The sequence below is a fragment of the Olea europaea genome, chromosome 1 (genome assembly GCF_002742605.1).
Source record: "Olea europaea var. sylvestris chromosome 1, O_europaea_v1, whole genome shotgun sequence".
In the NCBI taxonomy this organism is placed as follows: Eukaryota; Viridiplantae; Streptophyta; class Magnoliopsida; order Lamiales; family Oleaceae; genus Olea; species Olea europaea.
In genome coordinates this window covers 322,651-376,168 of record NC_036237.1, presented here as the reverse complement: position 1 = coordinate 376,168, position 53,518 = coordinate 322,651, and the positions used below count along the sequence as shown (strand labels likewise).

At 34.9% G+C, this 53,518-nt stretch overlaps 2 protein-coding genes and 1 pseudogene across 3 annotated transcripts in view; 2 read left to right on the top strand and 1 right to left on the bottom strand.

Moving 5' to 3' along the window:
* Window positions 1-5,953: 5,953 nt before the first annotated feature.
* On the top strand, window positions 5,954-8,774 carry LOC111403165 (O-fucosyltransferase 36-like). The gene is made up of 3 exons (XM_023031599.1): window positions 5,954-7,411; window positions 7,498-7,747; window positions 8,169-8,774. Exons 1-3 carry the CDS (start codon window positions 6,111-6,113, stop codon window positions 8,343-8,345), a joined length of 1,728 nt encoding a protein of 575 aa, XP_022887367.1. The 5' UTR covers window positions 5,954-6,110; the 3' UTR covers window positions 8,346-8,774.
* A 1,040-nt stretch (window positions 8,775-9,814) lies between these two features.
* LOC111403087 lies at window positions 9,815-32,782 on the top strand (annotated as a pseudogene).
* A 9,402-nt stretch (window positions 32,783-42,184) lies between these two features.
* LOC111402948 (protein STRUBBELIG-RECEPTOR FAMILY 6) overlaps window positions 42,185-53,518 on the bottom strand; it is a 15,238-nt gene continuing 3,904 nt past the window's right edge. Inside the window, exons 2-17 of one of the 2 annotated variants that reach the window (XM_023031382.1) lie at window positions 48,878-48,987; window positions 48,105-48,237; window positions 47,825-47,896; window positions 47,674-47,739; window positions 47,521-47,592; window positions 47,356-47,427; window positions 47,111-47,182; window positions 46,971-47,036; window positions 46,802-46,864; window positions 46,412-46,713; window positions 45,677-45,963; window positions 45,072-45,337; window positions 44,494-44,626; window positions 43,706-43,824; window positions 42,671-42,827; window positions 42,185-42,552 (exon numbers count right to left, since the gene is read on the bottom strand). In XM_023031382.1, coding sequence (XP_022887150.1) covers window positions 42,406-42,552; window positions 42,671-42,827; window positions 43,706-43,824; window positions 44,494-44,626; window positions 45,072-45,337; window positions 45,677-45,963; window positions 46,412-46,713; window positions 46,802-46,864; window positions 46,971-47,036; window positions 47,111-47,182; window positions 47,356-47,427; window positions 47,521-47,592; window positions 47,674-47,739; window positions 47,825-47,896; window positions 48,105-48,237; window positions 48,878-48,977 — 2,127 coding nt within the window. In that variant the 5' untranslated portion in view covers window positions 48,978-48,987 and the 3' untranslated portion in view covers window positions 42,185-42,405. Of the gene's footprint in view, window positions 42,553-42,670; window positions 42,828-43,705; window positions 43,825-44,493; window positions 44,627-45,071; window positions 45,338-45,676; window positions 45,964-46,411; window positions 46,714-46,801; window positions 46,865-46,970; window positions 47,037-47,110; window positions 47,183-47,355; window positions 47,428-47,520; window positions 47,593-47,673; window positions 47,740-47,824; window positions 47,897-48,104; window positions 48,238-48,877; window positions 49,386-53,518 lie in introns of those variants that run through there. The other variant, XM_023031311.1, reaches the window with a different exon arrangement.

The window sequence follows — 53,518 nt, the reverse complement described above, 5'->3', positions numbered from 1 at the left end:
ATCATTGTTGTTTCCAGTGAGAATAATATCATCTACGTACACTAATAGATACATAATTTGATGACCAGTGTTGAAAACAAATAGAGAAGTATCTGAGTGAGAATTTTTGAATCCAAATGCAACTAGAAAATGGGGCGTAGTTCATGGTACCAAGCCCGAGGCGCCTGTTTGAGGCCATAGATGGCTTTACGAAGTTTGCATACATAAGTGGGATGATCAGAGTCAATAAAAGCCTGGGGGTTGTGCCATATAAACATCTTCTGAAAGCCAGCCTTAAAGAAAGGTATTGTTGATATCCAATTGCCGAAGTGACCAACCATTATTGGCAGCAATACTAAGAACAAGTCTCACGGTAGTGGGTTTAACAACCGAACTGAATGTCTCACGATAATCAACTCCTGGTCGTTGGTGAAATCATTTTGCCACTAATCGAGCTTTAAACCTGTCAATTGAGCCATTAGAGTGTCTTTTAATGTTAAAAACCATTTACAACCAACAATATTAGAAACATCAATAGGAAGAACTAACTCCCATGTTCCATTACGAACAAGAGCATCATACTCGTCATATATAGCTTGACGCTAGTTATGATTTTTAAGGGCCTGGTCACAAATGTTGGTTCAAGGTCTGATGAAGAATGTAAGTGAGTGTGGAGGTTTAGCTTCTATGTTGGCCTGTGAATGTTATTTTTAGCTCTAGTGGTCATGGAATGTTGATTAGGGTGATGAGATACATGTTGTGTTTCTACTGGTGGTGGTGAAATGTGGGTATTTTCAGTTGATGATGAGGATTGTGGTGCTGTCTGATCAGGTATAGGAGATAATATGGCTGGTTAGGTGCTACTGGTTGTGAATAGACTTCAATTGGAGGCTGCCTTTCAGTGCATACTTCGATTGGAGTTGTAGAAGTTGACGATGAGTAGTTAGGTAGTGATATGTGAGAGGATGAGGAATCCAAGTGCCTATAGTAGTGGAAGTAGGACGAGGTAGATGATTGTGCAAGAAGTTATAACGAAAGACTGGCTTTACAAAGCAAACATGACGAGAAATAAATATTTTTGATGTGGATGGCTCAAAACACAAGTAAGCACTTTGAGATAATGAATACCCAAGAAAAACACATGGTCTGGAATGTGGATCAAGTTTGTGTAACGAATATGATCGCAGCCAAGGATATCACAAACACCCAAAACCTTCAATTTTGAGTAGTTAGGTACGCTGCTGAAAATTAATTCATAAGGAGAGGAAAGATGAATAGTAGAGCTTGGCATCCTATTAATTAAATACATAGCAGTTGAAAATGCATGCGACCAGGATTTTAATGGAAGATATGCTTGAATAAGCAATGTGAGGCCAATTTCGACAATGTGACGGTGTCGTCTTTCTAAGTATCCATTATGTTCAAGTGTGTGAGGTGGGGTTGTTAGATGAGAGATGCCATTGAGAGCAAGATAATATTTGAGGCCCAAATATTCTCCCTCATTGTCTGAATAGAGAGTTTGAATTTTGAGCTTAAAATGATTTTTTACAATTGCTTTGAAATGAATATAGATGTCTTTAACTGCAGATTTTATTTTTTAGAGTGTAAAACCATATGTATTTGGTGAAGCGATAAAAAAAATGACATAATACTTGAATTCATCATGAGATAAAATAGGAGATGTCCATACACCAGAAAAGATTATTTCAAGTGGTTGCTTGGAAACAAGAGAAGAAGTTGAAAAAGTCAACTTGTGACTTTTATTACATAGACATGCATTACATGATGAGTCGTTAGACATAGGAGACGACGGACCTAAATTGAAGCTAGAGATAATGTGTCTTAAAACAGGAAGAGCTAGATGACCTAGACGTTGATGCCAACATGAAGATGTGGTCTTAACAGTTAAGAAGGCAAGAATTGGAGAAGACACGGGTTCGATGGTCGGCCATTCATACATTCCATCCTTAGTGTTAGCTTTGAAGATAATTGCACCCGTGCGAAGATCCCTCACATGAAAAGAAGAGGGTAAGCATTCAGTAGCTACATTATTAGTGGTGCAAAACTGGGAAATAATATTAAGTTTTTTTTTTTCATTCATATTTGGCACACAAAGGACATCATTCAATGTAAATTCAGTAGTAGGGGTTAAAAGAGAGGTGGAACCAGTGTGAGTGATGGAAAGACCCGTGCCATCGCCAATCATAACATCATCAGAGCACGTATATGGTGTATGATGTGATAAGTTGCTCAGGTCGGCTGTGACATGATGAGAAGTTCCACTGTCTAGTAACCAAGATGAGTTGTTGGAGGCAACATTAGCAGCATAGTGAGCTCAAGGATGCTAAAGAGTTGTTGAAGTTCTGGTTGGTAGTGCAGATCCTGTGTTAGTGTACTAGATGGGAACCAATTGAAATGAAGGACATTTCTTTGTAGTATGTCCCTAAATACCACAAATCTGATAGTAGCCTAGATAGGGACATGGTGAAGGCCGATTACCATGAGATGGAGCACCATTGTTGGGGATTCGTACATTGATATTAGGCAACGGGCGCCAATCAATGTTGCCATTATAGGATGAGGAAAATGGGCGACAATTGTTTGTCTTGTTCATTTGTCTTGTTTCTCATGAAGTTCATCAAATGTAATGGGGTTGTCACGAGCTTGAACAGCCCTAACAAGTTATTTCTAGTCATCTCCTAGTCCATCTAAAATCTTCTCTGTAAGATCATCTTCATCCATTGGTGCTCCAAGTAAAGCTAATTCATCTGCACGGGCTTTGACCAATTGAAGAAAATCAGTAATGTTCAGAGTGCCTTTAGTGGAATTTTTTATCAGATTTTTAACTTGTGCAATGAGTCCACGAGATGGTTTTGCATATGTGTTGGCAAGAATCATCCATGCCTCTTGAGAAGTTTTGGATCTAGCAACGAATGGAATGATGGTAGGAGATAAAGATCGAATGAGAGCATTGAGAATTAGTTGATCTTGGAGAACCCACATGTTATGAGCTGGATTCGGTGACGTAGTATCATTTGCAGTCAGAGTCTTTGGTGGACAAGGATTGGAGCCATCAATGTATCCAAGGAGATCATATCCAATAAAGAGAGTTTCGAACTGTAGTTTCCATAAAACATAATTGTTGGAATAATTAAGGAGGAAGTTATACTATCAACTTATAGCTATCATAACCTGATAAACTTTAACAAGATAACTTCAAAATAGTGCAAATACAGTTGACACTCATTGCCTTTAGTTGAAAGCTTTTGCTTTGATTTCAACTATTGATATTGCTTTGAAGGTGGGGGAGATGAATGTAGCAATAAATAGCCATGAGTGAGTTAGATATAAGAAATCAAACAGGAACAGAACAGGAGTAGAGAGACAAATCTAGAAGCTTTCTTGAATTCAAAAATGAGATGGTTGTTGTTTTTAATCCAACCTGCAACCACACAACAAAGGTTAATGAAGGATTAAATCAAATAAATGGAATGGAATTCAAGAAACCAAAATGAAGCAGTGAACTAAATGAAACGAAATCCCCCTTTTTAAATCCGGCTCAGAAATCTTTGACCCAACACCACAGAGGTAACTTCAATTGGGAGACTTTTTCATTCACGAAGAAGAAAAGGCACACAAAGGCACACCACAAAGGTCGACTTCGGTTTTCACAGAGAAGGAAGTCTCTTTTTTCTTTTTGCAGAAAAGTTCTCACACTAAGAAGAAGAAGGCAGCCGGCTTCTCTCTCTTTTAAATTGGTTGAGTTTTTTTGGATATATAAAACTCTTGTATATTATCACGAGGGAAATCAAATCTCCAAGATAACAGGGAAGTTTAAATTTGAGTCCAACAGAAACAGTAGGGATAGGATAATTATCACGAGATAATTATTTGCAACCAATTCTATCTTTTGTTATTTCATTTATCTCCATAGTCGGGTATTGAGCACCTAGCCCAATGGGCTGATTTCCTCCAAATACCCAACACAATTGGGTTACATCAATTGTGATGTGGGTCCAATATGTTCTTCAATATTAGGCTTATAGCCTATGAAGTTAAACGGGCCTCGATTTTCATCATTGCCTAGGGGATTTGGGTATCACTTACCAAAAAATACCCAACAATGGTTCATGAAAAAATATTTTCAAAAAACAAAAGAAGAGTCAAATGAATTTATGCAATAATGATTCAGAGAATTGAAGTCCAAGAGTTCTTTCCTTGTTTCATTTTGATAAACAAAGAGATGTACAGGTAATGACTTACGAGTTTGATGTTCAAGCTTGAAATGATCCGTGTTCACAAATCGTTTCCAATTTTTGGGCATAACTCACATTTTTAGGCACTGTAGTGAGTATTCTTGGCAAAACATACTGTCAAGGTTGCAAAACAAAAATAAAATAAAATAATTAAATTTTTTGTTAAAATAGCATCTATGAAATATGAAAAAGAGTAGAGTAGATCAAAATTAGATTTTGATAAAAACTGATAATATACGAACTGTAAAATTGTTGATTTTATGAAATATGTAATTAAGATTAATTAAAAATTTTGACTTAAAATTTTAATTTGATTTTAATCAACAAAAAAGGATAAATGTCTAATCATTATCCATCGACTCGACTCTTTGGACAAACGCAGGTATGCTTCACTGCTCAATAGGCAATCCAGAGTTAATTGTTCCAATGGTCACTGAATTTAGGTCCATATCTTTGATTGATAACTGAAGTTTAAAATATCGAGTTTTGATCATTGGACTTAGGTCCATGTCTTCGATTGCTCAATATCGAGTTTAAAATATCGAAGACATGAATTTAAGTTCAGTAAGCAATCGAAGATATGAACCTAAATTCAGTGACCAAAACTCAAAATTTTAAATTTCAGTGATCAATCAAAGACATGGACTTAAGTTCAGTGACTATTGGAACAATTAACTCAGCAATCCACGTTCAGGGAGGAAAACAAGTATAATGAGTGCCAGAAACGACAGCTCTCTTCTAAAAAAATTGTTTTTTGGATTTTGACTGGATGAGCTTTCCACGCCTTTATTAGGTAGGTAATAACGATAGAGAAATGGCTTTGTTGGAGGCTGGTTGAGATTAAATATCTTAGATCGTCATTACTTTTTATACATATACTCCTTACTGAATTTTCAATCATCTTCAGTAGAGAATAACATGCAATTCATAGTGGTTCTTGGGAGTGTTGTATGTAATGATAACCATGCCAACATCTTTAAATTCATAGTTCAAAAGATATACCTACAAAATACATCTTGAATGCAAATATTAACAGCTAAATCTTCATTTCTTTGCTCTTAACAAAAGTATTAATCGTTAATGAAACAAACCAATAAATCACATGAAGAGAAGAGGGAACTTAACCTCTTATTTTGAAACTTATTGAACCGTCTCATTCACGACTGCAACTCTAATTAGGATCAAAATATTTCTGGTCCACATAATTAAATTATCACATTATATAGGATATAACCTTATAAACTAAGGTGTAAAACGATCCAAGTGATCACTCATGATTTAAATATAATATCATTATGAGTTATACATCTAACCCGTTTTATAAAACATAAAATGCGCTTATTAAGGGTGAAGAGAATAGTGTTATCATGATGTGGAAAGTATTAGAGCGGCCACGTGGCAAACTTTTCTTGTATTAATTTTTTATTTTTTTCACAATTCTAATGGATTTATCCGTAAGGAGAACAAAAGAAATTATTTTAAGAAAAAAGAGACATTTTTTTAATTTTGTGTGTTAGAAAGGCTTATTTTAATTTTCAATAAGAATATAAATTGGACCGGGCCACAAACCATATGTAAGTCCATTGTAATGGACACCTAGACCAAAATACCACTTGTCCAACTATGAGCCTATCTCATACCCGTGTAAACTGACTTTCTAACCCGACCCGAAAGACCTCCCTGGTCCGGACAGTAGTGAGTCACTTTTCTCAACCAACGAATTCCTTCCTCTTTACTCTGACAAGCTGATTATAAGAACAAAATCAGGTGTGTTAGTGTGTATATTTCTCTCATAGAAAAATTTTCCCCCATTCATCTACAGTGCGAATTTATTTATTTACAGTTTAATCACGACTCTGAATAAGTAGGAAAAAAATGATGGAACGAGAATCTTCCACGGATGAAGAAGACGATCGCGGAAACCTAATCTCCCAAAACGACACCGTTAAATCCCCTCAGCGTTCTACTTTCGAAATTGGGGATTTCAGGACACGATTATCCAATTCTGCCCGACGATTCGACAAGAGGTACCTTTACCTTCTTGCTGTATTCTTGCCACTTTTTATTTTAATCCTCTATTTCACCATCGATACGAAGAACCTTTTTCAAACCCGCATTCCAATTGTAAACAATCATGGAAGTAGTAATCCTCTGATTGTTAATCGCATGCGAGAGTCTGAATTGCGCGCACTGTATTTACTTAAGCAGCAACAATCTGAGCTACTCAAACTATGGAATTACAGCACATTGGTGAGTAAATCATATTTGACTACTGTAAATAGCAATAGTTCGGTGAACATGAGTTCTGTTAATAATAATACTAATCATGGAGTGCCCGCATTGTCATTGTTGGAGGATTTGAAATCCGGGGTTTTTAGCCACATTTCATTGAACAAGAAAATTCAGGAAGTTCTGTTGTCAGCCCATGAAAATGGGGATTTCTTGGGTTTGAATGAGAATTATACGGATCCAAGTGTTGCGGATTGGACTAGGTGTAGTAAGGTGGATCAGAGGTTATCTGAGAGGAGGACTATTGGATGGAACCCAAATTTGAATAAGTACTTGTTAGCTATTTGTGTTTCTGGGCAAATGTCAAACCATTTGATTTGTTTGGAGAAGCATATGTTCTTTGCAGCTTTGCTCAATCGTGTTTTGGTGATCCCAAGTACAAAAGTTGATTACGAGTTCAAACGGGTGTTGGATATTGAGCATATTAACAAGTGTCTAGGGAGGAAAGTAGTTGTGACATTTGAGGAGTTTGTGGAGAGTAAGAAGAAACATTTGCATATTGATAAGTTTTTGTGTTATTTCTCGCTTCCACGGCCTTGTTATCTGGATGATGAGCGCTTGAAAAAGTTGAAAGGGCTGGGATTTTCGTTGGGTAAGATTAAGACCGTTTGGAAAGAGGATGTTAAGAACCCAAATCAAAGAACGGTTCAGGATGTCTTGGCAAAGTTTTCTTCAGATGATGATGTTATTGCCATTGGAGATGTATTCTTTGCTGATGTTGAGAGACAGTGGGTGATGCAGCCGGGAGGGCCTATAGCCCACAGTTGTAAGACTTTAATTGAGCCAAGTAGGCTTATAATGCTCACTGCACAGCGTTTTATTCAGACATTCATGGGAAAAGATTTTATTGCTCTTCACTTTCGTCGCCATGGATTTTTGAAGTTCTGGCAAGTTTTTCTTCCCCTTGTATTTTTCTTTTCAATTTTTGGTAGGATATGCTTGAATCTGACAGTACTTGGCAAAAAAATTTCAGTAATGCAAAAAAGCCTAGTTGCTTTTACCCTGTTCCTCAAGCTGCGGATTGTATTAGTAGAGTTGTTGAGAGGGCCAATACACCTGTTATATATCTATCTACAGACGCTGCAGAAAGTGAAACTGGTTTGCTGCAATCACTTCTTGTCTTGAATGGGAAAAGTGTGCCACTTATTAAGAGGCCAGCTCGTAATTCTGCTGAGAAATGGGATGCGTTGTTATACAGACATGGACTTGAGGGAGATTCTCAGGTGAATTCACAATTTATTTTTGATTAATTGATCTCAACTGCTAGTTATTATGCATAAACAGTCACTTAATTGTTTTAAGGTTACTTTTATTTACTCCAAAGGTAGAACTTTTACCATGAATTAGCAATCAACTTTGCTCCATGCGTTCATTGCATGGCATGTAAGTCTCCTTAGACATAGTGAACTTACTCTTATCTTGTTGGGATGTTTTTAGAGACTTCTATGAGAGGCTTGAAACCTTTATTTTTTCCCTGCAGTCACTCTCTGGTGGATTATATACTAGTTTTCAGAACCAAACGAGGATAACTAATAAAATTGGACCTCTTGAATAAATTCCATATAAGTTGGATTATGACTATAATTTTTCTGTTTTTCTTGTCTTTGAAAATTTTACCTTCAACTGATAGTTTTCTTAATGAAGGTGGAAGCAATGCTGGATAAGACTATTTGTGCATTGTCTTCAGTGTTTATCGGATCGTCTGGATCCACTTTCACAGAGGATATTTTGCGGCTGCGAAAGGACTGGGGATCAGCATCATTATGTGATGAGTACCTTTGCCAAGGTGAATTGCCAAATATTATTGCGGAAGATGAGTAAAAGAAAGAAATCTCACTGTAGATTATGGATATAAGTTAGGAATACATTTTAAATTTTCTAATGCTCCCGAGCTGATGGGATTAGCATTGGTCAGAGATGGAGGAGTTGAGTTCCTCTGATGCAATTGAAACTTATGAGCCGAATCAATTTATGTCGTGCCAGATTGAACTGCCAAAACTTGTAGCCAATGGGTGGCTGACTGGGGACTGTAGATCTTGTGGAACCTTTGTGTACTGCTGAAGGTTTTAACTTTTGCTCGATTTTTCTTGCACCATGTTCTGACGTACTATAGCTTTGGTACATAACAAATTCTCTATGCTATGTTTTTGTTTCCGATTGAACAATATCCATCTTTGATGCATTGTTGGAATTTTGGAAAGACTAATTAGAGGGAATTGAATAAATTTTAGAAAAAATAAGTTGATAATATATTCTTTTTAAATATTAATTTCTTGTTCTCTTCTTTCCCTTCATTTTTCTATCTTGCCATCTTTACGAAGCACGTGCTATTGTCAACTACCTTTATTGAGTGAGGACTTTGTGTACATAATTCTTAAGGGTACAATTTTCTATTTGAAACATCATTAATCGGAATAAGCTAACCGGCTTGTTTCGATTTTAAATAGGATTTTTACATTTTACTTCTTTAAATTGACAGTTAAATGATTTTAGTCCAGTCTTGATTATAGACTTTGAATTGATTTTTAATATGGATTTAAAATTATTTTTTACAAACTCAATATTAAATTAACGATTGAATTGATTATTAATTTGTTTTTAAAATAATCCACACTTTAGTCACCTGAGATTTTCTATTTGAAACATCATTAATCGGAATAAGCTAACCGGCTTGTTTCGATTTTAAATAGGATTTTTACATTTTACTTCTTTAAATTGACAGTTAAATGATTTTAGTCCAGTCTTGATTATAGACTTTGAATTGATTTTTAATATGGATTTAAAATTATTTTTTACAAACTCAATATTAAATTAACGATTGAATTGATTATTAATTTGTTTTTAAAATAATCCACACTTTAGTCACCTGAGACAAAAAGTTAAGAGTTTTAAAAGAATAGGGACTCCAACTGTAATTGTTTTAAAATAATCACCACTTCTGTCAATTAAAACTTGGTTTTACAAAAGTTGGGATTAAAGAGCTAACTAAATTATTTAATAAGGACTTAAGTGTTATTTGTTGTAAAGAATAGGGACTCTAACTGTAATTGTTTTATTGAGTACCCTCACGTCATCTCTTCTTTATCAACCAATATTTTTTTGGAAAATGCTAGCTGTACTGTTTCTGTACCGGCCAGACACATCCGAGTTGATTCACCCACCCCCTTGCATGTGTGGCCTGTATAGGCCCTGTTTCATATTTTTTCCCTCCTCTCTCAACTTGTCTCTCAAGCAAAGTTTACATGACAGCCAAAACCAAGTAGAAGAAAATCAAATCGAATTCTTTAATAATGGCTCCCGAACCCGAAGATGAGATCAAGGACAAAAAGAATCCTAGACCTCTCGATGAAGATGACATCGCCCTTCTCAAAACCAATGTACTTTGTTTTTAAACCCAAATTTTTGAGCTACTTTTCCATCCTCGTATTATACTTATGTACATTACTTGTAGTCCCGATGAATTGAAATAATGATGTGATATTGAATATTATAATTAATTGAGGATTACAGTTGGGTAGGGATGACAATTTGAACCGTCAAAATCAAAACTGTGGCTAATCGAACCGAACGGGGTGAAGAAAATCGAACCGATGATGCAATGGAACGAAAATGGTATTTGATTTTAATGACTCGGTTTGGGGTGGTGCGGGTATGGTATTAACACCCTCGCTCAAACTGAACTGATTACCTGTTAAATTTATTTTTTTCCTACTAAATAGTAATTCAACGCAAAATATATATTAAAAAATATCTAATTTTACAAACTCTACAAGAGCCCTTTTTCTTCCTTTGCAGTTATACATGATGGTTGTCAACTCACTCGCTCTTGAAGCGATCTCAATCCACAATTTTAGTTTTGAAAAACTTATTCTCTTACGATAAATTTAATCATTTGATTAGTTTTAGGCATCTGGATTGGCTTGAAACTAAGTTTACATAGTTTTTGCCTTTCTTGATTTTTTTCATCAATAACCGAGCTATCACCCTTGGTATCATATATCGTTGTCTTCTTACATATGTATCCTCTATCGGCCATTTGTACAATTTTGATATGGTAAGTGATCAACTACGCCAAAAAAAAAAAATCCCCATTCAGCTATGATTGCAATTTTACATTTTTCCCTCGTCCTCTTAACAAAAAGAATTTTTCCATTTGTAACTCGGCGTGTCAACGCCGGGGTACACACCCCTCATAGCAAGAGGGCCAGCGGCGTCAGAAAAGGCATGGGCTCCCCTATTGTGAGGAGACATGTAACCCGACATGTCAACGTTGGGGTACAAATAGCTCGGTTCTAACAAAAAATCCAGAGAAATTGAGAAATCTCTCGTCAAGAGGGAGACTTTGCACTTCAAATGAACCTTTGGGGTGTAAGCCAAATACAATAATCTGAACAATATAGTAACATAAATTATTTGAAGTGTTCCATTATAATTCACTCAACTATCAATTGATAACCATCATGTGTGACTTTTTTTCATAAATTATTTTTTTCAATTTGACGAATGGACCTATGAAAAATAATTTATTTTCATGGTTATTAACCGTCTCAAACCGAGCCGAACCGACTTACTTGATTATGGTGTGATTATGGTATGACAAAAAAATTTGTGGTTCGGTGATAATTTTGGCCGAATCGAACCTCATTGCCAACCCTAGTTTTGGATTAGTTTAGTAATCAGGATCTGGAATTTGGAAAATGAAGTGCAAATTATCATTTAATATTTTATTTCACTCAACAGAGTTTTTTTTTTTTTTTTTTTTTTGGGAAAAAAAAAAAAAAAAAAAAAATATTTGTTTGACCTGCCGATGTGGGTAGGTGGGTAACATAATTTTTGCCCACCGTGAACAGGGAATAAATTTTAGCATAATGAAATGACATGCTGCAAAATTCCAATGCCGTTACTTTGAATTTTCTCCGTTTTGGGTTTTCATTTGCGGCCGTTGTACTATTAGACAATTCTTAAGTTAGTAAATATACTTTAATTTGTTTTAATTAGGTAACTATACTTCACTGTTGTCTCAATTTTAGTCCTTTGTCTGATTCCGTCACATTGTTTAACGAGGACATTGACGTGGATGTTACATCCTAACGGGTTGTAAAAAATATTAAATTGTGTTGATGGCTACAAATAACGTGGTAATTATATATCAATTTAAACTAAATTTAGAAAAGTAATTGTATGTATTTGCTGGAAAAATTGTAAAGAAAAGAATGATTCTCGTTGAGCAGTGTTTTAGATAAATTTGCTTGGCTTGGCCTTTTGTGGGAAAATCTTACATTGCCATCTTTTCTATCCTACATCAAACTTGGGTAATTCCTCTCATACACTCCAAATTTCTTCCCATTTCCTCCAAATTTCTCCTTATTTCCTTCCAAAATTTTGTCGGAACAGTACGATCAAAAAGAGTTTAGCATAAGAGCAGCAGATTTATTTTATTTCCAGTTTTCTTCATAGTTGAAAAAAAAGAAAAGAAAAAGAAGAGGGCTACTGTTCACCTAAAAAAAAGTGAAAATTCTTTATTGTCGAGGGTCCTATTGTCATAAACTGCTTCTCAAATTTTATAAAATTATATTCTCGTATCAATCTTTTTATCTAGATAACGTCCTGCACCGTACTGCAATCCAGTCAACATCTTCAACCTCGTTAATTCCCATCGTCAACCCTCCTCACGTCGACGACACCACAACCACCCACCACCTCTATTCGCCGCCTTTACACTGCACACAAAACCACCACCACAACCATCGATATAAATCCCAAACGCCACAAGTACAGATTCAATTGTTGGCCTTCTCTCTCTTCACTCCACCTCCATCGTTGACTTTTAAATCTCGCCGGCCACGAAACATCAGTCGTCACCACCACTCCTTGCATCATACTTATATATTTCATGACTGTTTCACCCATATAAAAGCCACAGTCACCAGACTTCTTGCACCACCAGCTAGCCAATCTCCACTTCTACCAAAATTATAGACGCAGCAAAGCGATTCAACCACCACCAAAAGCTACAAATCTTCATCGTCTGCCTCAACACCTACGCCAACCTTGTCATCTGTATTAGTCGCGGTCTGCACTCCTATCGCTGACAATCATGTTTCAATCAGCGACACTGGTCATCAGTGCGGTCCAACCTGCCTACTCAAACCATCGTCGTACTGGAGGAACATTCATCACCAAAACCAATGCACTACTACTTTTCAAGATATAATTGGAATGATTTTAGGAGTTGAAAACATTTGACATGAAGGACAGGAAAAAAGCATACCTGGGGCCCACGTGTCGCAATTTCGTCAACTAAACATCAGGGAGTTCTTGATCCCTATTTATTATTGGTCAATACTACTATTTTATTTTTAAATTACATCATTTAAATCTTGTGTTGCTATTAGGAGAAGTTGCGGCACGGTCCCTGACCTTTTCGCTTTTTGCAGACTTTACCCCAACCTTCATTTTGTATCGACAAAGGTCCCTAACGTTTCAAAATATGCGCTTGAGGTCCATCTTGATGGAAACTGTCCAAAATACTGTTAGTTGACTGGAAAATTCCTTGATCTATTTGCTACCGTGACGATTTTATTGGATGTTGATACCTTTTTGGATGGTGTTTTGGATGGTTTCTATCCAGATGTACCTCAGATGCATATTTATAAAAGTTTAGAAACCTCCATTGTCACAAAATGAAGGTTAGGGTAAAGTCTGTAAAAAATGAAAAGGTTAGGGATCGCTGCTACANAAAGTTTAGAAACCTCCATTGTCACAAAATGAAGGTTAGGGTAAAGTCTGTAAAAAATGAAAAGGTTAGGGATCGCTGCTACAATTTTCCCTTGATGTTATCTTAATAATTTTAGCCTTAAACATCACTTGATTGGAATTATTGAACGAAGTGACTTCTCATGGTTCCCCACTTATCAACGTGATTGGAGAATTTGACTAGTGTATTGACTCTTGCTTTGCTATTTTACATGTACCAGCAGTATTAACTTGCTTTGGATTTATTTAATCCCAAAATTTAAAATTTAAAAAAATGGTTCAAGTTGTTATTTTCCATTGCTTGCACTTATTGTTTATTAATCTCTCTATTGCACGTCATTTAACTGCTAATAAGTGCATGCATAGTGGTCGACTGATTGTCTTTGTCACTTTTAGTTTTAGTACCTAGACATGGACCCTTCTCAATTTGATGCACTCACTAGACAATTAGCTCAACTTGCCACTAGCCAACAACATTTACAAACTCAATTAACAGCTGTTCAAATCGAGATGGCTGCTACTCGTGAAAGGAGCAGAGATCTAGCTGCTAGTTTGAACAATTTTAAGGAAATTTCTCATTCGATCGATGTTAATAATTTTGAAGTGTCCAACAATAGGCAATATCGTCGTCGACAAAGTGATCAAAAATATTTTCAACACGATTGTAGGGATGGGGATCGGGTTAGTGAGCGAGATGAGGCCATGGTTGTCATGGTACTCATTTTCTTCCTCGTCATACGGAGCGTTTCTTTAGAAACATTAAATTAGATACTCTTACTTTCGATGGTTGCTTAAATCATAACATTTTTACCCAATGGAACATTCTTACACAAGGGAATCGACTAGTAACTGAGTACATTGCTCAATTTGAGGAATTTCGAATAAAATGTCTTGTCGTTGAGGATGAGACCTTGACTTTGAGTAGGTTTATACAAGGTCTAAGAGACGAACTTAGGCGTGAGATTTTCTTTCAAAGTGTCACTATTCTTCATGACGCTTACTCTTTGACTCAGGACTACGAGTTACTTATTAGTGCTCCATATAAAAAGCGTAGTCACCATCATTCACTCATCGCATCAGCACCACCTCGTCATAAGTCTATCATAGAGCCTTTCATGTTTAATGTTCCTCCTATATCGACGTCAGCTCATCCTGTTAAGTCCCTTTTAGGACCTCTTCTATCTAATGCTCCTCCTTTGTTGGAAAATAAGGATCAAGATTTTGAAACTCCAATGATTTCTTCTCACTTGTAGTGCTTTAGTTGTAAGGACTTTGGTCACACTTCTCCCAAACGTCCAGTCGAACGTTAATTATTGAGGAACAAAATGATGTAATGGATGATCGGTCAGTAAATTAAGTCTATGAACCTAAACTTGAAGAATGTGATGACTTGAATAATATTGAGGATGCATCCCTATGTAATATTCGAACTTTTCCTATTCATCTAAGGCTTGTATCTCTTGCTTTTGATATCTCTCAGTCAAATGTTGTAAATCGTACCCTTATCCAATCCAGCAGTCCTGATGATTCGTGTAATCATGCCACCTTCAAGGAAAATATTGGGAATTGGAATTTGATCCTTCCAACAATTCAAATTGCATATAACAATTTTGTGAATCGCTCTATAAGTACGAGTCCCTTTGAAGTCATTCATGGTTATGAACCTAGGAAAACTTTAGACCTTATTCCATTGTCCCCACATGTTAGTATATCTATGTCACCTGAGGCATTTGTTCATCGCTTGTATGACTTGCATATTGAGATCAACAAACAACTTGAAGCAAGTAATGCATCATATAAACTTCGAACTGATTTGTATAAGCGAAATTTTGAATTTCATATTGGAGATTATGTTATATTGCAAGCTGTAGTGCTGGTTCTTATGAAATTTTAAAGCATATTTGTAATACCCTGAGCTTTACGTTATACATATGGCCGATATGATTCATGCATTTTCATGCTAATTACATTGTCATTTGCATTGATTTTATAATTGTTTTCTCTTAAAACGGTATATTCGATCATTAAGGCTTTATAATTTTTACATGGTGATAGTCTTTGATTCCTCGACTTAGATGGTGAATTTTACATTGAGATATGATAGAAAATTAGGTTAACTAAATGTTGGAAATTGGTTTGGTAAGTAATGAAAAATCGAGAAGGTCAGAAATTAGTATCGACAAAAGTTTAAGCTTTCCATTCGGTTTATCGAGGTCATCTTAAACCCTAGATAGGTAATTGACATATTTGAGACATGAGGCATGAAGTGACATGATCACAACGCAATAATATATGTTTTATATGATGTTATAATTATGGAGGTGCTAATTGTTGAAATCAAACGAGAATCGGATATCAATCGGGTAAGTAATCAAATGAGTAGTTAATGAATTGGCTCTATAATATGTTTTGGGATATTAGGGCAAGTAAAATGGATTTTTAAGACAATAAAATAATCCAAGAACACTTGATTTATACCTACAAGGATAGATGTAAAATCAGATTTTACTATAAGGAACACCTTGATACGTAGTACACGTCATGCCTATTCATTTGTCTTTGTAATGGTCAGTTCATTCACTCTTAAACATTATTCACATCTATCACTACTTTAAGACTTCTGATATGTGGTATTTTATCCCTAAATTTCATAAAAAAAACCCCCCAAGGATAAGTAGGAAATCAGAATTTAATCAAAGGAGACAACACCTATTTAACATGTGACGACTTGTCACTTTAACCTCTAATTCCTTCAACCTTAAGCCTACAACATGTCTTATAAGTTTTTAGCACTTTATAACTCTTCTAAGTCACATATGGCTCCATATGGTGCAAGGGAAAAGTCAAAGTTGGCTGCAAGAAGCAATCTCCTACTTAGACAGCTCATACTAGGAGACTTATCACTTTAATATATAATTGCTTCAACCTTAAGGCATCCATCACGTCTTATAAATCCTTAGAACTTTGTATGGGATAGATATGGATCTCCTAAGTCACAAATGACTCCATATAAGACAGGAGAAATGTCAGATTTGGCTGCAAGGAGCCATATCTCGCTTGGACACCTCATGCTTGGGGGAATACTTGTCTTGTAATCTCGAATTTCTTCACCTTTAAGTATCACTCACGACCCAAATCCTTAAAACTCCTTAAATATCTCTTAAATAAGAGATATGAATATTCAAAGATAACCCCAAGTGGACGTGAAAGCAAAGGAAGCAAAAAGGGATAAGAAAACAAGAAGTTGGAAATTCTGGACAGCTTTGTTACTTTACAGTTTTGAGGTTTCTATCCATTATTTCTTAAGGGGTTTATGATTTTATGAATATCTGAACTTGCTTATGATTAGATTGGAATGTTGTTAATGATTTTATGATGCCTAAATAGGGTTAATTAATTACAAGAATTTGAAAGAAAGTAATCTGGAAGAGATGGGGATCTGCTAGATTTGAATAGTTTAAACTTTGATTTTGGATAATACTTAGGCTATAACTTGTATCTATGTAAATGAATATTTTTATATGAGAGTTATAAGAATACAAATGGTCTTCTAATAGCCTGGAATCTGATTGGTGACATGCTAGTAAAATAGAAACTGAAAACAGTCACAAGAAAAGAAAACTGCCTGATTTGGTATGGTGAAAAGGGGACGGTTTTTTAGGCTGAAAACACTTCATTTGTCACAACTTTAGATCATGATTACCTTCACATACATGTTATAGAAGTGTGGTAAAAATTTGGGAGTCGTTGGATATATTAAGGAGGTGAAAAAGGATTAAGAAAAATAATTGTACGGTAATAGAAATCTGAAAACAGATTCTGCCCATTTGTGTATTTAATGTGATTTCAACATTTACATGTCCATTAATGAACTATTAGGCCTAGAAATAGATTCTAAGGAGTACTAGGTTAATGACAACAATTGGATGATGTTGACGTCCCTAATTAGACTTGAAAAATAGCATGACTTACGGGATTAGTTTGTAATGCCATTGGTAACTTGCAATAATGATTTCGTCTGAATTGTGTTGGCGTGAATGAACATATTTTGGGATTATGTGTGTTAAGGTTATTAAATGGAGGATTGTCTTTAATATTAGATGATAATACATGTGATTTTTCGACGTTCAGCGAAAAACGAAACTAATATACGCTCCATAGAAGCTTGCACACACAAAGGCGAAAGGTAAGTAAAAATTCATTTCAAACTACGATGCAAGAACCTAGTAATTGTGAAGTGGTAATATCAGAAGATTTATATAGCTTCGATAAGAAATTCAGTGTACATCATATGATGGTTATGGTCATTGAGCATGCGGTTGCGATACCTATTAACAGCGATTTTCATTAAATATGTCATTCATGAGCATTTTCATATGCATGTACGACATGTGATCATGGTTGAAAATCCTGCATGTGAAACATGATTTCAAAGTGAATTTTCTTTATAAATATTTTATTGACCACTACTAGGGAACCGAGACATGTGAGGCATGCTTATGTGATATGTTTGGTATCGCAAGTGATACTTCCTGCGTGATTGCAAAGGTAGATAGGGGATGGGCCTTTGGTGATCACGGGAGGGTGCACCACTCGACTGTGCCCTTGTAATATTATGATTATTGACGTTGCCGGGTGGGAGACTTCTTGAGTGATCATAGGGGTAGTTAGGATATGGGCCTCTAGTGGTCACGGGAGGCTGGTCTACTAGCCAATGTTGATTTTATATTGGTCATTTGATTATTGATATTATGCAGAGCTCTATTCGGTGCATAGTAGGTGTGTCAAGGGCCTAATGAAATGAAAGGTTTTTAATGAAATGATTTCGAGTCAACTTTGATAAATATTGGAATATGATGATTCCTTATCGTAATGTTTAAAGTAAATGGCATTGTAGCATATATCGTTATTATTCATGTTCATGACATGCATGATTTTTGCTTATTAAGCATTGACTTATGTAGTTCTTACATTGTAGGTGAGCCTGGAACTATATAGAGAGCACGACTAGCTATGGAACTCTTACGGGATTCCAGAGTTTGATGTACATGGATGATGACCTGTAGGGTTATGTTGTGGGCTACTATTTTGTGCTTATGGCCTATTTTGTTGTATGTTGGGGATCCTGTGTTGTATATCTTTTGACATGGTATGTAAACATGTTTATAACCTCAGAATATATATGTTTGATTATGGTGATATAATTTTGGTTTAGAGACATAGCTTATATCGTTTTATCAGGTGAAAAAAATGTGTGAAATTTCATGTCTAGGTCGAGTCATCAATTTCATTCCCACACAGCTTAATGGATAGTTATGTAAATGAATGGGGTGTGATAGAGAGTGGTATCAGAGCGAGATTATAATTCTGTAGACTATCTATGTACATGATCTCGGAGTACGAAAGAACGCAGCTAAGCCAGTAAATTTTATTTTGTTGCATTATTTTTTTTACATACGTCATGAATGATATTGGCCAATCTTTACTTGCAACCATGGTGAGAAATAGGGATGCTAGTAGCAGTAGAGTTAGAACTCCAGGGCAAGAGACGTCCGTTCAAGATGGTAGTCGGGATGTTGTTATTAATAGACTTATGGAATTAGTTGAGCAATAATCTCAACAAATTCAGCAATTAATACAACAAAGAGAAAGGGGAGAACATCAAAGGGCTGAATTCTTACTACCACAACAAAGGGCTGAACATAGTGAGACGGTTGGCGAAAGATTTAGAAAACTAAAGCCCCAATATTTGAGGATGCATTAGATCCAACAACAGCAGAGGATTGGTTGAGAACTTTGGAAAATATGTTCAGGTATTCGAGAGTTTCAGAAGTAGAAAAGTGGATTGGGCATACATTGTGCTATGAGGTAGTGCTGGACATTAGTGGGATACGATGAGTAACATTGAAGATGTTAGTGCCATGACTTGGGAGAGATTGAAAGAGTTATTCCGTGATAAATATTTTACAGCCCCAGTTCGAACCATGAAGATGAATGAGTTTATACAGCTAAGACAAGGAGGGATGACAGTGGGAGAGTATATTCGTAAGTTTGAACAACTATCCAGGTTTGCTACCCACATGATTAATATTGATACACTCAAGATAGAAAGATTTTTTGAGGGGCTAAGACCAGAACTATAGAGAGATGTAAGCATGGCAGGAATCTAAGATGTTTCATATTCTCAAATTGCGGAGAGAGCATTAGTTGCAGAACAAGTCGAACAAAGAATTAGTCATGCTTAAGAGGCTCGACTATAGTGTAGGCAAGGTCAAAGATAGCGTTGGCCTACAAATTATAAGAAAAGAGCCTCTTGAGCCTAAGTTTCAAACGAGACAAGGACAACAACATTGGGATCAGGGCAAGCATCCAAGGATAGATCAAGGAAAAGCCTCAACACCACACCCATCTTGCCCCATAAGTGTAAACAACATACTGGAGCATGTCCTACAGAGACTAGGACATGTTATGTTTGTGAAAATGAGGGACATCTTGCTAGAGCATGTCCAAGTAATCCAAATCCTACGGAATAGAAAAAGGTACCAGCAAGATGTTTACTATTACAAGATCAGATACCGAGGCAAATCCATCAGTTGTAATAGGTAAATTCTCTATTTTTGGCATCCCAGCACTTGTACTAATTGATTCAGGAGCTACGCATTCATTTGTGTCCATTGAGTATGTGAGGAGGTTGGGTAGGACACCTGATATGGAAGAGGTCAGTTATAGTGTAACTATTCCATCTGAAGATGTACAACAAATCAATTTGATTGTAAGAGCATGTGTGATCCTTATAGAAAATCAAGAGCTCCATGCAAATTTAATTGTGTTAGATATGAAAGATTATGATATAATTTTGGGTATGGATTGGCTGACAAGATATCAAGCTACTATAGATTGTAAGAGAAAGTCAGTAACCTTTCAACCTTTGGGGAATGAGCCATTTACATTCACTGGGATTCAAAAAGATTTAGAGTTCCAACTATATCAGTATTAAAGCACAAATGTTACTAGATAGTGGGTCTGTAAGGTATTTGGTGAGTGCTTGAAATTGATTTAATTCCAGGAACATCCTCAATTTCCAAGGCTCTATATAGAATGGCCCCATCTAAATTCAAAGAGTTAAAGTTACAATTACAAGAGTTGTTAGATAAAGGTTTTATTAGACCTAGCTTTTCACCATGGGGTGCACCAGTATTATTTGTTCATAAGAAGGATGGAACAATGAGATTGTGCATCGATTATCGAGAGTTGAATAAGGTGACAATTAAAAATAAATACCCATTGTCGAGGATTGATGATTTGTTTTATCAACTTCAGGGCACATCTGTATTTTCTAAGATTGATTTGCGATCTGGATACCATCAACTTAAAATAAAGGAAGATGATGTTTCTAAGACAGCATTTAGTACGAGATATGGTCATTATGAACTTTTGGTAATGCTGTTTGGGTTAACAAATGACCAACAGCTTTTATGGATCTGATGAATAGGGTGTTTTGAAACTTTCTCGATAAGTTCGTAATTGTATTTATTGATGATATCCTTATTTATTCTCATACTAAAGAAGAACATGCTAAGCACTTGAGAATAGTTCTGCAGGTCTTAAAGGACGAGCAGTTATATTCTAAGTTTAAGAAATGTGAATTTTGGTTAGATAAAGTTGTATTTTTGGGACATGTAGTATCAGATGTGAATTTTGGTTAGATAAAGTTGTATTTTTGGGACATGTAGTATCAGGTGAGGGCAGATCAATGGTCCAACTAAAGTAGAGACTATTAATAATTGGTCACGACCTACAAACCCTTCAGAGGTCAGAAATTTTATGGGTTTAGCTGGCTGTTATCGCAGATTTGTGGAAGGATTTTCAAAAATAGCTTCTTCTTTAACAAAATTAACAAGGAAGAGTACTAAGTTTGAATGGACAGATGATTATGAGCAAGGTTTTCAAGTATTGAAAAAAAAGACTGACTTAAGCCCCTATCCTTTCAATCCCATCTGGTACTGGAAATTTTATGGTTTATAGTGATACTTCAAAGAATGATTTGGGATGCATATTGATGCAAAATAGTAAAGTTATTGTATATGCCTCTAGACAACTTAAAGTATAGGAAAAGAACTATCCTACACATGACTTGGAACTCGCCGCAGTTGTATTTGCACTTAAGATATGGAGGCACTATTTGTCTGGAGAGGGATGTGAGATTTACACTGATCACAAAAGTTTGAAATATCTATTTACACAAAAGGAATTGAACAGGAGACAAAGAAGGTGGCTAGAATTGGTAAAAGATTATGATTGTGTTATAAACTATCATTCCGGTAAAGCTAATGTTGTAGCTGATGCATTGAGTAGGAAGTCGACATTCAGTGTTACGAGTATGATTGTAACTCAAAAATCAAAATTGATAGATTTACAGAAAATGGTTATTGAAGTTGTGTCACAAGGATTTGTAGAGGCTAAATTTGCAGCGTTGACACTTCAGCCGACTTTATTGAATAGAATTCAACAAGGGCAATAGGAAGATAAATATTGTTCCAAGATAAAGAATGATATACATGATGGAAAAACTTCAGATTTTCATATATCAACAGATGGTATCTTGACGTTTAGAGGACGATTATATGTACCTGATGCAAAAAATATCTAAGGGGACATTTTATCTGAAGCTCACACGACACCATATTTTGTTCATCCAAGAGCTACTAAAATGTATAGAGATTTGAAATTGCATTATTGGTGGCCGAACATGAAAGATGAGATAGCTGAATATGTGGGATAATGTTTAACCTGTCAACAAATAAAAGCAGAACATCAAAGACTAGCAGGAGCCTTACAGCCATTACCTATCCCAGAATGGAAATGGGAAGAATCACAATAGACTTTGTGGTGAAATTATCAAAAACGACTAAAGGATACGATAGTATTTGGGTTATTGTGGATAGGTTAACAAAATCAACCCATTTCATTCCAGTTTGTTCAACTTATTCCATGGACTGATATATTCAGCTTTATGTATAAGAAATAGTCAGATTTCATGGAGTGCCACTATTTATTGTTTCAGTCAGGGATTCTAAGTTTTTATCTCTCTTCTGAATAAGCTTACATAAGGCTTTGGGAACGCAGTTATCTTTTTGCACAGCTCATCATCCTCAAACTGATGGACAATCAGAAAGAACAATACAAATATTGGAAGATATGTTGAGGGCTTGTGTATTAGACTTCCAAGGCCAGTGGAGTAAATTTTTACCTTTGGTGGAATTCGCATACAACAATAGTTATCAGGCTACGATTGGAATGGCTCCATATGAAGCATTATATGGTAGAAAATATAGATTTCCAGTTTATTGGGATGATGTTGGAGAAAGAAAATTGCTAGGACCAGAGATGGTTCATGCAATGGCTGAAGTTGTGATACAAATACATCAGCAAATGCAAACTGCTTAAGATCGACAGAAAAACTATGTAGATCAAAGAAGAAAAATACTAGAATTCACAGTCGAAGACCAAGTATTTTTGAAGGTAGCGCCAACAAAAGGGATTATGCGATTTGGAAAGAAAGGAAAATTAAGCCCAAGATACATTGGTCCAATTTCTATTATCGAGAGAATTGGAAATATTGCCTACAAGTTTGATTTTCCTTCATCAATGTCTCAAGTGCACAATGTGTTTCATGTGTTCATGCTAAGAAAGTACATTGGAAATCCTTCTCATGTATTGAGCAATAAACTGGTAGAGATAAAACTAGATTTGACTTATGAAGAAAAATCGCTAGAGATCCTTCAACGAGAGATAAAACAACTGAGAAGCAAGAAAATTCCATTGGTTAAGGTATTGTAGCGGAATCAGTCAACCGAAGAGGCTACTTGCGAAAGAGAAGATGAAATGAAAGTTAAATATCCTGAACATTTTGGTAAGCAAATTTCGAGGATGAAATTTTTATAAGGAGGGGAGGATGTAATACCCCGAGCTTTACGTTATACATATGACCAATATGATTCATGCATTTTCATGCTAATTATATTGTCATTTGCATCGATTTTCTAATTGTTTTCTCTTAAAACGGTATATTCAATCATTAAGGCTTTATAATTTTTACATGGTGGTAATCTTTGACTCCTAGACTTAGGAGGTGAATTTTACATTGATCTCTGATAGAAAATTAGGTTAACCAAATGTTGGAAATTGGTTTGGTAAGTAATGGAAAATCGAGAAGGTCATAAATTAGTATCGACAAAAGTTCAAGCTTTTCATTCGGTTGATCGAGGTCATCTTAAAGCATAGATAGGTAATTGACATATTTGAAACATGAGGCATGAAGTGACATGATCACAATGAAATAATATATGTTTTATATGGTGTTATAAATATGGAGGTCCGAATTGTTAAAATCGGTCGAGAATCGGGTGTCAATCGGGTAAGTAATCAAATGAACAGTTAAGGAATTGGCTCTATAATATGTTTTGGGATATTAGGGCAAGTAAAATGGATTTTTAAGACAATAAAATAAGCCAGGGACACTTGATTTATACCTGCAAGGATAGATGTAAAATCGAATTTTGCTATAAGGAACACCTTGATACGTAGTACACGTCATGTCTATTCATTTGTCTTTGTAATGGTCAATTCATTCACTCTTAAACATTATTCACGTCTATAACTCCTTTAAGACTTCTTATATGTGGTATATTATCCCTATATTTCATAAAAACTCCCCAAGGATAAGTAGGAAATCAGAATTTAATCAAAGGAGACAACACCTACTTAACATGTGACGACTTGACACTTTAACCTCTAATTCCTTCAACATTAAGCCTCCAACACGTATTATAAGTCCTTAGCACTTTACACAAGATAGATATAACTCTTCTAAGTCACATATGGCTCCATATGGTGCAAGAGAGAAGTCAAAGTTGGTTGCAAGAAGCCACCTCCTACTTAGACAGCTAATGCTAGGAGACTTATCACTTTAATATATAATTGCTTCAACCTTAAGGCATCCAGCACGTCTTCTAAATCGTTAGAACTTTGTATGGGATAGATATGCATCTCCTAAGTCACAAATGACTCCATATAAAATAGGAGAAAAGTCATATTTGACTGTTAGGAGCCACATCCTGCTTGGACACCTCATGCTTGGGGGAATACTAGTCTTGTAATCACGAATTCCTTCACCTTTAAATATCACTCACGACCCAAATCCTTAAAACTCTTTAAATAGTTCTTAAATAAGAGATATGACTCTATAAACATAACCCCAAGTGACCCCAAGTGGACATGCAAGCAAAGGAAGCAAGAAGGGATAAGAAAATAAGAAGCTGGAAATTCTGGACAGCTTTGTTACTTCACAGTTTTGAGGTTTGTATCCATTATTTCTTAATGGGTTTATGATTTCTTGAACATCTGAACTTGCTTATGATTAGGTTGGAATGTTGTTAATGATCTTATGATACCTAAATAGGGGTAATTAATTACAAGAATTTGAAAGAAAGTAATCTGGACAGAGATGAGGATCTGCTAGATTTGAATGGTTTAAACTTTGATTTTGGATAACACTTAAGCTATAACTTGTATCTGTGTAAATGAATGTTGTTGTCTGAGAGTTATAAGAATAGAAATGGTCTTCTAATAGCATGGAATCTGATTGGTGACATGTTAGTAAATTGGAAATTGAAAACAGTCACAAGAAAAGAAACTGCCTGATTGGTGTGGTGAAAAGGGGACGGTTTTTGAGGCTGAAAACACTTCATTTGTCACAACTTTAGATCATGATTACCTTCACATATATGTTATATAAGTGTGGTAAAAATTTGGGAGTCGTTGGATGTAGTTAAGGAGGTGAAAAAAGATTAGAAAAATAATTGTACGGTAATAGAAATCTGAAAACAAATTCTGCCCATTTGTGTATTTAATGTGATTCAACATTTACATGTCCATTAATGAACTCTTGGGCCTAGAAAATAGATTCTAAGGATTACTATGTTAATGACAACAATTGGATGATATTGACGTCCATAATTGGACTCGAAAAATAGCGAGACTTACGGGATTAGTTTGTAGTGCCATCGGTAACTTGCAATAATGATTTCGTCTGAATTGTTTTAGCGTGAATGGGCGTATTTTGGGAATATGTGTGTTAAGGATATTAAATGGAGGATTGCCTTTAATATTAGATGATAATACAGGTGATTTTTCGACGTTCAGCGAAAAAGGAAACTGATATATACTCCATAGGAGCTTGCACACACAAAGGCGAAAGGTAAGTAAAAATCCATTTGTAACTACAATGCAAGAACCTAGTAATTGTGAATTGGTAATATCAGAAGATTTACATAGCTTAGATAAGAAGTTCATTATACATCATATGATGGTTATGGTCATTGAGTATGCGGTTGCGATACCTATTGACAGCGATTTTCATTAAATATGTCATTCACTAGCATTTTCATATGCCTGCATGGCATGTGATCATGGTTGAAAATTCTGCATGCGAAACATGATTTCAAAGTGAGTTTTCTCTATAAATGTTTTATTGACCACTATTAGGGCACTGAGACATGTGAGACATGTTTATATGATATGTTTGGCATCGCAAGTGATACTTCCTGCGTGATTGCAAAGGTAGATAGGGGATGGGCCTTTGGTGATCACGGGAGAGTGGACCACTCGACTGTGCCCTTATGATATTATGACTATTGGCGTTGCCGAGTGTGAGACTTCTTGAGTGATCATAAGGGTAGTTAGGGATGGGCCTCTAGTGGTCATGAGAAGATGGTCCACTCAACAGTGTTGATTTCATATTGGTCATTTGATTATTGATATTGATATTATGCAGAGCTCTGTCCGGTGCATAGTAGAAGGGTCAAAGGCACAATAAAATGAAAGGTTTTAAATGAAATGATTTCGAGTCGACTTTGATGAATATTGGAATATGATGCTTCCTTATCGTAATGTTTAAAGTAAATGGCATAGTAGCATATATCGTTATTATTCATGTTCATGACATGCATGCTTTTTACTTACTAAGCATTGGCTTACGTAGTTCTTGCATTGTAGGTGAGTATGGAACTACATAGAGAGCACAGCTAACCGTGGAGCTCTTACGAGATTCCAGAGTTTGATGTATATAGATGACGACCTGAAGGGTTATGTTGTGGGCTGTTATTTTGTGCTTATAACCTATTTTGTTGTATGTTGGGAATCCCGTATTGTATATCTTTTGACATGGCATGTAGACATGTTTATAACCTCAGAATATATATGTTTGATTATGGTAATATGATTTTGGTTTAGAGACATAGCATATGTCGTTTTATCAGGTGAAAAAAATGTGTGAAATTCCATGTCTAGGTCGAGTCATCAATTTCATTCCCACACAGGTTAATGGATAGTTATGTATATGAATGGGGGTGTGACAATATAGATCAAAATGCATATGTCATTGATCTCTCATCCCATTCTGACTACCACTCTACTTTAAATATTGAAGATTTCATTACTTACAGACACTGTTTTAATTCCTTTGATTATCCTTTTCAACTTAGCTTTGTGGACCCCAACTTGACTATGTTGATATTTCTACATCTATACCATCTGTCACGGCACACAAAGATAAAATTGATATTATTTTAGATGAACGTGTTGAATTGATCAATGATGGGAAGATTCAGTACTTCCTTATTTGTTGGGCTATTCCACCTGATTTAGACCGTACATGAATTTCAAGATAGAGGTGCCAACTAATATGGATCAAACTGTTTTTGGATTTTCGATACTTGGTTTGTCAGAAAGATCGTCCTCTGTGGCATGACTTGAAGCATTTGGAGTATCAGCTTGACTGCAACTTTTGTGATCTATCCACTCGATACGGTCAAGTTTTCTCCCACTCGAAAAAGAGTTAATGAGGATATTTACTTTTTATTTATTTTTAATTGGACTTTATTTATATTTTAAATTCTTATTTACGTAATTGGCTTGTAATGTTCCAGGCCCGTTTTAGGTGGATTGTACTTTTAAGTATTTAAACCTAATTTGCCTTATAATTTTGCTCAATTTGATTATTTATATCTTCTTCTCTCTTTCCCTTCCCCTAATTTCTGCTTCTCCGTTTCTTCCCCCCTTCCCTTCCTCTTCTAACTTTCACAGGTATAGTACCAATTTAAGAATAGACCATAGTATTGACAATTGGATGAAGTGAGGTTGTAGCTGGGGTGCTGCATTTGTTTGCTAATCAGGATCTTGGATTTGGAAAAAGAAGTGGAAGTTATATTTTTGGTTAACAGAAATATAGTATAACCTTATTAGTACTCAGGGTAGACATTTATTTCAAATTTTGCTCTGTTATTTATTTTCCAACTTATTTTGGCTGAAATTTGGAGAATTTCGTTTGCTTTTCTATCGGTTTTCTTTTAGTTACTTGAATAAATAGTGCCGATTTAAGAATTTTGTTGATAACTGAATGAAACTATTTTTTTATTGGGTTGTAAATATAAATCCCTTATCTTCCATTCTTTTGTTAAAGTTCTCGGAATGATGTATGTAGGGCTTGGGACCTTATTCTACTAGCATAAAGAAAGCTGAGAAGGAAATCAAGGAAATGGCCAAGAAGATTAATGATTTATGTGGTATGTTTCTTGCCCCATCTTTTTCTCCTTTCCTCTTTACATTGACATAAAGGATGCGCCTCGTTTAAAGATGTTCTGGGCATTGTGTTGCAGTAGTATGTGGAAAATTAGTCTGTAGCTCTCTCTTGTAACTTGTTCACTATTGATTTGGTCTAGCACAATAAATGTGGTGCATTGTCTGTGTCATTTCTAGGGAAATGATTCATGATATGTTTATGGTATAAATAAATATGCAGGTGTTCTTAGCATGATGTTCTAGTAATAGTTATTTGTGCTTTAAGAGCCTTTTTTTTATTATATTACCTAAAAGGAAGGCAAAAAAAGTTCTCTCCTATTATATTTTTCACATGGTTTTAGATGCATGGATGACATTAGTAATTATTCCTTCTACATGTTGTGAAGCCATATTGTTGATTTTTCGCTGCATATTAGGTATCACAGACTCTGACACTAGTTTAGCTGTACCTAGCCAGGGTGATCTTGTCTCCGACAAACAAATGATGCAGGAGAAGCAGCCTCTTTAGGTACTGTTCTTAGAGATTGCTGAATGTTGGTTCTTTATCCATTTTATCTTATATGTCTTACGGGCTACAACTGGAGCTTATGTGACCAGGTTGCAAGATGCACAAAGATTATTAGCCCGAATACTGAAGATGCAAAGTATGTCATAAATGTTAAGCAAATTGCCAAGGTATGATTATTTTATTTATCTTTTCAGCGCGCTGCTCTTTCCTATGGTTTTGTTTACAATATTGAGTTTCTTTCCATAGCATAAGAAACAAAGCACAGAAGGGTGCTTCTGAACAGTATCCCCTCCAGATGACCAGCCTTAGCCATATAACTTTTTATGCTATAACTTGTGAGATTTGGAAGGAAGGGCTTTAAGAATTAATTGAGCACGCACATATCTGTCTTGGTTATGAATGTCTTGTTGATTTTAATTCACATTCATCTTTGCAGTTTGTTGTTGGATTGAGTGATAATGTTTCACCAACTGATATTGAAGAAGGAATGCGAGTTGGGTAGGTGTTTCCTCTGTCTGGTTATACTAAGTATTCCTATGTAATTTGCAGGAGCATACAACTTCACATTTGTTGCTGATCATAAGTTGCACAAATTCAGTTTGAAGGAAGTTTAATTTTAGTTTGGTCACAGCAACTTGAAAATCTTGTTTGTCATTGCGGCAGTTTTTTTCATCCAATTTTGGAATTACAATCCTCACAATACATGCTTAGTTTCATGCAGGCGTCTGAGTTACTGTTATACAAAATGTAAAACATGTGTGTCTGTGTGTTAGGTGACTATAATTCACAAATTATAAATTTCTTTTTTCGTTTCACCTTATTGGACATATATCTTTTGTTGTCCACTCAATGGATATAAGACGAATTCAAAAGTTTTTCTTATTGTTGTTATGTGATTCAATTTGTTGTTATGATACATAGTTTGACAAGCTACTTCTGTTAATGTGTTGACCGGAATAAATATCAAATTCAGATACCCTTACATCCAGAAATTGATCCAAGTGTTAAAATGATGACGGTAGAGGAAAAGCCAGATGTCACATATGAGTGATATAACGATGTTGGAGGATGTGAGGAGCAGATTGAAAAGATGCGAGAGATGTGCTATATATAGACATCTTGACATGCATAAGTACCTATTTTTCATCTGTGTTGCTGCAATCTTTCCTATTCATCTCCTGTACTCTCATCGGCCTCGTATGGTTTATTGCTTCAAATGACATGATAGAAGGGCTTTAAATTGAAATTGGATATGTTGGATTGTGGTAGGTTGTTGAGCTACCTATGCTTCACCCTGAAAAATTTGTGAAGCTTGGGATCGATCCTCTGAAGGGTGTTCTTTGTTATGGTCCTCCTGGTACCAGTAAAACTCTTCTGGCTAGAGCTGTGTCTAATCGAACTGATGCATGTTTTATTCGTGTTATTGGAAGCGAACTTGTTCAAAAATATGTTGGTGAGAGAGCTCGCATGGTTCGTGAACTGTTTCAGGTCAAATCTTTCTCCTGTCGCTGTAATTTAAGTACTTGTACTCATCTGATACTTAGTGCCTGATTTTTATATGGCAGATGGCACGCTCCAAAAAAGCTTGTATTGTGTTCTTTAATGAAGTGGATGCCATTGGAGGTGCACGGTTTGATGATGGTGTGGGTGGAGACAATGAGGTTCGGTGCACCATGCTTGAAATTGTGAACCAGCTGGATGCTTTTGATGCTCGTGGGAATATTAAAGTTCTAATGTCAACAAACAAGTTTAGTTGGATTGTCTCTGTCATCCATTCTTTTAGTTTATTTTGCAGTACTGTATAGTTTTCCTCTTTCTTTTTTGTTGGGGTGGTGGGCGTTCAATAATTGGTAGAGTGATGTTTATTCAATTTTGTACAAATGCCTTTTTGTTGTGCTTATTGTTCTTATTTTCTTTTATTTACTCAACTGCTTACGAAACTTGATGTTGTTAACGACATGTGATGGACATAAAATATTTTTTATAAATTAAAAAAATATTTTTTTTTGGGTTAGGTGATTAACATAATAATGCACTATTTGACTACTTTAATATGTGGTTTCAAATTTTTGTTTTTCATACATGCTGTTCACAGTTATCATGACACAGCTGACTCGAGTTGAGAAATGTGTTTATTGCATGCATGTATAATTATGTTGTTTTCTTAATTTTCTCCTGTTCAGGTCGGGGTCTCTTTTCACTATGATTGAACTTATAATTGGTTTATAATTAATTTTTGTATTTCTAGCTTGGCTATTCGGAAGATTTTACCTGGACTCACTTATTCTGATCTGTCTGCTTAAATACTGGTTAATTATATTATTCAGACCCGATACGCTGGATTTTTTTATTATTATTATTTATTTTTTTTTGCGTCCTGGGCGGCTAGATCGTAAATTTGAGTTTGGACTGCCAGATCTTGAAAGTAGGACACAAATATTTAAGATACATACAAGAACTATGAATTGTAATTTGAGTTTGGACTGCCAGATCTTGAAAGTAGGACACAAATATTTAAGATACATACAAGAACTATGAATTGTGAAAGGGACATTGTTGTAGAATTTTGTTTCGCAAGTGTACGACCCGTAATAAGTAATAGTGGATCTAAGAGTCCGGTTTGTCGACCCCACAAGGACTATTTTCTAGCACTTAATTCAATCTTTCTTTAACTACTATTTGACTAACACAAATCAAAGGTTGTAAAATCTGGGTTTTAATCTAAATTCTATAAAATAAATGAATGTTCACACGATTGGTTGGAGAATTAAATAATGAATGAATGTTAGGGTAGAATAACTTCACCAATTGATTACCTTTACATCTCAAATTAAAATTCAATTCTAATGTAGTGCTCAGTCGAATTCTCCTATTGTATTTAATTTACCCCTCTCAAGTTCTCATTGAGACTATTCAACTAATTAAATTCCATATCTTTATACAAATTAAATTTAGTTAAACGAGTTCTATGTCTTAGGAATTCAATTATGACTGCAATAAATGGTATAGGTATCTCTACTCGTTATACCAATGTACTGAATTTTACTACATGGTCTGAATCCTAAACTCATTTATCTATTTGTAAAGAATTCACAAAAATCATCAAATTATTGATCAGATAATTTAATGCATTCAACTCATAGCAAAATCAACACATGGAAGAATTAAAAACTGAAAGTTTTATACGAGAATGTAAAAGATCCCAATTTGTTACATTATTCCCCCTAACAATAAATTTAGCTACTCATAATACAAGAAGAAAGGTAGGAATTTGTCTTAGAATACATCACCGAGTTTGTAATAAAAATATAGAAGAAAAAGTAGAATTATTGTACCAAAATCTCCTTCCTCTTCTAATGAATGCTTCTAATCTTCAATTCTTGGTGTTAATCTTCTTGAATTTCTCTTTTGAATCTCTCTTCTTGTTGTCTTCTCTCCAATATGTCAAGAACCCTTCAAAAGTATGAGAAATATGTATTTATAGGTGCCCCTCCGTTTTATGTAGAAGTAAGGTTTTTATGGATTTAAAAACGGCTCAAAAAAACGTACCCTAAATCTTCAATCGCAGCGCCTGGGCGCTGATGGTAGCACCTGGGCGCTATGATTGTGGCGTCTAGGTTATGCTTCTCGGGTCCAAATTTCATATTTTTTCAGTTTTGTAGTGCTTAGGCGCTATGAATGCAGTGCCTAAGCGCCGTCTTTTTGCCCTAATTTCATGTTTTTGGTCTCTTCGTCTACTTTAATACTTCTTTTCACATCGTTTTTCCTAATTTTCAAAACAATACTAACAAACACATCAAAAACGTTTTATACTCACAAGATCTAACAAAAATCAAGCTAAATTTGTGCAAAAATCATGTGTAACAAACTTATCAGACATCCGGTTTGAACTTCTGGCTCGTCTCTGCCCAAATTCTACTGGTATAAATTTATCTCGTTCTCCTTGCAATATTATAGAATTATATTAGTCTTGCTTAATTTTTGCACTGAGTGCTTCAGAAAGGTAAATTGCTTATGCTGTTGATTTGACTGCTGAGCATCCTGTAAATTTTACACTTCCTGAAGAATAAATAATTACAATGGATCAAAGCATATATTATGCATAGGGATAGCATACTATGCAATACCTATGGAATTTGTCGCACTTTTGCTTTGGAAATGTTACCTATGATTGCTTGATGTGGAATGCTTTATTCAGGAGCCGACATAAGAAGTGTGTGCACAGAGGCTGGAATGTATGCTATTCGAGCAAGAAGGAAGACTGTCACAGAGAGATTTTCTAGATGCTGTCAATAAAGTCATTAAAGGGTATCAGAAATTTAGTGCAACACCGAAGGATATGGTCTATAATTGATTATTTTGTTGTGTTGATGCATCAATATTGTTTTGATGTAAGATGCAACTGAGGATTGTGGGTTTTTTTCTTTTGCTTACGAGTCGATGAATAAAAGGTTTTCATTATTAGCATTGAGATGTCCTCACGATAGAATATTTACATTTTACTAGTGATGGCACATACCCCGCCCCGTCGAAATTGTTTTGATGTAAGATGCAACTGAGGATTGTGGGTTTTTTTCTTTTGCTTACGAGTCGATGAATAAAAGGTTTTCATTATTAGCATTGAGATGTCCTCACGATAGAATATTTACATTTTACTAGTGATGGCACATACCCCGCCCCGCCTTCGACGGGGCGGGGTGGGGCAGTTTTTTTGCCCCGTTTCTTGCCCTGTTTATTTATTTATTTTTTTAATTTCGGGTTCAATAAAATACGGATAATATTTAAGCTGACAAAGTTAATATCCAAAATAAACACTACAAATCTTAAATATAATGGTCACTATTGGTACACATTATTGATTATTATAATGAACAAGGTTTTTTTTTTGTGTTTTTTCCCTTTGATATTATTACAAAATTTGTAACCCCACACACTTTAATTTATGAAAATATATATATTTTCAAATTTGTTCAATTGAACATGTTATATCTTTTTATATTTGTTTTTATCAATATAATATCAATTTGACAAAGTAGCATAATGGTATATATAAATTAGTCAAGTTTGATAAAACTTGTACAATTAAGGATACTAGAAAATAGGTCATCCTTCTATTTGAAGCAAGTTGAACCCTAACCTCTTATTTAAAAAAAATAAAAAATTTCACGGGGCGGGTTCGGCCCACGACGGGGCGGGGTAAATTGCCATCACCACATTTTACCCACTTGGAGTTGTACTTTTTAATTTGTTTTCAACTAGACGCATTCTCAATCGACTGAATATTTTTTCAATCCATTTTGGTTTCAAAGAATATGAAAATGAACTGGATAGTGTTAGTTTGGTCCATTGCTTGATTCTTTTGAGAAAATTTTGCATAGACATTCTTTAAGTTGAACTTTTGACAGTTTGATTCCAATATTGACATTTTCCTCATATGTCCCTTGCTTCACATAGAGAATTCAGATGCAAAAGAGACTAATCAAGAAAAGTACTAGGAGCATCTCTCATGCTATCATGTTGGGTGATAATTATTATGTTTAATTGCTACAGAGCATCCACTGTAATTTTTTCCCCCTTTTTTCATCATTACTTTGGCGAATTGGTTAAATATATGTTGTTTATGGCCTGGTTTATTTGTAGACCTAAAAGGTAATGAAAGAAATGCTGAGACTTAAATCTCGAACGACAGGGGTTGCTTCTGTTCATGAAATTTGTGAAAAACATCGGTAAATGGGGATACATTTACAGTAATTTGCTCAGACCAGAGAGAAAAAAAGATGACCGTTTTTCAATATTTTTTAATACCCGCACCTGAATTTCAGGGTCTAATTATCAAAATTGAAAATTTAGGGACTCATTTGAGGGTTAATCCACCTTCTAAGACCTTGTAGGAAACTTACTATAAATGCTTTTGATTGAATCTTTGGTCAAACACTTGCATAGAAAATTCTTGATTTATATTTGATTGACCAAATATAAGATAATATGTAGTGTGAATGCATGAATGTAAGAATGAGGAAGAGATTCTTGCTCATTTCACAAATTTCAAGGAATGATTTCCACCATCATGAATTTTTCCTCAATGATACATGTTTAATCTTATCATATTTAAACCTCTCATTCACATTTACATGCTACCACTCACTATTATATTTTTTAGTCCAAATAATATAAACATACACGTGGAAATTATAGAGGGATCAAGTCTCTATTACTCATTTTTTCAAATTTCACTGTAAGTACGCTGTCTATGTTGAATTGTTATTATGTCATGAATTTCAAGAAAATTATTATGGGTCTATTATGGTATGATATGATTATGATTATGTTAAGGGGATCGGAGTTTAGTAGCACTACACATAAGAATTCTTACCATTTATGCTCGGTAAAATTCTTGTGTTGCCATTTTGTTGATTATGATTATTATGTTCTTTTAAGTTATACACAATAATAATTCATGGTGTACTTATTGAGATTTTAGAAATCTCACTCTATGAAAATTTGCCCTTTCAGGCAATTGATGATTCGAAGCAGTTAACGTGGAGATATAATGAGGCTAAGATTAATAAATTGTTTTGTGTTTTAAAACACAACTTTGAATTTCAAATTTAATTGTTATGTTGGAATTATTTTCTTTCTTTCATTTTTTTATTTTTATTTATTTATTTATTTATTTATTATTATTTTGCAGCTACATGATAAAACCAAATTTTATTGACTTATTGAAGAAAAATAAAATTATTTCATGTTCTTATTTTAATTTTTATGAAAGAATTAAATTTTATTTAGTGGCACTCGAATAGTCAAGAATTTGGGCTGTCATAGTTGGTATCAAATCTAAGAGTTTTCAAATCGGTCCTGTAGACTTAACACATATTTTCAAAATTTTAAGCTTTACGAATTTTCTAATTAAGAAAATTCAAAAAAAAAAAAAAAAAGAGTCACTGTTCACATGAACAGTGAGGCAGTAAAAAAATTTATTTTTTTATAAGAATGCATTTTAGAATTGGTTTATTTAGTTGGGCTTTATTAAAAAAATCTTATGAAAACATGCTTATTACGTAAAATAGCAATCATGAATATCATGACAAAATAAGAATATAGTTGCAATTTATTTAGACTTGTTATGCATAAAAGTCAATAATAATATGAAATTTTGTATGTTATAAGTGTTTACTATTATACCATTGATAGAAGACCTCAATCTTAGATTTTATTCTAACGTAGAAACCATGAAATATATAGATGGTAACTATGTGATTTTGAATGCATGTTAAGTTTAGTAGGAATGATTCAACTAGAGATTAAGTTTGCTATAATATAGAATCATATATTACATTAATAAGATTAATCATGAATTCACGTACTATAATTTATTCCTTTATCACTATCTTTGTAAAAACAAAGGAAAAACTATAGATGGTTATTAATATGTTCTCTTAAAAAATTTCAACTCTTGGTACAATAATTCATCCATTTATCATTATCTTTGCAAAAACAAGGCAAAAACTATGGATGATTGTTGGTACGTTCCCTTAAAAGTTTCAATTTCTGGTACAATAATTGATTCATTTACCAACACCTATGTGTAAAAAATAATAAAATAAAATAAAATAATTGAAAAGTTCTTTGTAATTACATTCCTTTCTTTCTTATAGATGGTGAGTGGACAAGGTCAAACCAGTCGAACTAAGAGGTGCAATTATTTTACTTGACTGCATAGGAATTACAAGAAAAACCCGAACCACGATTTGATACAATACTTAGATGCCATCGAAAAGATTTATCGAAGAGCAAGGGCGAATGGATATCAATTTCATAGGGATGAGATCGTGTATCACCTTGATCGAACCCTTACTCCTTATTGGAGGCAATTTATTAAGGGAATCGAAGAGACCTTCGACGACCAGACCCCTCCCAATCTACTGCTCCGATGCATAAGGGAAAGGTGGAGGGTGAATTGTGAAGATGTTAGGGATACCAGTAAGATGCCAGGCTATGAACCTAATCCAGGTAATGTCATAACAATACCCGAAGTTGACTACAAGGGAATTATGTTGAAGAAGACTCGAGTGAAGAATACAACCCTGCATCGTATTCCACAATTGATCCGAAACCAAATCATAAGGAAAAAGAAATGGAGGGTACTGGGAAGGACTCTTAGATGATGCCTAGTTTCCTTTACGTTTTTCAATTTTTGAATTTCAGCTGTTTGGACATGGAGCATGCTTGGTGTTTCGTTATTTATGTGAACTTATGAATAGTTATGAATAAAAAACATGTCATTTCTTTATGTTTCATAAATGTAACTTAACTCAAAATAATTACTATCATTTATTTAAGGCAATGGCACCCCGAAGCAGAAAAACTAACAATAGCAATGACCAAAATCAAGAGTCTGCACAACCTGTTCAGCCTCAGCTTAATACGATTGACCCACAATTTGCCCAACAGTTTCTTGCTATGATGCAAACTTTTATGGAAGCTGCGATGCCACCATCACCTCCTCAACAGCCAACACCGTCATCTTATCTGCCACCTCAACTAGAACAATAGCACGAAGTTGCCCTTGACACTAGGACCACTGCTGCTGTGGTCGAGCAGTTCAAGAAACAGCATCCCCCTGTCTTTCATGGTAGTACGGACCCCTTGGAAGCGAAAGACTATCTAGTGGGTATGGAGAAAATTTTTGAACTCAATGACTGCCAGAGACCTAGAAGGGTGATATGTGCAGCCTTTATGCTACGTAAAGACACTAGGCGTTGGTGGGACACCACTGCCAGATCAAGGGCTCCTAGTCACGTTTGGATGTGGGATGAATTCAAGGAGGTCTTTCTGAAAAAAAAACTACCCCACAAGTATTCGAAATCGGAAGGAAGTTGAGTTTCCCACTTTAACTCGAGGCTCAATGACGTTGATCGAGTATAAGCAAAAGCTTGAAGAGTTGGCTCGTTATACTCCTGAGTTTGTAGATACAGAGGACAAGAGGGTGAGACGTTTTGAGTAGGGTCTGAAAGATGATTTGAAACAGGCTATCGTAGTATTTCAGCTTGAAAACTATCGTGATCGGTTGGCAAGGGCACAATCGGCAAATTTCGAGAACCGCACTAGTAGAGAGGAAAAGCAGCTTAATGGACAGTCAAAGAAAAGAACACATGGCTCAATATTGCCCTAAGTATGACAGTAGCCAACAGAGACCACATGGGAACAACCAACATAGACAAAGCCATGCACCAGAAGGACCTTCTAGGGTTTATACACTAGCAAGGTAGGAGGAGGATCCGAATCGAAATGTCTTAGCAAGTAAAGTCCTCATATTCTACTTACTAGCCTATGTATTGATAGATTCTGGTGCAACTCACTTCTTTATAGCCCTTAAATTTCCATGTAAACTGGATGTTATGGTTGATTATGCACAATTCCCTTTAGTAGTAACGATACCCACTAGAGATATAGTGAATATTAATCACATAGTTAGAACAACAAGAGTAAAAATTGATGCTAAATCATTGGAGACGAAATTGTATGTATTAGATATGGAGGAGTTCGATGTGATTCTTGAAATGGACTGGCTATCCAAGAATCACGCGATAATTCGTTGTTTTGAAAAAAATGTGACTTTTCAAAGACCAGGGGAAGAGAGATTTCGATTATTTGTGGCTGGAGGTGGAACATTACCCAGCATCTTGTCTGCATTGAAAGCCTGATAGGTCGTACCATTAGAAATCACTACGGGACTCCTGATGTGATGTCAGTAATAAGTAAGGAAGAGAACAATAGCTTAATAGTTGACGAGGTTATGGTGGTATGTGAATATCTAGAAGTCTTCCTCGAGGAGTTGCCAAGCATGCCGCCAGATCGAGAGGTAGAATTCACAATTGACCTTACTCCCGGCTCAACACCTATCTCGAAAGCCCCGTATAGAATGGCACCCAAAGATTTACAAGAATTTAAGGCACTGCTGGAGGAACTATTGGACAGAGGTTTCATCCATCCCAGTGTATCTCTATGGGAAGCACCGGTTCTATTTGTTAAAAAGAATGATGGATCGATGAGGATGTGCATCGATTACAGAGAATTGAATAGAATCACTATCAAGAATAAGTATCATCTTCTTAGGATTGGGGATTTGTTTGATCAACTCAGAGGTGAAGTGGTATTTTTCAAAATCGATTTAAGGTCTGGTTATCATCAATTGAGAATCCAAGCTAGTGATATCTCTAAGACTGCTTTTAGAACTCAGTACGGACACTACGAGTGCTTAGTTATGTCATTTAGACTAACTAATTCTCTTGGAATCTTTATGGATTTGATGAATCGCATTTTCCACAAGTATCTGGATCAGTTTGTTATCGTGTTCATCGATGATATCCTGATCTACTCAAGAAGTAATGAGGAACATGAGGAGCATTTAAGGATTGTAGTGGGGGTTTTGAAGAAGGAGAAGCTCTATGCCAAGTTCAAAAACTGTGAGTTTTGGCTGGAGCGAGTAGCGTTCCTTGGACACATTGTCACAACCCGAGGGATGGAGGTGGAGCCTAGTAAAGTGGAGGCGGTGTTGAATTGGTCAAGGCCAATCGGTGTAAGAGCAATTTGTAGTTTATTAGGCTTAGCAGGATTCTATCAGAGGTTCATTGAATGATTCTCCGAAATATTAGGATCGCTGACACAATTAACACGCAATGGTGTGAGGTTTGACTGGACAGAGAAGTGTGAACAAAGTTTTAAGGAATTAAAACAAAAGCTGGTAAACGCCCCAATGCTAACCATACTCAACAGGTCAGATGGTTTTCTGATCTATAGTGATGCTTCGAAACAAGGTTTCCGATGTGTCTTAATGCAGCATGGCAAAGTGGTTGTCTATGCATCGAGACAATTAAAACTACATGACAAAGCCATCCCATGCACGACCTAGAACTTGCCGCGGTGATCAATGCATTAAAAATTTGGAGGCATTATCTTTACAGAGGTAAATGTGACATATATACGGACCACAAAAGCCTCAAGTATATCTTCACACAGAAGGAGTTAAATATGAGACAGAGAAGGTGTCTTAAGTTAGTTAAGGATTCCGATTGTGAAATTCATTATCACCCGGGCAAGGCGAATGTGGTAGCTGATGCCTTGAGTTGAAAAATGGCAGGTCAATTAGCTATGTTGACTACACAAGAACCATTATGGAGAGAATTTGATAGATTGAATCTCGAGGTTGTCACCACTCAACCAGGTGTGATCGCTCGAGTAGCAACTCTATCTATTCGACTTTCACTCCGTGACAGAATTAAAGGACATCAAAAAAGTGATAAGTCCTTTAAGTACATCAAGTCTGAGATTAATTCAGAAAAAGAAGGATTTCACCATAGCTGAATATGAAGCATTATATTATCAAGGGCAGATGTGTGTACCGAATTTCTCTAGATGAGGCTTACTCCTCTCCTTATTCGATTAACTCGGGACGCACAAAGATTTAAAAGCAATATTTTGGTAGGAAGACATGAAGAGGGATATAGCTGAGTATGTCCAAAAATGTTTGGTGTGTCAACAAGTGAAGGACGAACACCAGCGACCATCAGGGTTACTTGAACCATTAGAGGTCCTAGAGTGGAAGTGGGAGCATGTAACTATGGACTTCATGATTGCTTTTCCAATGTCAGCAAGAGGTCACGATGCTATTTGGTCACAGTGGATCGACTAATCAAATCAGCCCATTTCTTGTCGGTTTGAATGATATTTACTATGGACCAGTTCGCGCAGTTATATGTGGATGAGATAGTAAGGTTTTATAGTGTGCATGTTTCTATTGTATCGAATAGAGATCCAAGGTTCACGTCGAACTTTTGGAAAAGTATACACCGAGCTATGGGAATAACTAAAGTTCAGTATGGCATTCCATCCTCAGACGGATGATAGTCTGAGTGAACAATTCAAACATTGGAGGACATGTATCCTTGAGTTTGGGGGACAATGGGAGAAGCATTTATCTTTTGTTGCATTCTCATACAACAATAGTTACCACACTTCAATTGACATGGCACCATACGAGGCATTGTATGGGAGAAAGTGTAGATCATCAGTTCATTGGGATGAAGTCGGTGAGCGAAAGATTTAGGGGCCAAAGATTATTGAGCAGACAATGCTTGCAATTGAAAAGATTCGCGCCAACATGAAAAGTGCTCAAGATAGACAAAAGAGTTATGCAGATAGAAAAAGAAAGGGTTTGAAATCTTCAGTGGGTGATAAGGTATTCCTCAAAGTAGCATCGATGAAAGGAGTGTTACGTTTTGACAAGAAGGGTAAGTTACGATCAAGGTTTATTGGCCCGTTTGAGATCTTGCAATGTATTGGGAACGTCACATATCAATTAGCGTTACCTCCCAAATTTTTAACTGTACAAGACATCTTCCATGTGTCAATGCTTAGAAAGTACGTCCCTGATCCAAGTCATGTGGTCAACCATTAGTCTATTGAATTACAACAATGTTTAAGCTATGAAAAAGTACCAATAAGAATTGTTAATCAGAAATTTTAAGCCCTTCGGAACAAAGTAATCCCACTAATAAAAGTACAATGGCGAAAACACTCGACTGAAGAGGCCATGTGGGAACGAGAGGTGAAGATGCGGGCAAAGTACCCACAACTCTTTGATGAATTTCAAGGTAAATTTCGAGGACGAAATTTATTTTTAGGATGGTAGATTATAATACTCGCACCTGAATTTTCGGGTCTAATTATTAAAATTGAAAATTTAGTGGCTCATTTGAGGGTTAATCCACCTTCTAAAACCTTGTAGGAAACTTACTATAAATGCTAATTTCCACATATTTTTGATTGAATTTTTGGTCAAACACTTGCATAGAAAATTCTTGATTTATATTTGATTGACCAAACATAAGATAATGTGTAGTGTGAATGCATGAATGTAAGAATGAGGGAGAGATTCTTGCTCATTTCACAGATTTCAAGGAACAATTTCCACCATCACGAATTTTTCCTCATTGATACATGCTTAATCTTATCATATTTAAACCCCTCATTCACATTCACATGCTATCACTCACTATTATATTTTTTAGTCCAAATAATATAAACATATACGTGTAAATTGTAGAGGGATCAAGTCTCTATTACTCATTCTTTCAAATTTCACTATAAGTATGCTGTTTATGTTGAATTGTTATTATGTCATGAATTTCAAGAAAATTATTATGGGTCTCATATAGTATGATACGTTTATGATTATATTAAGGGGACTGGAGTTTAGTAGCGCTACACATAAGAATTCTTACCACATGCTCGGTAAAATTCATGTGTTTACATTATATTGATTATGATTATTATACTCTTTCAAATTATACACAATAATAATTCATGGCGTACTTATTGGGATTTTATAAATCTCACTCTATGATAATTACCCTTTTCAAACAATTGATTATTCGAGGCAATTAATGTGAAGATAATGGGGTTAGGATTAATAAATTGTTTTGTGTTTTAAAACACAACTTTGAATTTCAAATGTAATTTTTATGTTGAAATCATTTTTCTTTCATTCATTTTTTTTGCAGCTACATGATAAAACCAAAATTTATTTACTTATTTAAGAAAAATAAAATTATGTTCTTATTTTAGTTCTTATGAAATAATTAAGTTTTATTTAGTGACACTTGAATAGTCAAGGATTCGGGCCATCACACTTTTATTCATTTCCCATTCTTGCAATAAGTTAAAATCGCCTGGTAAATAAAGGAGACTCGTGTTTCAGAAAGAAGATACTCTTGCAGTTTATAAAGACGAACCAGTTATCTGCAATGGTTTTAACTTTGAATACATTGAAATGAAGGTGAAGATACGAGCGAAAAAGAATTCTATGGTAGGGACAAATTTTACCATCGATTCTCACTATTATACAATGCGAACAAGATCCCATGAAAAGCAAAGAATGAAGTATCGATACTCCTGCTTCTGCTCAAGGGGGATCTAAGGAGTGTAGTCTTGACCATCTTGACCGTCACTTCTCGCCGAACCTTCATTTCCGAATGTTCTCTTGCTCATGTTTGCTCGTTGCACTAGACGAACCAAAGCTTGGACCACCTCAGACATAGGCGGCCTAAACTCAGGCTCAGGCTGCCACAAACAACAATTGAATACAGTAAGAATATGATCATAGTTCTATTGAAAGGAGGGAATTATTACTATTGCTAAAGAATCGTGAAATTCATTTCATTTCTAATTAAAACAGTACCTGGACACAGAGAGCAACGGCATCAGCAAAACGAGATAGAGATTTGACGGGATAGAGCCCTTTCAGTGCTGGATCGACCATCTTAGACAGAGCATCAATGTCATGGAGTTGAGGAGTTGCCCATCGAACTAAAGATTGCTCAGCTCTTGCCCTCGAGCTGTGTCAGAAAAAATAAACACCAATGATATTGCAATAGACGTGTACATCCAGCCCTCATTGTCATTGTAATTAATTATGTCAAGATGAAAATTTTACTAATTATCAAAGTAATTATCAAAGTGATCAATTATAAAATTACACAGTAGTAAGTTTGTTGATCATATGATCTTTCTACATCTATATATGGTAATGGCACAAAGAAAATTTACAAGCAATGTCAAAATTTAGTTCATAAACAGAACAAATTTAGTTCGAATTGTGTTCTTGGTCCTTGTATTTTTCTACGAATTATTTTTCTACAAATGGACCATGCACTGCATGGGACATCTTTTAGCCCTCAATATGTTGAATTCAAACTGTAATCCAACTAAGATGTAATGAGAACTCATTATCGTGAACTTGTGCATTTACCCTATCAATTTTTATTTTATTTTTTTTATTTATTATTATTATTTTTTTTTTGACATGATGGTTATTTTTAGTTAGGTGGATTAGACAAGAGTGAACATTATTAAGGAAGAAAAACAAGCTAAAATATTGTCAATTGTAAAACAAGCTAAAATATTGTCAATTGTACCGTTTAATGTTGCCTACCAAACATACTCTTCTTATAGTTTATGGAATCAATGGATAAATACACATTGTAGCCACGACATATATAGAAATTTAATACAGTTTCCTCTCGTGATTTATTGCACAAGATTTTATTTCAAAAGAATATCAATTATTGGGTATATGAAATATTGACTCTTGAGACGTACAGAATTTGTTCCTTAACATTTTGTTAATTATTTGAGAGCACTAATTTATGAAACATTAATTATAAGACGATGGACTATATGCAATTCTATTCTGCTCCAAAGAGATTTAACGTACCTGTCAAATGGTTTACGTCCGCTAAGAAGCTCCAACATCACAACTCCAAAACTATATACATCACTCTTTATGGTATATTGACCAGACATGGTGACCTCGGGTGCACTGTAGCCAGATGCCTGCAAAAGATCCAAACCCAAAAATGGAAATATCATGCAAACTTGTAAAGCACTTTTAAGCTTAGCCAAAATGTTTGGGAATCTACAAATTACACATAATTTTCGGTCTAACTTTAATTTTTAACCACACATTCTCAATTACCATCCACTTATTATCCATACATTTCGTTTGACCCATTACTCCTCCATAAACACACAACTCTAAAGCCTAATTAAAATAACTTTTTTTGCCCAAACATTTTTGCCAAAAGAAAAAAGGAGTAACTTTTAGTTAAAAAATAACATTTTTAAAAGTAAGTTTTTACAAGTACTTTTACTTGTTTTCTAGGCTCAGCCACACACACTCCAAACCTCAAAAAACAGTAAAATTGCTTGTTATGGAAAGTAGGTAAAGACTCCCTTTGACGACAAAAAAAAAAAAAGCAAAAAAAGCTGAATAAACGCATTGATACGTGAAGGGAAGGCAGCAACCTTCATTCCTAAGAAAGCTAATTGGATCATCTTCAAACAAATATGATGTCACTGCAAATTCCGTCTCGAAGAATGAAATAGGGTGACACATACTTTAATTTTCCCCATCCTCCTTCAATACAGAGACAGTCGCTTGGAGACTACTAATCTTCCAAAATTGTTCGGGAAAGATATAAGAGAGCTTTGGGATATATATACCTGATCTGGTTCATGGACGAGGCTCGCTAAACCACAATCTGAAAGATGAGGATTGAGCTCCGTATCAAGTAAAATGTTAGCTGATTTGAAATTCTTGTGAATAACAGATGGTGAACAAACTTCATGAAGGTACCTAGAAATAAAATTTGCTTGAGCAACAGGCCACTTGTGCACTGAAGTAAAAGAGTGAACAAAATACATAAACCACCATTTTTGGCTAAGTTTAAAAATAAGCAAAAATTACTTGAGTTACATTTTGTTTCAAAACATGATCGAATAAGTTACATTTTTCTTACTTTTATGTAAACAAGTTACTTATTCTGATTGTATATGTTACCTTACTTTTTAATTTTAATAAGTGAAAAAATTATTTTTTTTTTAAAAATACTTCTTTGATTATAAGTAAACCCTTTAAGCTTAATCTAACATGCTCTAGGAAAAGCTTTTTTTGTGGTTTCATTTGCACGTGACAGCTGATTACAATAACAAAAACATAGAGGGTGACAATTATGTGGCAAAATTTGTGCTACCGTGTGTAATGCTGTCAACAATTTCCATAAACTGCTAGGCGAACTTACTCTAGTGCACGTGCCGTCCCCAATGCAATCTTGACACGGGTATTCCACGTTAAGGGCTTGCTATCTTCATCTGAGAGATGAAGGAACTCATGCAGAGAACCATTTTTATGGAACTCGTAAACCAGCAAGAGTTGTCCATGCTCAGAACAATAGCCCACCAACTCGGTTACATTTGGGTGATTCAACCGGGAAATCTCTGACACGATGTCCAAAAAGTCCTCGTGATTAAGCAGAGTAGATGAATTTATTTTCTTCACGGCAAGAACCTGCATAGACGTAATGTTTAAATCACTAAATTCAATAGTAGAAAACCCCTAAATGGAACATATATAGTGTGCAATTACAATTTTATAATGACAAAATGTTAATTCAACTCATTTTTTTAAGAAATTCTAACAGTGGAATTGTAGAATTTCTAACTCACACATACCCTTTCAAATCATACCATTTCTTCACAGTTTAATGTCCACTGTGTTCAAAGCAATATTACATCTCTCATGAATTCTTAAATATAAACCTACTTTAAACATCAAATATAAAATGTCCATACAATATTACATTTCAAGAACTGAACTATATGTGATTCCTGAGTTAAAAAAGGTCACCTTTCCGTCATCACATTGAGCACGATAAACGCGTCCAATAGATCCTTCGCCAATAAGGTTTTCAATACTGAAGCTGTCTGTAGCTATCTGCAGATCTGCTACTGAATATGATTTAGCATTTATGGGGACTGTATTGATTTTCTTGGGGGGAACTATAGGCTTCGTCGAAACATCATCCTCATCAAATGATTTATGACGATCAATAGGAGGCGGCTTCAGGGTTATCATGGCAGGAGCTTCAAAGGTTTTTGAGCTGGCTGTGGATAAACTTTGAACGGACTTCATCCCTGCAAACAATAGAAAAATGTCGCAGACAACACGATATGTAGATGTCCAATTTAACTGAAAAAATAATAATAAGTCGATCAATCTTTATACATGGTTATGATGCTACCAGATCTTGTAAATTGAAGAATGTGATATTGATGAAATTTAAGGTTCAAATCTACAGTAGTGAGACCATGCCTAAGTAATAATGTAGCAAATGCCTTGTGAGAGAAAAACATTACAAGCAGTCTGGTACCCAGTATATTTCAAGACAAGACAGTACAGTGGAAAATATAGCTTCTGTTTCTTTTATAAAATTGTCTGATGTTGTATAATCCACCTAGCCAAACAAGTCATACTAACATTTCTCTAATCTGTTAAACAGCCAGATCCTAGTGAAGAAAGTAATAATTAAATTGACTGACAAAATTCACTAAATATTTATGTGAAAATATGAAGGATATGCACCTTGCACTTCTTGTGAAGCAAGAGGAGCAAAAGGCTGATTTTCAGGCTTTTCAATATCCATGGATGGCTTTCTGGATCGTCTCTTTATGATGAAGAATGCAGCTATTGCTCCAACAACCAAAATAGATATAACAATTCCTGCCACACCACCAGCACCTATGCCAGATTTGCTTCCATCTCCTCCACCATCAGACGAGCCACTATTTCCTCCAGATTTGTGATTTCGGTTAGGCCGGCTGGCAGGAGGCGTCCCAGGTGGAGGTGGGGGTGCAGCCCCTGAGCTCCATGAATTACCACCCGTTCTGTGATGTAAAATGCAGGACTTGAATGAAAAATTTTCCACATAGAAAACCAACATATACATATTGAGTCGGGCATTGAGATGCTTACTGTAGATTTATGCTTTTCAACTGCTGTGGAATCCATCCACTAAAATGGTTATTTTCAACGTTCCTGAAAGATAATTGAACATGCATCAGCTCAATAGCCAAATTGATTGTTTCTCATGGTACTCTTTCAAATATATAGTTTTTATATGTTTATATTGCAATTAACTCACAGATTTTCAAGGGGAAGATTTGCAAGAACATCGATGGTACCCGTAAACTGATTGTTTTGCAAATACCTTCATAATGATAAGCTCGTCAATATGGAAGGATCAAAATAAGGATAAACATTAGCACCAACATGTTAACTTACATATCAGTCATACTAGTGAGCGAGCGAAAAGTCTGAGGAATATCACCCGTCATGGCATTAAAAGAGAAATCCCTGAAGCATGAATATTAATCACTGCTTTTTAACAAAATTAAAGAAAACTAACAAACTTGTATTTTGTATCCCAAGTCAAGACAGTATTAATGAAACAATGCTGTGAGCCATCCAAAAACATGCTAAAAATCAAAATGAATCCAAGCATCAAGAGGACAAGGAGGCAGGCTTACAACGTGGACAGAGCGGAAAGTGATCCAAACATGTCATTCAGTTGGCCCTGAATTTGATTGTGACTGACGTTTCTGCAGTGGAAAGAAGCATTTTATTCAATCAGAAATAGGTGCCTGATTTATTTTACTTTTAATTGGAATGGTAGAGATTAAGGTATTACTAACAGGTATTTTAGGGAAGCCATCTGTGAAATTGAGTAGGGAATGCCACCATTGAAGCCATTGCCGGCAAGATTTCTGCATTTGAGAAAGATGTTAGATAAGATCGTGACAATAAACAGAGGGAATAGAATAACAGGATATAAGGACATGACATACAGTCGCTGCAGATTTGTAGGAAGATTATAAGTAATCTGGTTTCCGAGATTATTATTGCTTATATCGCTGCAATATGCCATTGAATCAGAATATAAAAGTATTACAAAGAAATAATGCAAAATAAAAATTTGCAACACACCCTTCATCTTACAAAGTTGTTAAGGATGTCAAACTCATTAGCTGGTATCCCATATTACCAGTGAGTCCAAGTCCCGATATTTTTCTGAAGAATATATGTGCAAAAGTTAACATGTCAGAAAGTAGCCAAATTAAGAAATGAGAATAACAAAAGGAGAAAAGTGTATATTTGGTACGCAGAATTCGATAGGACTGGACATTAATAATAAAAATGATTTTAGCTTCTTTTCTAGTATGGTCCAGTACTATCCAACCTTCCCTAAAACATGCTATTAGGGTTCAAGTGAAATCACATTTCTGTGACTTTGGAGCCTGAGCATGTAATGCCCGTCCAAGATTCTCCACAAGGATCCCCGGTAGTCCCACTCCATTTTGTAAGTTGCTGAGGAGAATTCAAAGCACCATACAAGACCCTGAGAACAGAGGCTGTACACCCAAAGTGTTACCGTCAAGATTACAGCTCAATTTCTCAACATTTATTAGACAGATTATGACAAATCTATACACCAATGCATGATAAAGAATATGCATATACTCAAGTAGGTTAAAATAAATTTCCTCTCAACTTAAGCACGGATATGAATTGCCAATACTCATATAGCGAATTGCAGGAAGATCATTCAAGAAATTATGAATAAAATAAACCCGAATCAAAATGAACATTCCACGAGATTAAAGAACAAATAAACTCAACAAAATATTAAGAACCCCAAATCTTAAAAAAAACAAAAGTAAACTCGACTTTCTAATTTCCTAACCCACTCAATATTCTTTATAAATTCACCTAATTATGTGCTACCCAGAAACTCAACAATCAAAGTGTACACTGCCAATGCTTGCTCTTGTAAATCCCTTGCTACCCAGAAACTCAACAATCAAAGTGTACACTGCAATGCTTGCTCTTGTAAATCCCTTTACGCCAAAAATAAAGAAAAAAATCCATATTTGCACTTACATAACACCAAATCCACTACAAAAATGCAAATATGTTTCATCGATGTATTGAGAAAAGCATATACATTTACAGTAAAAATTGATTATGAAAAAGCAAGCTCAAAATGCTGACCATCATTTGGATCTGTGTCTGCATTGGTCGAGCTCAGCCCAAACACCAGAATGCCAATGAGCAGCGCCGCCGCCGCCACCACCGGTCTCTCCTCCGTCATCTCTCTCTCTCTCTCTCTCTCTCTAGAATCCAGAAAACACAATTCCAGTTTTGGCACAAAAAGACTCTATTATCGAACAGACAGCCCTTTTTCTTCTTTCCAAGAATTTCTTTCTTCTCACTGACGGTCGACAGAGTTTATTGATATTAAAACTATTTTTCTACCTCAAACAGTCCTCACACTTTCTTTATTACCCATTCTACCAAAAGCTGGCAGGCACGATCTGCTAGAAGAATCCAAAGCCACAGAATTCTCCTCCCCACCTGTGTGTGTCTATATGTATTCTGTAAGTATATATTTTATACATCGTATTATTGTAGTACTAACCAAGTATTAGTGGTACGTGTGTCTCTCTTACTTTTTATGGCCAAAATCTTTTCATCAAATAAAATATTTTAATCAGTTAACGCGTACCGTCATTTTGATAGAAAAGCTTGGGGGTGAGGATTGGGGCACTCTTAAGCAAGATTTAAACAGGATTACAGTTCTTCGCTCTTTCACCACCAGGGTCGTAAAGTATAATCACGATTAAAAGTTGCTTTTGTTTTTTTTTTTTTTTAAGTAAATTTAATAATGGTGTCACAGGAAAATCTGGAGAGATCACGGAATCACATAATAAAGTTAGCTTTTTTACTTGAACAAGAATTTTGACCGTTTTGTACAAAAAATTTTCTACTTACTGGAATTATATGATTAGTAACGCATCGTGCTAATAATTTTACTGGGCTATGTTGAGCAAAGTCAAGCTAACTGGTTTTAGAGCCTGGTTGCGGGTGATGTTGAGAATTGATTTTTTGACCGTTAGGAAAAAAGTGGGATCCACCTGTGAGAGAAGAAGTCAAATATGATGATTGAAATAGTGAAATAACAGTCAAAAAATTAATTTTTTGGGAGGAAAAATCACTCCCAAACAGCCCTTTATTTTCCATTCTTTTACTGTACTTTTTCTTCTTTAATTTTTCTATGCATTTCAAATTTGTAGGGTAGATCGTACAAGAATGAATTTCTAAGGACCTATTCGGTAGTGATTTTGAAAATTGATTTTTTGACCGTTAGAGAGAAAAGTGGATCTTATTTGTGAGTGAAAAAGTCAAAAATTACGACTGAAATAATATTGTAATTTGTAATTAGAAAGCTTTGAGAAATAGAAATACATGTTATGTTTTTCTAATTATGCGCTGAGTTTTTTGGTTTCTTTTTATAGATTCCAAGTAACTACAAATTAAAATAGGAAGTTGGAAATGAGAGTGTCTTGTTTCGTCAAATTAATCTATATTTTCTTCTTGTTCTTAGCTCTAAATTAAAAAATAATAATAAAAAATGAAGGTTTGACAAAAACATGGAGCTCGTGTTTAGGCCGATCATACACACTTCCGCTGCGAAAGCATGGTACGCCAATTTTTATTATGAGGTCAAAATAAGCATCTATCAAAGTTGATATGTGACACATTGGTGTCCTATATATATTTTCACAAACTCCTAGTGATACATTTTATACGAGTAATGCTTTTAAGCCCAATGGGTTACAACTTCAATCTGAATGTCATTAATGTAGCATTAAATGATAAGTGAAATTAAATGGCTTTCATTTAACTTATCATCTAGTGTCATTCAAGTTGGGGCTATAATTCTAGTGAAATTACATAACATTACTCATTTTATAATGGATAAATGTTGTCAAAATTAGGTGAACTATGTGTTTCCTACAAAATACCTAAATTGTAAATAAAGGGTATTTGAGAAAAGAGACCTGTTATAGGTATAGGGATTTAAATCCCTGTACCTACCGAATACACACAGGAAGGGGGGAAAAATATTTTACAATATTTTATACATGGGGCCCACTCCCATGTGAGTAGGAATTCAAAAATCTGTCATTTTTCTGGTAAAAAAATTTTGTACCTGAAGAATTTTTCATGAGAAAATAAGATAAAGAGATAATTACTGGCTCATAAATTCAGCATCTAATAACATCCAGACTAAAAGGGCCAATCATATTAAAGAGCGTCTTGATCTTTGCATTTTGTCCACTGTGTGTGGAATTCATATAAGAATAGTATTTACTAGTACTCTTACATTAAGCCCCCGTTTGTTTCTCCTTTTTTTCCTATTAAAATGAAAAATATGACTGTTATTCATTACATCAAGTCATCAAATTTGAATTTCTATCTTTTATGTGGAACTCATAATAATTATATTTTTCATTCTCATTTTTATAAAAAATGGGAAACAAACGCCCCATACATATTTGTTTGTGATAGTGACGGGAATAGATTCAATTTGTGAGTTCAAAAAAATATATATATACTTGTAACATCAGGCTCATCTCAATCAAACTTCTCGTCGACTTGGACCTTGTATGTCCAAAAATAATAATAATAATAACAATAACGTCACCAAAAAGCTGAGATTGAGGATAGAAGGGCAAAATAGTGAATATTAAAAATGGCGACTATAATTTTTCTCTCGTAAATATATTGGATGCAATAAAAGAATTAATGGTTCATGTGTAATTAACTATGGTGATAATTGAAAAAAAAATAATAATAATAAAAATAAAAAAAAATTTGTCAAGTTAATTTTTATTTGACATTTTTAACGAACTTATTTTAGGTCAGGCAATACTCCATAACGCGTCAGATAACAGTCGGTGGTGTCGGCCATACGATGTAACGTTGAAAAAGTAAGCCAATAAAATAAAAGTTTTCAAAGTATTGTGCCTAATTTTCAACAAAGAATTTTATGACTTCCTTGCATCGGTCTGGCAGTAATTGAAAATTGGGAATAAGAGCATCTATTGGCAAGTTAAAAATTTTGCTTAAAAGTAAAAAAGTTATTCTTAAGTGACCATTTTTATACCATTCAGTATATTGTGTTTATTTTCCATTTTTGTAAATATGAAAATGAAAAATATAGTCGTTATGAACCCCATACAAGAAATAAAAATTCAAATTTGTGGTTCGATGTGATAGATAATGGTTATATTTTTCATTTTAATGAGAAAAGAATTGGAAACAAATAGGGTCAAAACTCGCACTAAATGGTTAATATCTTGATCAAGGTACATTACATATCTAATCTTGAAATTATAAATAATATTATGTTTTTGCACATCTTAATGATGACGTTACAATTAAAATTAAATATTAAAATTTTTTATTAAATAAACAACCAAAGAAAAGGACAGTTACAAAAGAGAAGACAAAATATTAAAAAAAAAAGAATAAATTAAATAAATTAAAGAGGGAGATATGGACTACCACTAACGCAAAAATAAACAAAATATTTGTGCATATACACATTGACTTCAAAATTGATAAGAGGATCTAATTTATTTTTAGAATAGAGTTCAACTATGAGACAGTCTCGTGGGATAGTTTCATCGGGAAGAGGGTTCTTCATAAGATCATCGACTTCTTTGACGTTTTGAAATAAGCAAACATAAACCTTCATATGTAATTTTGCGACTTTACTGAAATACTCCTTCGCGGCGAATCTTGTCTGTATTTGCTGTTACTTTATGAGCCTCTAAGCAATTAGATACCTACAAATACAAATAATGTTGAGGTACAATTAATAATTTTTTTTATTTTTTCATTCAATCAAATTTGATCACAATGTCACCTTTAAATGTTATAATCTTATCGTTCACAATTTTGATGTATAATCATTCAATATATTTAGATGCACAAAATTATGAATAAGATGCATGTACCAGAAACAATTAGCAAATGTGTCCAGGTGAAAACTATTATGGCAGATGTGTTACATAGAAAATTCATCGCATACATATCTTGATTAAGCTATGATCTTCCTATACCATAAAAGAAATTGACTTGATTTGATAAGTTCGATTGAGCAATCAATGAATGTTAGAGAAAACCGAATCTTTATCTTTGCGAATGAACGTTTCAACCGAACACTTTATCTAAACCTAATTAAATTTAACGGACGACTCTTTAACGAAATCCCACCACAGAATCAATCTAACATTGAACAATTTTCGAGACAAACTCAATCTGCCACTAATTGAGTGCTGCAACATACTTGATAAAAATAATTGAAAAATAATAGAAAAAGTAATCTTTTTAAAGTTTTCATTCATTTTCATAAATATGACAACATAACAAATGAAGCCCATAGGGATGTTCATTACTGTAATGATAGGGGAGTAGTCACAATTGCACCTTGGCGAGGCAATCTGCTTAAAACTTATGGTTTATTAACTTTTTAAGTTATTGGCAGGGACTTCGAATTGTACCTCCGATGGTTTTATACTCGATTTGAAACGTATTATTGAATCGAATTAGTCCGTAATCAATAAGATCTATAATTAATTTTTTAATAATATTATACAACTCACAAATTACTAATGCTTAGAGTAAGTTTCGAAGTTAAATACTTTTATCGATCAAATTAGAAATAAGTTGTAACATTTCAAAAGATGAACTAATATTGAAATTTGAAAGTAGTAAAACGACCACTTTAAGTGCCATTTCACTCTTAGATCTCTAATTGGGCTCATTTAATTTTACAGGCCC

Bases quoted from the DNA above. Each gene is read 5' to 3' on its own strand.
- LOC111403165 (XM_023031599.1), top strand. From the start codon at position 6,111: ATGATGGAACGAGAATCTTCCACGGATGAAGAAGACGATCGCGGAAAC. The intron at 7,412-7,497 runs GCAAGTTTTTCT...AAAAAATTTCAG, and splicing joins CATGGATTTTTGAAGTTCTG to TAATGCAAAAAAGCCTAGTT. The intron at 7,748-8,168 runs GTGAATTCACAA...TTCTTAATGAAG, and splicing joins GACTTGAGGGAGATTCTCAG to GTGGAAGCAATGCTGGATAA.